The sequence below is a fragment of the Crinia signifera genome, chromosome 9 (assembly GCF_055691185.1).
Source record: "Crinia signifera chromosome 9, ASM5569118v1, whole genome shotgun sequence".
In the NCBI taxonomy this organism is placed as follows: Eukaryota; Metazoa; Chordata; class Amphibia; order Anura; family Myobatrachidae; genus Crinia; species Crinia signifera.
This window is the reverse complement of record NC_139225.1, coordinates 73,165,203-73,237,291: the sequence shown is the minus strand read 5'-3', so window position 1 is coordinate 73,237,291 and position 72,089 is coordinate 73,165,203. Positions and strand designations below refer to the sequence as shown.

The 72,089-nt window shown below is 43.3% G+C and overlaps 3 protein-coding genes across 3 annotated transcripts in view; all 3 read right to left on the bottom strand.

Moving 5' to 3' along the window:
- The window catches only part of LOC146036628 (cis-aconitate decarboxylase-like), a 4,105-nt gene extending 1,832 nt beyond the window's left edge, over positions 1–2,273 (bottom strand). The window contains exons 1-4 of the mRNA XM_083160568.1: positions 2,210–2,273; positions 1,728–1,915; positions 641–745; positions 349–554 (exon numbers count right to left, since the gene is read on the bottom strand). Of these exons, the coding sequence (XP_083016694.1) occupies positions 349–554; positions 641–745; positions 1,728–1,805 (389 nt within the window). The 5' untranslated portion in view covers positions 1,806–1,915; positions 2,210–2,273. The remainder of the gene's footprint in view (positions 1–348; positions 555–640; positions 746–1,727; positions 1,916–2,209) is intronic.
- Positions 2,274–38,926: 36,653 nt separating this feature from the next.
- On the bottom strand, positions 38,927–48,541 carry LOC146035653 (uncharacterized). Its single transcript, XM_083159231.1, has 9 exons — positions 48,239–48,541; positions 48,020–48,133; positions 45,769–47,451; positions 44,573–44,672; positions 44,096–44,244; positions 43,874–43,986; positions 43,088–43,177; positions 42,410–42,532; positions 38,927–39,397 (listed from the first exon to the last, which is right to left on the bottom strand). The coding sequence occupies exons 1-9, from the start codon at positions 48,303–48,305 to the stop codon at positions 39,209–39,211; spliced, it is 2,628 nt and encodes an 875-aa protein (XP_083015357.1). The 5' UTR covers positions 48,306–48,541; the 3' UTR covers positions 38,927–39,208.
- Positions 48,542–63,463: 14,922 nt separating this feature from the next.
- On the bottom strand, positions 63,464–70,676 carry LOC146036627 (glutamine amidotransferase-like class 1 domain-containing protein 3, mitochondrial). The gene is made up of 4 exons (XM_083160567.1): positions 70,484–70,676; positions 65,603–65,774; positions 65,309–65,510; positions 63,464–63,763 (listed from the first exon to the last, which is right to left on the bottom strand). The coding sequence occupies exons 1-4, from the start codon at positions 70,592–70,594 to the stop codon at positions 63,571–63,573; spliced, it is 678 nt and encodes a 225-aa protein (XP_083016693.1). The 5' UTR covers positions 70,595–70,676; the 3' UTR covers positions 63,464–63,570.
- Between the last annotated feature and the right edge of the window lie 1,413 nt (positions 70,677–72,089).

Here is a 72,089-nt window from a genome sequence, read left to right as displayed (position 1 = left end):
ACCCACCCCATGTTCTGCACATGCATTTTCTGATGACATTGAGCATGCATCATTAACGACATTGGGGGTAAGCCCTTATTGTGCTTATCGTTAATGATGTATCACCCACTGTGTTCCCATCTATAGGCTGCAGGAGGGAGGCTTAGGATAAGATGTGGGGAGGGAGGGTTGGAGGACAGTTAAGTAGACTTGCAAGAACCCTGGTAATGTCAGTGTTTGTACGTCGATTGTTCGCATCCCTCACTTCCTTCATCCGGATGTATACACATGCACACACACAAACACAGACACACACAAACATAATTAATTTGTTGAATATTTCATTAACAATAGGGACTAACTACTCACTTTTTGGGAATGCTCTTTGCTTCGCTGGAGAAACCCATAAGTCTTCCTTGTATTTCAATCCCCACATTGAAAGCTGTCAGCAGTTCCTCACCACTGATCTTTCTGCCTTGTGCAAGTATCTGTGACAGTGCCAGGATGGCAGGAAGCACGGCACCAGAAGGGTGTGTGGCAGGGTGCCACGTGTCATCAAAGTCCATGGAGTGAGCCTAAGGTGAATGTGAGATGATTAGATTCACTTTGCAGCTTTAGAATCAGTACGGTATTACTCTTATTTATAGTAAAGGCTACTTACAGCTACTCCATTGGCATACGCAGCCAGGGTTGGGGAGAGCTTTAAACCTTTTTGCCCATAGACAGAACAAAGGGCAGAATTTCCAGATGTTGAAGAATACAGGTCCTGAAACAAGAAAACAATATGATGTTAATCTTTAAAACATTTGTTAAAAGCTTGTATAAGAAGAATAGATTCGGGTCTTATGGTTTACAAACTTGCCGACCTTAGTGTTTCTGAATTATTGTATAACTCTAATTTTAGGCAGCGTTCTCCTACATTTTGGGGTATGGTGACCTTGCATAAGGATCGCACCAACGTAACAGTTATACGCTCACTGAGTGATATTTCACATATATTTTCTATTATACTTAATAATATACTATTTTGTATTTATCTCTCACCACAATGGAATCCAGTAACGGTGTAGTTGTTTTATAATAACATTTGCAGATTGTCCATATGAACGGATGACATTGTATCTTAGGGAGCTTTCCCTTCTGACTGTACGAATATTCTTATGATATTTTCACTGTGACTTAGGGCCTTATTCTAATTCACTCTTTCTGACAAAATCCTTCTTAGATGGACAAAACCATGTGCCCTGCAGGGGGGCAGATGTTACTTGTGCAGAGAGAATTAGATTTGGGTGGGGTTTATTTCAAAGTGAGATCTATATTGCAGTGTAAAAATAAAGCAGTCAGTATTTGCCCTGCACAGAAACAAAATATCTCAGTCAAATCTAATTCTCTCTGCACATTTTACATCTGCCCCCCTGCAGTGCACATGGTTTTGTCCATCTAAGAAGGAATTTGTCAGAAACAGTGAACTAGAATAACCCCGTTAGTGACACGTAGGTGATCACCAGTTATAGAATTTATTTCTCAATTTGATTAATCTTTCTAATTTTCTCCCTACCCTCTCATATAAGGGTTAATAATTGTGTACAATATTCAATTTACATATCTATTTGATCCATTACCTATTACATTATACTTTCATACAGTATTCAGATTAGAGTTTTTATCTTTCAGTCCATAGTTCTGTAACCATATCCTCATAACTCAAATGATGACATACAATATCACAGATCATCCCCATGTATTACCTGGCAGTATTTCACCACGATATTGAAGACATGAGTTGTGCTGCCGACCAGTCCGACCCCAATGCTGTCCAGGATCATGCGCTTGCTTCTGTGCCGCACAATAGCAGACAGGTGATCCGGACGGATCTCATGGATGAATGAGGCAAAAGTGTTGGTGACGGATTCATCTAACTGGTTTCCCACAGCCACTGATAAGAGACACAGCACATTAACATTTCTTCTAACTTTCCTGATTTACATTTCTTTTTTCAATTCAAATGGGGCCATTTTTAATCTTATGAAACTTTCAAAATAGTATTTACCCTGTTTTATTAAATACTAGAACTTGTTACTGATTATACACTAGGGTAACAGCTCACAGGTTAATGTCTCATTGGCACCATAACTATGTTACAAATATTGTATTGATAACATGATTGCAGTCACCAATTTAATTTCCAAAAAATAATAATGATAATGAAGTGGATAGTGAAGATATTTACCTTTCTCTGTCAACTTGTGAATTTGCCTTGATAGTTGATGAAGGCTCTTTGTGTTCTAAGAATGATAAAAAAAATATTGAATATATATTTGTTATATATTGTAGCATACATGTTAATGCCATGTGATGGTAACATCTGTATTTTAAATACTATGTGAATATAATATATAATATATCTTTAATGTACTCTATGTGCTGTGAAATCCACAGAGAGCTCTATTTTATCAATGCACACTCTTATCCTGGTCACTGTAACCATGTCCTATGACACTTTATCATGTTGTGCTGCTTGTTACATCCAACATGAACATTTAAGCAATTAGTTCTAATTGTACAATTAGTACTCATTAGGCAAAATGCTGTAGTTAGCAGCATAAGGTTAACATAATGCCAGCAATAGGCATGGAGTGGGTTAAACATCCAATGCTGTGTGTGTGACCCTTGGGGAGCATGTGACTCGGGGACCCAATAAGGTTAGAGGGAATGGCAAGTTAGCTGGGATATTAGGGCAGGAAGAGGAGGAGTTTTTCCTCTTTCCTGCTGGATTTTCCCACCCCCGGTTAATATTAGGAGGTGTGGGGGGGGGGGGGGGGGGTTAATTGCGTTGGCTGATAGGCGGGAAAGAACGGCAGGTTATTAGTTTTAGCCTTCATTTGCTAGTTATGCAACGTATATAGATTGTTTTCGGTGCGCTTGCCTATTCATTGGCTTAGGCCTCTCGCTCGATTGCCCGCTCGGGGGCAGCGAGCCCACCCAGCTGGGTGGGAGTCGATGCAGTAGGTGGAGTGGATACCGCTTGATAGGGTAGTTTTTGATTACGTATGCTATGAGTGGGGGTGGAGTTTTAGTTAAGTAGCCATTCTTTCTTGGCCACCATTATTTAATTAGCTTAAAGAATTTAATCTAGCTTAAGATTTAAATAAATTATCAGCTAACAATTTCTGCCAAACCCATGTCTCCGAGTCTTTATTTCAGGTTTAGGATAAATAAGTTAAGTAATGTTTAAGGTTGAACATGCTAGAGGTACACACACATCAGGTGCTAGGATGTTTATGAATCATATGAATAATAATATAGGTATTATAACTAAGTTGACGTTTTGTTCCATGTTATTTATATAGATATTTGAAGCTTTGTACAGTATCTTTACATTAGGTATTACACATCTCCTTGGCAACATTATAAACTATAATAGATTGTGTGTAATTATCTTATATATTTTTACTGTTTTTTTTACGGAGAGTATTTATCAGAGATTGTAGAGAGATAAAATTGTTACATATAAAGTACTAACCAATTAGACCTTAACTGTCATTTTTTAAACACGTCTCATAACATGTAAGGCAGAAGGCACATTTTTTCTCTCACCAAGTAATTACCCCCTTAAAATAGCATTTTCTCTTATTTTATTTATTTTATATACAAGGAATCCCTATTACAAATGCTTTTCTACTTTCAATGCCTTCCTATTTTCAGTGGTTCCAGTGACATAACTGTTCCTAGCCTTGTGTACAGCACTTGCTACAGCTTACGCACCCACAAACACCTTTATGCAAGTTTATGCATTGTTCAAACTTAACTAACCAATACTAAGCTGCTGTTGTTACACCAGTGATGGCCCACAGCCTACTGTAATTGGTAACAGAATACTGTATATGGCATTGGGTCATATTGGGAAGTTTGGTATGGATTCAGTATTGAATCCCGGCGGTCGGGATCCCGGCGTTCAGAATCCCGAAGCCGGAATCCCGACAGCCGAAATGCCGACAAGGGGGGGACATGGATCGCCCCCCCTTCCGGGCTCGCTGCGCTCGCCACGCAGCGGGCCCAGTGCCTCGCTACGCTCGGCACGCTATTTTATTCTCCCTCCAGGGGTGTCGTGGACACCCCAGGAGGGAGAAAGTGTCGGCATTTCGGTGGTCGGGATTCCGGCGTCGGGATTCTGAACGCCGGGATCCCGACCGCCGGGATTTTAACTGCATCCCGTTTGGTATACATGTAAATATTTTATATAAGCAAATGTAATATTTTTATATGACAGATACTATAGATACAATAATAAACCATAGAATATAAATACAATAATATTAACATACAAAATAATGGTGACATTACAATTATCTTCAAGTTGGTTAGTAGTGTAGGTCTATTTACAAAAGGTTTTTAGTATATTTGATCAATTTGAAATATGGAATACTGGGGCAGATGTATTAAGCCTTAACAAGAGATAGATGCAGGGGTGATAAAGAGAGATAAATGTCCAGCCAATCAGCTCCTTACTGACTTTTTTCAAACACAGCCTGTAACATGGCAGTAAGGAGCTAATTGGCTGGACGTTTATCTCTCTTTATCACCCTTGCCTTTATCTCTTGTGAAGGGTTAACACATCTGCCCCAAGGCATCTTATATTGTATAATATTTTTCCAAAATGCGTAAAATATCTACATTTCCATTGAAAGAGTACTTACTTTAGCAGCTGTAGAAAGCATCTTGAATTAAGGTTTGTTTTATAATGTGAACTGCTTCTTCTGATGGCTAATTCTATGTTGGTTGAGGGGATGTCTACAGTATGTGCACATCCAAATCTATGTATCCTTATATCATGGTGCTGTGTGTGGGCGTTACCCAAACAGATTACACCTGGGAAACAGGTGCAGCTATAGTGCTGGGAACTGTTCCAGGAAGTACTGTAAAGAGAAGAAACTTCCCAGGATGCCACTATTAACAAGTCATCCCTAGGGGTCTAATACCTAAGGCATTTTATTAGCAATTAGTTTCTATGTCATATAAAGTGATGATATGATACTGTAACAATGTTGATCTATCTTTATGTTTTTTATCTTCCTGGTCAGAACTGAAAGGTTAATAATAACAAAACCTGACAACTTTTGGTACTTGTGGAGTATCACGGCTCCCACGACCTTCATTGTATCCTGATTGTATGCTAAAAATCGCATCGCATCGCATGCGATCAAATCGCATGTGATGCGATGCGATGCGATCGCACCCGATTTTGCACTGAAATGCATCAGAATGCATTGAAATCTGTATTAAACTTGTGAAATGCCCCCAAATGCCATTTTTCATAGTGCACCACCCCCACTATCAACGTCAACCCGAAGCGTGGCGAGCGTAGCGAGCTCGCGAGGGGCGGCGGTACGCGTCCTACGACCTTTTCATACCACAACTATCCACGTCGGCGTGGAGTTGAGAATAGAATAGTGTGGCGAGGGCAGCGAGCCATCGAGCCCGAAGCGTGGCGAGCGCAGCGAGCCCCGCGTGGGGACGCGGATACCTTCACAGCTATACGCGTCCCCTCGCGGGCTTCACAGGTATCCGCGTCCGCTCGCCATGCTTCGGGCTCGGTGGCTCGCTACGCTCGCCACACTATTCTATTCTCAACTCAACGCCGACGTGGATAGTGGGGGTATGAAAAGGTCGTAGGACGCGTACCGCCGCCCCTCGCGGGCTCGCTGCGCTCGCCACGCTTCGGGTTCACGTTGATAGTGGGGGTGGTGCACAATGAAAAATAACATTTGGGGGCATTTCACTAGTTTAATACACATTTCAATGCATTCTGATGCATTTCAGTGCAAAATCGGGTGCCATCGCATCGCATCGGATGCCATCGTATGGCATCCGATGCGATCACATACGATTTTTGAGCAAAAATGCTAAAAAATCGGTAAAAAATAGTATTGCATCGTATGCCATCGTATGCCACTACATATGGCATACGATGCCATACGATGGGGATGCGATGGCATACGATATTTGAGCAAAAATGCTCAAAAATCGGTAAATATCGTATCGCATCGCATGCCATCGTATGCCACTACATATGGCATACGATGGGAGCCGTAATACTCCATAAGTACCCAACTTTTCACTGTATAAATCAAATTCAAAACATAGAAAAGTAAACTGTTAAGGTGCCCACACACTAGAAAGATCTGCGATCGTAAGATGTGCGCATAAATTAGCCTTCAAATCTTTTGCCTGTCCCGGACAAAAGATTTCAGACAAGCGCACATCTTTACCAAAGATTTTTCTTAAGATCCCGTGTGTGTTCCTATGGATCTTTTGTTAAACCTTCTGATCTTTCATGCAGCACGTAAGATCAGAAGATTTAGCAAAAGATCCATGGGTGCGCGCATCGGACCGAAATTATCGGTAAACATCGGATGATATATCGGTCGATTTATTGGAAATTTGCCAATTGGCCAAAACATCGTTCTAGTGTATGGGCACCTTAAGACAGAAAATTCGAACAAACTCTTATTGCCACGTTCAAATATATTTTATATTTTATAATGTCATTTCTTACTCATTTTCATTTAGCCATCGGCTTAGTTTAGCCACAGGTGTTTCTAATTGCTGATAATATTTCCTGATATATTGGGGGTAATTCAGTCCTGATTGCATGGCGAATGTTCTACGGCCAGCAATCAGGTAGCTATAGTTAATTCCCATCATGCAAATTCATATGTAAGATTTTGTTGCCGTGTGAAAATCTATTTGTAAGACGCTCATCGTCTAAAGGTTTTTCACTGGTCAACGCTCATCGCAGGATCAGAGCAGCCATAGACTTACTCGGCGGCTGCGATGAAATCAGCCTGATCATGGCTGGAGCTGACGTCACACACACTCCTCTATTAGGCTTTGGCACGTCTGTGTTTTCACTGACACGCCCAGCATTTTTCACTAAACTGACGGTAATTACCCGCAGACACCTACTTCCTGTCATTCTCCTTGCGAACGGCTTGCAAAGAAGAAATGTAGCAGCCTGTCATCGCAGCATGACATTGTGCGCGCCTATTGCAGCCCATACGCACGCACAGTTAATTCGCAGCTGTGCCATCAGGTCGGGATTACCCCCAATATGTTGTGCATAATATATAAAAGTAACCCATGCAATGTCTTGCACCATGTACTATATTTTGTTGGGTTTTTGTTTTAGGGAGCACTCCCCATTTGGTGAGTTTTTTGGGGGAGCACTCCCTAAAAAAAAAACACCACTGTGCCGCTGAGCACTACATCAGCAGCTGCTCGGCCCTGTCCCTGGCAACCCGGCAGTGTGTGGCGTAACGTAACAAGGTCACAAGTACACATCAAAAGTGATCCCAGCACTATAAACTGTATATATATATATATATAGAAAATTCTCCCAATTGGGAATGCACACTCTCCACAATATCAAAGAGAACACACTTTGATAAAATCAAATCGTGGTTTTATTTTCATTTGGAGATATCCATTATTCATTTGCCATAATTGCAGAAGCCCCGACGTTTCGGTCCCACATCTGGACCTTTATCAAGGAGCCTGAAAATCACATAAGGCCAATCACTACAAGTGAAATGCAAAATGTGCTTTCAAAATTTACAATATAACATCCTTTATAATAACAAAAAAGTTCTAAGCCATGTACTTACAAAGGCAAAATCGTTCAGCTTAAGCAGCAGCACACATCAGGCAGATCAGCGTGGTTCAGGTACACCAACCATACCTGTGACTGCCCAGGCCCGGACTTATATACCCTGATATCGGAAGTCACATGTGTAGCTAATTCCCGCCGTTTTCGCGGGTGACGCCGCACTTCCGGAAACGAGTTACCGGAAGTGTGCAACCAGTTAGAGTAGAGGACCACAGCGCTGTATTCCCGTATAGCCCGCGATACCGGATATCCGGTATTTGGAACGCATCTTAATGCCGGCTGTCAGCCAGAAGTAGGAAGTAGGCGGAACACAGAGAGCAGTCATTGACGCGCATGTAGATGACACGCATCCCAGACTTAGGCTTGTGACTATGGCAACAGTGGATTATGATGCTAACAACGCGTGCGTCTATGGGCTAAATGCATGATATATGGGTAGTGACTTATGGTATCAAGGGTAACGCCGGGGACCTGCTGTTACCGATGCCATCGGACTATTTGGAAATAAATCCAACGCAGTTGGCATCGGTAACAGCAGGTCCCCGGCGTTACCCTTGATACCATAAGTCACTACCCATATATCATGCATTTAGCCCATAGACGCACGCGTTGTTAGCATCATAATCCACTGTTGCCATAGTCACAAGCCTAAGTCTGGGATGCGTGTCATCTACATGCGCGTCAATGACTGCTCTCTGTGTTCGCCTACTTCCTACTTCTGGCTGACAGCCGGCATTAAGATGCGTTCCAAATACCGGATATCCGGTATCGCGGGCTATACGGGAATACAGCGCTGTGGTCCTCTACTCTAACTGGTTGCACACTTCCGGTAACTCGTTTCCGGAAGTGCGGCGTCACCCGCGAAAACGGCGGGAATTAGCTACACATGTGACTTCCGATATCAGGGTATATAAGTCCGGGCCTGGGCAGTCACAGGTATGGTTGGTGTACCTGAACCACGCTGATCTGCCTGATGTGTGCTGCTGCTTAAGCTGAACGATTTTGCCTTTGTAAGTACATGGCTTAGAACTTTTTTGTTATTATAAAGGATGTTATATTGTAAATTTTGAAAGCACATTTTGCATTTCACTTGTAGTGATTGGCCTTATGTGATTTTCAGGCTCCTTGATAAAGGTCCAGATGTGGGACCGAAACGTCGGGGCTTCTGCAATTATGGCAAATGAATAATGGATATCTCCAAATGAAAATAAAACCACGATTTGATTTTATCAAAGTGTGTTCTCTTTGATATTGTGGAGAGTGTGCATTCCCAATTGGGAGAATTTTCTATATGTGGAGGAATGGACTTGGATCTGTACCCCCTATGTGCACTCCACTGATACTACAGTTTCCATAAGTGAGAGTGCGATCAATTCAACTGGACTATATATATATATATATATATATATATATATATATATATATATATATATCCTGCCTTCCTCATAACCTCAAGATCACGCAGAAAAGTGTCAGCGCCAGGAACCCCTGAAGATTTTAACTAGAGGAACACAGAAAATTCCTTCTTTTCTTTTGCATTAAATTCTGCCCATGGGGCAAAGCTAACACAGGGCCTTATTTTGGTTCACTCTTTCTGGCAAATTCCTTCTTAGATTGACAAAACCATGCGCACTGCAGGGGGGCAGATGTAAAATGTGCAGAGAGAATTAGATTTGGGTGAGTTATTTTGTTTCTGTGCAGGGAAAATACTGACTGCATGATTTTACACTGCAAAATAGATCTCACTTTGAAGTAAAACCCCACCCAAATCTAATTATCCCTGCACAAGTTACATCTGCCCCACCTGCAGTGCACATGGTTTTGTCCATCTAAGAAGAATTTTGTCAGAAAGAGTGAACCAAAATAAGGCCCACAGTATCATGATGTCATGTCCAGTCCAGCAATAGCTGTAATTACTGTAAGTGACTTTATGGAGACTGTCTATACTCATTAGCACCACCAAAAACATGACTGTATGTAAATGCTTCTAGATATACAAAGAGAAACCACTCAGCTATTGTAAAGGTCCAGTTTCTATTGTATCACTGAATAAAAGAAAAGATCATCAGTGTTTTCAGCAATGCTGGTAAGGTGCATGTGCACTGCATCTATTTACCTCACTGGGTGACAGGATGCACTCCCAGCTACACACCACCCCCCTTCCCCCCTGGGACATTTGGGAGGTATGAGTATATGTGATGTGTTTTAGTGGAAGTTGACTGGGCAGAAGCCATAACATTTATAGAAGGCTATAAAGAAATTATCTTGGAAAAAGTGCTACGGTATAATAGCAGGTTAATAGCAGGTGTACAGGGGTGTGGTACGGAGCTCCAATAGGGGGGATCCCGACGGTCAGTATCCCGATGTCGGAATCCCTACTGTGGGTGCTCCAACAGGGGGGCGAGCGCAAAGAAGCAGACCCCCACAAGGGAGAATAGCCCCAGTGAGTCTGGATCCCCCCTGTCGGAGCACCAGCAGTCGGGATTCTGACATTCGGATACTGACTGTCGGGATCCCCCCTGTCGGAGCGTCCAGGGCCGCCGACAGGGGGTGCCAGGGGTACAGCTGTCCTGGGCCCCGGCCTCTAGAGGGAAAGTATAGGAAAGCCCACTGCAATAACAGCACACTGACAGAGAAGTCACAAAGGTAACACATGCTTTCTAGATATAGATTCCTGGCAATCAGTGAATGAAGAAAGACCTAAGGGTATAGTTTTCAGTAAACAGTCACTAGGGAGGGAAAGCGGAACTACTGTAATTACATCGTTAACCCTATTAATAGGTAGAAGCTAAAGAGCTGATGTATAATACCGGGAAAATCCAGAGACTGTGTCATACAGTATGAACAAATGTATACAAAATTTAATTACTCTGCGCTTAAATTAATCTTAACAATACAATTGCTGACTGGCAAGAAATAATTCAAGACACACAAATTAATATCAAAGAGAATCTTTATCTCATGGAAAAATTGAAAAATAGACAATTAGATAAAATCTCAATAAAGCAGGACAAAGACATATATACAAAAAAATAAAAAATAAAGACATGAATAAACTATATTTCATGTAATTAAATATCAATTTAAAGGTGTAGGGAGGACAGGTACAAATTCTGCTCATAAAGTCCCAATATTCTGCTATAGATGATGTTGTTTCCATGAATAGAAGTAATTAATAAAGTAGAAAATACACCTCGGATGGATGCGGTAGTCCTCCATCAAGGTATACAATGCAGCAGGGAGCCAGGTGATTGAAATGGAGATGCTATGGTTTTGTGCCCAGAAAGCCCCAGACGAGTGCAGGGATCCGCTTTCAGAGCACCGCTGCACCCGATGTCACAGTGGCCGGGCCGTGAGATGGAATCGCTCTGGTGCTGTGCCAAGGCTGGCAGTTGATGTTTGCTGGTAGTACTACTTACGAGCATATTGTTCTCTGGCTTGTATTCATTAGCAGGGCTCGTACCAGCCTCAAATGTCCCGGGCTCAACTTTCTCTGGCAATGGGGCTGTGGATGAATATTAGCGGATAAGTGGAGCAGAATTCTTGTAGCAAGGTCCAAATATTTTTCGCTAATGCGTTTTGTTCCATCAGAAACGAAATGCGAGAGAGTTGTTCTGTTTTCCTGAAATACAAACACACTGACTTTAGGGGTTCTAAGTGGAATCACTGGTGGTTCCAAGTGGAAATGAGTCCTGGCTTGGGTCTGTTGTCAGCTTAGAACTCAATTAAAAAACAAAAACAAAATAAACCCTCAGGATTGCATGTAAATGACGAGTCTTTTCACTTTTTGTCAATTTTTTGTGAAATCTGCCCTGGTAGGTTTGTCCAGCCCTAGGAAAACCCACCATTTAAAGGGTAAAGGATGTACTTAAGAGAGTCTGTTTATTGTGTTGTATTCAGTGTGAGAGGGGGGAAGGTACTTTTTACTCGGGTCGGGTCTGTTAATCGGGCCCCGCTCCACCACAGAAGGGGCAGCCGCTGCCTTCTGCAGCAGCCCCTGCTTCTGCTGTTTGCAGCTGCATGGAGAAGTTTGGGGCCACTTGGGGGGGCATGAGAGTGCTCAGGTGTTCAGATGCTTAACCATATGTCTGTTCGGGCATTCCTGTGTTTGGAAGCCCGAACACACGAACAGCCGAGTGCGGCTGAACCTCTCCGAGCTGTCCTGACCCTCCCCAAGGGCGGTGACATTGAGGATCAGCAATGTGAGGGGGATCATTGACAGGAGGATGGTAGAGCGACAATGATTCACTGCTGGAGGCACCAATGGCGCACCATTTCTTTACAGTGGCATGCACGGAAATTTCTCGCACAGCTCAACCCGAGAAATTTTCGGCTATATCACCGAAGGGGTTAAAAGCCTATAAGGGTCCATTAAATAAGAAACATTTCACTTTACAAAACTTTTGAGAATTGCATAAGCATACACTTTCACCCGTCCGTCGACACCTCCCAGGTGATGGAACATTGTGGAGCAGGTAGGAGATGACAGAGCAAAATACGTCAAACATAGTAATGGTTAATCTCCCTACCATTCATGTGCTCCCTCTCTCTCTGACTTGCTGCTGTCCTTACTGGTCCTGATGCCTGAAGGACTGGCCAAGCAGATCTGCCTCCCTATGCTCTGCTGTGCCAGCATGCTAACATGGCGGTGTGCTACTTAACCATGTGACTCATGACACACTCTTGATATGCATGGCCACACACCCATGATGCGTGGTCCCGCTCATTTGCCCATGCTGCCAGTGTACACACAATAAATGTACCCCACCCATCCTCACTTCATGGCATTTCTACTTACTTATTGTGTACATTATGGAGTGGGCTATTATAAATACCTAAAATTAATATGTTCAAAAACTGGAAGATACAACATGAAGGCTCAACAAGGGATCTTTCAATCTATCTCATGACCAGTGTTCTTAGAGATATGTGAATTTGTAACATGTATGTAGCTGGTACTATGTTACTACTTATTTTTGCCTTTTAAAAATAAGTTGTTGTTTTTTTGTAATAATCCATGAATAAATAATTTGGAATTACATGGCTCATGTCCTTGGTATTAAAACAAAATGCTATTATTGATTATTGTTGTTACTATCTAGCTTCCAAGGCGTTTTGGAGTGACAAAATCATAATCAAAGAAGATTTTCCCAAAGCAGCGTCATTATTTCCTGTCAGAATGTGTGATGTCAGCAGTCAGTTAACAGTCAAACACAACATTTGAGAATCTTTTTATAGTAAATTATTCTTTAATGTGACTATGATTCTGTCTCATAGTTTTATTACACTTGTACGGTATCTTCCGGGGTGAATTACAAAATGCATCTTATAAATCATACTGAATATGGAGCAGTAAATGTTGCCCCATAATGACTGTAGTATATTGAATTGCACAATGAGTCTAGCCAGAGACTTCCTAATGTCATTTAATTTGGGAGGATAAAAACTATGAATGTTATATACTTAATGTGTACATCAATAAATTGCAAAGTTTAATTACATGGTATTAAAGTTCACTGCCTAGGGCAGGGGTGGGGAACCTCAGGCCCAGGGGCGGTATGCGGCATCCATAGCCAGTGTGAGTGGCCCGCCCACCCGCCTGGCCGTGTTGCCAGGAGTCAATTACAGGGGTATTCTCGCGAGAGTCCAGTAGTTCCCGCAAGATTTCTCTTAATCAAAAGCAGCCGTAGACTGTCAGTCCTATTCAGCGGCAGCCACAGAGCATGGGACGGCTGCAGCAGGACAATTTGTAAGAGACATTTTTACATATGGCCCTCGAAGGATTTTTTTCCCCATACAAATGGCCCTTGTCACAAAAAAGGTTCCAAGGTGGCCAATGGCTTCCAGCAGAAATTTTGGGGCCTGACTAAATAGGAAGCCCCCCCCCCCCCCCATTGTTAAAAAAAAAATGTAGTCAGATATTTTGGCCAAATATGACACACGGTATGAGCCAAAACTCACATTTTGACACATGGTATGAGCCAAAAATCACATTATGCCACACAGTATGAGCCAAAAATCACATTATGCCACACGTTATGAGCCAAAAACCACATAATGACACACGATATGAGCCAAAAATCACATTATGCCACACGGTATAAGCCAAAAATCACATTATGACAAATGGTTTAAACCAAAATTCACGTTATGCCACACAGTATGAGCCAAAACTCACATTATGACACCGGGTATGAGCCAAAACTCACATTATGCTACAAGGTATGAGCCAAAATTCACATTATGACACTTGGTATGAGCCAGAAATCACATTATGACAAACGGTATGAGCCAAAACTCACATTATGACACACGGTATGAGCCAAAACTCACATTATGACACACGGTATGAGCCAAAACTCACATTATGACAAACGGTATGAGCCAAAATTCACATTATGCCACAGGGAATGAGCCAAAATTCACATTATGCCACAGGGAATGAGCCAAAACTCAGGAACAGAGAGAGAGGGAAAGCAAGGAAATAGGGACAGAGAGTGACAGTGAGGACAGAAAGAATGACAGCAGGGACAGTGAAAGTGGTGACAGGGACAGCAAGGAAAGGTAGAGGGACAGAACCACACATGTAACAGCATATAAAAAATGTATATTATATATTCAATTTTATCACAGGCAGCAACTGGGATGAACTTACACTTGTGAAGAGAGTGTAATATAAAATGTTTTTATATGCTGTTATGCGGTGGGAGGGGGTCTCTTATTTACTAGTTTAAGTTCATCCCAGTTGCCTGTGAAATATATATATATATATAGAGAGAGAGAGAGAGAGTCCCACCTCCCCCTCTATACCAGCCATTTATTTAAATAAATCTTACAGACAATTGCCTTTAACGATGCCCGATGTGTTGCTGCTTTTCCTTCACGCTGCCGCCACTGAACAGCCATCCCGTCACCGCTATAGGTCTTTAGGACAAGTCAACCTAATGTATGGGGGCCATACATTAGGTTGACTTGTCCTAAAGACCTATACACATTAGGTGATTTTCAGCTGAAAATTGCCTAGTGTGTATGAGCCACCGATGGCAGATTAGCGATAATGTGCGCTCCCGCATCATCACTAACGAGGTCCCACATTGGCTGGCTTTACCAGCATGTCTAACCATGATGGCTGGTTTCTCAGCCATCATCGCTGTGTACGCATGGCGCCGCCGGGCTGAGAGATTACACACTTTTAGCCCGGTGACCGCCCGTCGACCCGCCCCGCAGCGTACACTGTGACACTGACACTGATTTTCATATGTCCACTGCCCACCAATATATATTTTTTTCTATGCCCACTTCCCAGCAATATATATTTATATGCCCACTGCTCACCAATATTTATATGCCCACTGCCACCAATGTATATTTATTTAAACACCACTGCCCACCAATGTTTATTAATAATAGGTGGTAATATATACAGTACATTGCTGGCCTGCGCCAGTAATTTATACGTTACCACCTATTATTAATAAACATTGATGGGCAGTGGTGTTTAAATATACATTGGTAGCACTGGGCATATAAAAATATATACATTGGTGGGCAGTGGGCATATAATAATATATACATTGGCGGGCAGTGGATAAATAAAAATATACACATTAGTGGGCAGGGTGTAGGGGGGACGGCAGCACTCGCACACAGAAGAAACACACGGAGGCAGAAGTATACCAACGTTTCGTGGCTGCGTTGCCACTTTATCAAGGTGCCTAAGTATAAGAACATATCAAAAAACACTCACCTAAATAGTAGCTGGGCTGCCCGTCCATGCGACCCGGCGTCTGGCTCCGTGGCGTCTGATGATGACGTCACACGTATCCTACGGCGCAGTGCCGCACGGAGGGGAGCCTGCATTGTGCAAAAAACAGTCGAACAATAAAGTTATTAACAGAGAAAAAAAACGGACAAAGGAAGAAAAAAGAGTTACAGCGCTAGTAAAATACCAGTTTGGCAGTGTGTCTACAAAAGCGGATAAATTCACCAATACATAAAATGAAAAAATACATACACATATAGGCATATAAGGGAAGAAAAATATTAGTAGCAATACTTTTAAGTTATAAACTTTGTAAATGGAATACCTCTACTGCAACAGTAGTTGAAGTAAATTAATGGAAGAAGACATAGATTATGGCTGAGAACTACACAATAAAAAATATGATTATAAAAAACAATTCAAGCCTAGGTTTTCGTTTAAACCTCGGGGTGCCAGTGTATCTAGGGTGTATATCCACCGGCACTCCGTCTTGAGTAGAACCAGAGACCTGTCACCCCCACGGGAAAGTGGGGGCACATGGTCGATGATTCTGTATCTCAAGGAGGTCAAAGAATGTCTTGCTTCCAAAAAATGTTTGCTGACGGGGTGTTCCCCGTGACCAGAGGAAAGGGCTGTTTTAATATTGGACCTGTGGTTGCCGGCTCTTTCTTTAAAAGCCCTGTCGGTTTTGCCGACATAGTGTCGGCCGCAGGGACAGCTTAAAAGATAAATTACAAATTTAGTGTGACAACTGACACGATGTTTAATTTTGTATTTTTTACCCGAGTAGGGATGATGGAAAGTGTCCCCAGTGACCATGTAGCTGCAGGTGGTACACCCACAGCACCGATAGCAACCAGGTTTGGGGGTGCCCAAAAATGTTGACACTTTAGCAGGAGGATATGTTATATTATTTTTCACCAGATAGTCTTTGAGGTTTTTGCCTCTCTTGTAGGCACACATGATTGATTTGTTATTGAGATCAGGTAGAGCTGGGTCACTTTTAACTATTGGCCAATATTTGTGGGTCACCTTTCTGATCTCGTTGCTGCTATCATGGAAAGAATTAACCCAAATGACTTTCTGGCTAGTATCTTTGTTTTTAGAATTAGAGACCAACGCTTGTTCTCTGGAAATAGATAACACTTTGTTTTTGGCCTTAAGCAAATCTACGCTGTTATATCCGCGCTGGATAAATTTACTAATCATAGTATTAAGTGATCTCTCTAGGTCCTCAGGGTCGCTTGTGATGCGGCGTACCCTGAGCATCTGAGAGAACGGAAGGCCCTTTTTAAGGGGAATGGGGTGATGGCTTGTAGCATGCAATGTGTTATTGCGGTCTGTAGTTTTGATATATAAGGATGTATTAATCCGGTCATTGCTGATGGTGATATTAACGTCCAGAAAGTGGACTGTTTGTGGATCAAGGTGGTATGTAAACTTCACTGGTGATAGGGTGTCATTATGTTGATCCAGCATGTTTTTTAGTATATCTGGATCTCCGCACATTAGTGGGCATATAAAAATATATACATTGGTGGGCAGTGGGCATATAATAATATATACATTGGCGGGCAGTGGATAAATAAAAATATACATATTAGTGGGCATATAAAAATATATACATTGGTGGGCAGTGGGCATATAAAAATGTATACATTGGTGGGCAGTGGACATATAATAATATATACATTGGCAGGCAGTGGATATATAAAAATATACATATTAGTGGGCATATAATAATATATACATTGGTGGGCAGTGGATAAATAAAAATACACATTAGTGGGCATATAATATACACATCGGTGGGCAGTGGGCACGCATCCCCCCGGCCCCCATTCCTTCCCCCCTCCAAGCACTTTTAATGAATGCAGCAATCGGGCCGTACCTTAAGGCGCAGGGGTCAGGGTGGCTGGCAGCTCCTCGTCCTCTCTATGATGCAGCACAGCAGCAGGAAGTCTCCTGACTCTGCTGCCGCTGCGCTGCTCCTCGTTTGTAACTTGCGGCGTGACGTCACGCCATACGGTGGGAGTCCTGGCGGCCAGCTTATTATTTCAAGCTGTGACTGTGCACTGTGCACCCAGGACTCAAGTATCCTTAGACCCCCCCCTGTCGGCCGCCCTGCCTAGCACGATGGATCCTTATCTAGTTGATGAATGGTATTCTGAATGTAGAACCAGTGACTGTGATTGGTATTGCTGTCAGGTGTCACCTGTTTCCACACAGTGGTTTTGCAAACATTTAATTTACAGTGTGTTATTGAAGATAGTCATAGACCACAAGATCTCAAACTTGGTCCTCACACGGTGCATATTTTGCAGGTCTCCTCACAGAAATACAAGTGAAATAATTAAGCTCCACCTATGTATCTTTTAATGAATGCACCCTGTGCACCTGCCGGGTGACCTTGAAAACTGAACTGTGAGGGGTCCTGAGGACCAAGTTTGAGAACCCCTGTCATAGCCAATACTGACTAAAGGGCTTTTTTAGACATAAATGGGCCCAGGGCAATAATTATATTGCAGGGAGGAAAGCCATTTCCAGGGCCTTTTTTCAATCCTGGATTTCGGGATTGTAAAATGCTAAATTTTGGGATTCTCGGGATTGGCTTCCCTAATTAAAAAACTCTGGCTTCCCTGCATATTCACTTACATGGGCTGACAGCGAGGAGGGAGGACGATGCAGCCGGGGAGCTGAGCGCTTTGTGGGTGACAGCTTGGAGAGCGGGAAGTGCCGGAGGAGGGTGCTGAGTCTTGGAGGGCAGGCAGTGCGGCCGTGGTCTGATCGGCCAGTGCAGCGTGACCTCTTACACATCACACTGCACAGAGCCGCACAGTTGTGCACGGGAGAAGCATGCACAGTCTAATCCCGAAACCCCAGGATTGGAAATTCCAATCCCAGGATTGAAATCTCATCAATTTTGGCCCCAAATCCAGGGATACTGCCGATACCGATCCAGGTTTTGGCCATCCTACTTACAGGATTCCATCGCCTTTTGCAGAACATGGAGTATAACTTGTGGCCTATTACACGAAGTGGCTATATCAAGTTTTATTATGATTATAAGAGCCAAATGGCTTGCTAATTAGGCCTCATATTGTTTCAACAGATACAATTCTTGTAGTTGGGATTGATGCTTAGAAACTATAGATATTACCCTCTGCATGGACCACTAACCAGTAACTGTGGTAACCGGCGGTGGGTGGAAAGGGAGTACATAAGAAGTGCCGGACGGAGGTCGGCCCAACCAGTGAATGTATGTTAATAAGATCATTGCCCCATTTTGTTTTCTCTTAAAATTTGTGCCCGCTGAACCTCTTCTCTGTCATTTTTGGCGTTGATCGCAAATAGTCTGATCATGGTATGTTACTGCATTATAATATCTAATTACCACCACTGTCAAATTCCAGGATATTTATCGTTTTTTGTTTTAGATACAGTGGAGCCATGGAAGTACCTACCATAGATGCAAAGGGTGCAGCTGCTATAGGATTCAGACCTGAGAGGGGTCTTTCTTACATGTGTACATATATTTTTCACCATTTTGTGGTACATGAGCATGAGGTCATTACAAAATATTGTTATGTGGCCTACAAAAATCTAGTTATGCCCCTAAGTGGAACCTTGTTATAGCTTTGTCCGGAGTTATGCACAGCCTAACCACAGAGAATATATATGTACAGCAACCTTTTAAATTGTAACATGAGCAGTACAAACACATTGTAGACCCAAAGTACAATAGAAGCACTCTGTCTTCTTTGTCGTGAGATCCAATTCACCTGTTGTTTTTTTTTTTTTTTCAATAAGTTATCTCCATTATTTATATCAGAAAAAAAACATATTAAAAATATGAATGCCTTAAAAAATGTATTAGAATAGAAAGTCTACATTGAATGGTATTTACAGTAATAGGTAATTCAGTAGAACTAACATAAATACAAATTGTACACAATGTTCACATAAGCCAATACACGGCTTAATGTCTGTTACTGGTTTCATTTTGATGTGTACAGTTTGATTAGAATGAATTACAAGCTATTTCCAAGTAGGTTTTAAAAGTGTTGAGAACATATAAATCCTGTAGCTAATGTAGGCTTTGTTAAAGAAGTTATTGACTTTTAGATAATCACTAGTAGTGTCCTTGTACAAGAATGAAGCCATGTAGGGTTCCCTGCACTGGAAATTCCATTATTTCCCTAAATCATCATTATAAAGCCTTTTCGCCCTATCAGTAATATACCAGGCTGGTATTACCAGCTCACTGAGTCATGGCTGGGAACAGGGTGATGATGGTTGTGTGGACAGTGGAATGCAGAGGCTGTTTCCTCTCCGCTTCAAAGAATCTTATAGTTTCATGACAACCAAATTGCAACACAGGCTATATATTTTTAGCAATAGCAAGTGATATCATGACATTTCCTTGTATGTGTTAATATAATGTGACAAACCAATGCTTTTAAAACAAACAAGGGCCGTACCAGTTAATATTTACAAAGTTACTGATGTTTGAAGATTTTAATTTTTGTTCCGTAATAAATTCCCTGTTAAGATTCAAATGAAATCTCTTGCATGCCAATGTGATGTTACAATTGTAGCTTATCTAGAAGCCGAAGATAATTACAAAAGGTGGAACACGTAAGGGATATTATTTTGCCTTTATTACTAATATAAGGAAATAGTGAAGACAATACTTGTAATTCTAATCTAACCAAAATACATTTTTAGTAAATAGTAGAGTTGGGAGATTAAGCTGGAATGACAACAATCTGCACAGCATGGACTTAATATTAGGGGTCACCTCCAAGCCATACTACTGGCCATACATTGGGAGCTGCATACGAACTGATTGTATACAGGTCTTGGAGGGGTCAAACGAGCGATTGGATATGCTTCAAAAGCACATACGATCTTTTCATGACCGTAATGAGAGCCGATGGATGAGACGTGCAGCATGTCTGATCTGAGAGCAGACCTCATGAACCGCGGGACCATGCATTGTGCGATCGTGTGCACATTCCATTGCTCGATCAATCGAGATTAGACATTCAGGTCCAGTGTCGTTCTGGTGCTCTGCGTAGATTGTCTGGCAATGAAGGTCTTTGTTAAAAAAGGAGTTATGTTCAACAACGTTCTATGTGCTTGGTGGAAAGTGCAGTGTAAACTATGGAAAAACTGGCTTTCATTATGGATTGTACTAAAAGGCGTCACTGTGCAGAGAGGTATATAGTATTGCAGAGTAATCTGTGATTTGTCGCTATAGAAATGCCTGCTTTGCCACTTATCGGAGGATGTGAAATCTCCTCCCTCCGCTGATCCCAGCCAGAGCCACAGCGTATCAGCCTAATACATATACTCTGGGGAGGTGTAGGAAGCAGGAGGAGAATTGGGCCAGTAGAGAGGTTGCCTACAGCAACCAATGAACTTCTAACTATAATTTTCTAGAATGTGTGAATGATACCTCAAAGATGATTGGTTTCTATAGGCTACGTCTCCACTTGTTCACTATTTCCACTGCTTTCTACATCTCCCCTCTGTGTCTTACCTACTGCACGTGTAAGATCTCACAAACATCGATCCTGCACGCTGCCTGGAACACCTACACGTGCAATGGATTTGTATACATATCACCAGGTAACCTCGCTTATACCTCTATATAAAAAAGATAAGCCACAAAAATGGGCTTATAATTTTTTAATAATATCTGATAAGTTTGGCGATGGCAACATTTTAAAACATTTGCAGATCAGGGGCGGGATTCTTTAATAACTCCGGCTGCACATCGCTGGCACTCGCAGTGTTAGTAATCACATACAGTATGCAGTAACATATGTGATTATGAATGCAAAAGTGATGGCTGGCGATGTGCTGCGGGTCCCCCCTCCCTCCCTGAACCCTTACCCGCTTTGTGGGTGCTCCGTTTCCTCCTCCCTGCACCCGGAAGCTGTGCAGGGAGGAGGAGATCACTGGTCCATGCAGCACAGCAGAAGGCTGCCCGGACCCAGGGGGGGGGGGGGGCGACGCGGATTGGTGGGGGCGCGCGGGGAGCGAAGGGAAGCCCATAGGTTTCTATGGGGTTATGCCATCTAGAACCCCGCGCAGCGAAGCCCCAGTGGTGGGGCTTTGCTGCATATGAAAATGCGGTAAAAACCCACAATATATATATATATATATATATATATATATATATTACATCAGTATCCCCCTGTATAATTCCAATGTATATCACACTTGAAAAACTTAAAAAAAAACTTTTTGAATTATAATGCTATAAACATAGTTAGCAGGAAGGCATGAGTGTACAGACAGCCTTCAGTCTAGATTTTTGTTAGTATATATAAGAAACTGATTAGTCAGTTTCCCAATTGTATTCATTTGTAGATGGATTAAAGCATTCAGATTGGGCTCCGTAAAGTACACTAAGCCGATTAAGTATGAACCACAACAGTTAAATATTATGCCGTGATACTTTAATCCATTTACTAACCTCACTAATTCTGCATGACTAATTGGATTGAGCTATTAATTATTGGCTACAATTGGGAAGCTGACTAATCAGTTTCTGATTTATACTTATAGAAATCAAGACAGAAAGAAGACTGTTCACTTTTTTTCATTCCTTATAGCTATGTTTATAGCATTATATTTCATAAAGGTTTTTTTTAAGTGTGCTATACATTGCAATGTTATTTATAGTGAGATTCTGATGTTTATTATATATATTTTTAATAAAATTACAAAATACCTGTTTTTTTCTGTATACAGCACTTCCTATACAATTATTTTTATTTAATATATTCTATAATTATGTAGAGGCTGACAACTATAATTCAGATAAAGACCAAGAGTATAGAGACGTATGGGAAAAGGGATTGTTAAAGGTCAACTCAACAGTGGTTATTCCAATGATCATAATTTAGAACATCTACACAATTAGTGGGTTTAATATTGTTGTTGGCATTGGGATCTCTGCAGTGAGGTATGTAATGCAGTAATATTAAATGGCATGGTTACAATATCATTAAGTGTGCTGCTGTTTTACTGTATCAGTGCCAAAACTGCTATTACATGCCCTATGGTGCAGATAGGTGGCTGAGCAAACATTGTGTGATTGGTACAGTCAGAAACAGTAATGGGGCCCATACATCAGCAATCACAATTTATGGATTTCCAGATAAAGGGATTTTTTGGCCAGATAAATGGATTTTACAATCTATCTGACTTTGCCCACACATTACAGATTTATTTCAGTGATCGGCAGATTTTTCCATCTAAAGATTGCATCTTCATATCTGGAAATTGCCCAATTGATTGTCATTTTAGCTGTTCATAATGTAAATAGATGAAGAAGACGAATTGGGAATGCCCACACATATAAAAAAGATCTGCAGATAATACCAGATTATTAAACATGTTTAAAAACCTGATTAAGCAATCGATTGGCGATTTTGATTGGGATTGCCAAAAGGGGGAGCCCACACATCTAAAATTAATTGTGGCAATCATCTCCATATCTGAAAATTGTCACAATTAATTGCTGATGTATGGGGCCCTTAATGATTGTCTCAGCTAAATTGAATTGGCTGATAACAGATTAGAAAAATAACTTCATATAAAATCTACTCAAGGAACAAGGAAGAAATTATTCACTAACATGTCCAAGTAATCACAATCTCCATCACATAAAGGGAAATAACCTTTGGTTTTTATATAACCCATTATTTATTTGGGCAAGGTCTGCATAACTACACTTTTGTTTCAAAGCCCAACCTGTCTAATTATCAGAATTAACAATAAGATAATTACAGTGCAAGTAATATAAGGAAATATATAGCATACAGTCAGGGCTTAAAGTGGTCCTGGAAAGGTAGCATAACTTATACAATTCTGCAACACAGTAGTGTCACTTAAACATAATGCCCACTGTAGTATTGCTTAAATGCATAATGCCCACAGCTAGTGCCCTTTATACACATATTTGTCTCTGTCCCTCCAGCAACTTCCTCTCCTCTCTTCTTCACTTCTGCTGCGGTGAGGGTATGGCATCACATAAGTTGAACAAGAAAAGGAAGCTGTGGGGACAGGCTTTTCTGTTGGAATTACTGTGCAAGGCTGTGGTGGAGGAGGAACTAAGTTCCCCCTACAATTGTAGGTGCTGGAACTCAGTTCCACTCAGTTCATCCCCACTTTAACCTTTGCATACAGTACATTATACATCTTATACATTATAAAAGTGTGGGCCATGAACCATGTCATAACAGGGGCCAAATTAATGAATTCATATTATTTTGCTTCAGATAATTCAAAGTTTCGTGTGTGACTAGTAAACCATATGGGATAGGAAAGTAGGTTACAGACTTTAATTGGACAGTTGGTCTCAGAGAAGCCACTACGTGTATGCTTGTCAGAGGGGAGATATTGTGGGACTAAGGGGTTTGTTCTGTTTGGTACGGTGGGACCAAATACGGGCGGATCATTTTTTTTTTTCATCTGCGCATGCGTAGCTTTTGCAATGCGCATGTGTGGCGACCTCACACTGCTCATGGACGGGTCTCTCCGTGCGAAAAAACCTGTCCGCAAGAGTACGTCATTGTGGGTGGCATGTGGGCGTTTTTATGGGAGCGGCCAGAATAATGAGGAAAACTGGGCGTACACATGGGCGTCAGTGTTGCAAGTAAGGGGGTACTGTGTGGTACGGAGTACCTGTAAGAAATATGTTGCAGGTACGCAGTACCACTTACCCCCTGACTTACTGTCAATTCTATTTTTATTTTAAGTCTAAATATAATGCATCTGCGGCCCGCCCACCCACCCAGCGTTATGATTGGTGCTGTATGCAGCTACCAGTTACTGCTGATTTAGCCTGTCACACTGACAGGCATCAGCGGCGCCGGCAGCATGAAGAGCAGGCTCCACAATTGTAAGCACAAGCTGCCTGGCTCTCCCCCAAGCAAGAGCCAACCCACCCCCAGCCATTCCCTGTTTCTCATTCCCTGTCTCCTGTGTCCACGCCTCTATTGTCATTTAGTCACTCCTCTAGCTTTGTGTGACTACGCCCCCTCATGACACATGGCCACGCCCATTTTTGGTGGAGGCTATCAGTACCACCAAGAAAAAAATTCTACTTGCACCACTGATGGGCGTACACAAAATGCACGGTGCCACAACCGCCTCGATCGGTGAACGCACCGTGCATTTTGGCCCAAAAACAGGCGTACGCCAAAGATAGCTCCAGACCACCCCTAGAGATACCGCATGAGAGCGGACACCTGGGTCTGCTAATTAACGCTGATTACTAGTCAAACACATACACCTGAATGTAATAAGAATTACTATTAAGTGAAAAACATTATTTCACTACCTGCAAGCCACACACAGCCCTCAAACACCTTGGAAGCATATCTTTCTACACTTCTCAACATATAAAGGTTGGTTTAATTTTAGCTAATATTCATTCTAATACCTGGTTATATATGTCCAGGTAGTTATTTTATAACCATCTACACCCATTCAGAAAGTGTTTTTTTTACTTTCAAAAGCAGGACACTCAATTCACAGAAGTTGACATGTGTCAACTTTTTCACTGTAACACAAACATACCAGTTTTTTATTATGAAAAAGACACATAAACCACATCTAAGAGCAACAAGGATGTTTTTGGACTTAATTTCTACTTGCAATGGTGGAGCGATGTCCTAAGGCCATGGCCACTATTTTGCACACAATCTTTATATTTTTGCCCAACAACATACATTTATGCACTTTCATATGTGCTATGAATTTTATGTAGCACATTCTGTATGTAAGATGCCACCAAGCACATTATTGCAATCACATATCTCTAACAAAGGATCCCAACATCTGCCTATCACACTCTAAAGTCTTATTTTGAACAATATTAGAACATGTTTGCATGTGGCATACGCTCAGATATACGAAGGTGTCGGATGGAAAACGGACGAGATCCGTCCGTGCACTGTGGCGTACGCTCTGATGTACGCCAGGTATCGGTGGCTAAGAGGGAGATCCGTCCGTACACGGTGGCGTACGCTCAAGTGTACGCCACTCCCCATTGTCGGTGTCTGTGACCGTCCATGTGCGGCTGTTCTGTGGGCGGACTTACGCTCACCGTGAGCGTACGGGAAACGTATGGTGTAACGGACCGTACGTACGTTTCACCGTACCAAACAGAATAACCCCCTAAGTCTGTGGATTTAATATGGCGATTGCATTTTCCTTCTGCTAATGTCAATTTGCAAAATGGTCGTGTGAATAAGACTTTACTGAAGGTGATTACAGTATATTGCTGTAAAGTTGTTGACTACAGAGTGTGGGACAATTCTTGTTAACAGAATAATCTCCTTCTCTCAAGGTTCTCGCAGAACAGGGGGCTGAAGCAGAAATATATTGAAAATCGACCTTATTTGTGAGGACAATCTTGTAGAGGATGAATCTAATTGATGGTTGTTTATTTTCAACATTTCCTGATGTACAGATGATATAATTCTACACACGATGTGGTCAGCATTCCATCGGATGCCGGTGTTCAAAATCGGGATTGAAAAATGCTCAATCCCGGGATTCCCGGGATCCCTAGAATGACATCTCTAAGCAGTATAGGCAGTTAGAATGAGCAAAAAACGAACACTGACCCCCCCCCCTTCCCCCTCCGGCCGCCCTGCACATTAATTTAACTTACATGGGCGGGCGGCCGGGAGCAGGGCAGACATCAGTGGGTATAGGGAGCGGGAGCAGGGCAGACATTCTGCAGACAGGAGCAGGTGAAGTCGGTGGCAGCAGCATAGCCGCCTGGAGGGCGGGCAGCCGAAGCTGAAAACAGGACTCAATGGTGAGCGGTCAGATGGGAGGTGCGGCCTGCGCAGCGTGATGGTTAGAGGTCCCACTGCGTCGGTCGCTCAGACGGTGCCTGGCATTAGAGTGAATACAACAAAGTACAACTTGTTGAATATGGACTCACTGTCATCATCATTGTTTTTAAGGGACTTACGTTCCATTATTATAGGGTTACACCTTTACCAATTTAATATATATTTTTTTAGATATTGGTTACTATTGGGCTTCCCACCCCATCTTTCTTTTTTAATTCCAAGGGATCATTCGTTCACACCTTGGTATGTAAATTTACATTCATATGCTCTAGGGATATTCATATGCTCTAGGGATATTCATATGCTCTAGGGATATTTTCGAGCAGTCACATATTGAATGTATTATTCCCTCTATAGGTATCGAGTCCTGAGTGTCGACCTTTTTAAAATCGATGTTTTATGATTACCAGTTGTACATTGATTCACTCTATACTAGCGGTGAAAACCTACTAGGTGGTGGATAATTTTAGCGCTCCCTATACACTCCATATATATATATATATATATATATATATATATATATATATATATATATAAATCGATGGGAAAAAAGCAGGCACTCCAGGGACTTGGTTTAAAGCGTGTATTGAAAAAACAATGCTAAAAGACAGTCCCTGGAGTGCCTGCTTTTTTCCCATCGATTTACTTATTGCTTAGCCGAGCACCAGGGCGGCTGACCCGGATAGGAGAGTGCCAGTCCGTCTACCCACTATATATATATATATATATATATTACCCCTCCAGGTCCACTGGGATGGTAAAGTATAAAAAAGTCTGTTTTTGTCCCATAATTGCTTGACCTGTCGGCATGATAAATGTCGATGTTTTGCCATTGTCGGTTGATTGAACATGTTGCTGCTGCTGCGGACCACCCACTACACCACAGTTACTATCTCCTTCATGCTGCAGAACCCCTCCCAAGAACATAATGGGCCTTTCATTGGTCTTAGACCGTAGCGATCTAGTCAACCTCATGCAATGGTGGAAGGACACCTGCAGCTGCCCATAAGGAACCTCTGACTTTTGGGGGGGAGCAGGGAGGTGTCACAGTGATCACCACCCCCCACCCCCTCCTCACTGGCTGAAAGGCTCATGGTGCCTCTCCCCTCCATTACTTTTTTTTTTTTTATATGAAAGCATGGACACACTTTATGCAGTCAGCCCACACCCCTGAAATATACATATTTTACAAAGGGACAGCTGTCACCATGCTTCAAAATGATCTTGACAATCTAGATGAGTCAGCAAAAAAGTGGAAGATGAGGTTCAATGTGAACAAATGCAAAGTTATGGGAGACATAACCAGTGTGCTAGTTATAACCTAAGCGGGATGAATTGGGTAATTCAGTGCTAGAAAAGGATCTAGGAGTCCAAATAGACAACAAACTAGGGTGTAGTGCTCAATCTAATATCTCAACAAAAAAGGGCAACAAAACTCTAGCATGTATTAAAAGGGGCATGAAAACTAGGGATTCAAAAGTAATTATGCCTCTGTACAAATCATTGGTTAGACCTCACCTCCAATACGGAGTACAATTCTGGGCCCCACACTATAAAAAGGACATCATAGAATTAGAGAAAATCCAAAGAAGAGCAACAAAGCTAATTAGGGGAATGGAGAGTTTAAGCTATGAGGAAAGATTAAGCAATCTGGGACTATTTACACTAGAGAAGAGATGTTTAAGGGGTGACATGCTCAATATGTATAAATACATTAGGGGCCAATATAAGGAACTGTCAAACACCCTTTTTTCTGATTGGATCTAGACTGGAATCTAGGACGAGAGGGCATGAGTTTAGATTAATAGAAAAAATATTTTGTTCATCTAGAAAAAAAATACTTTTACATTCAGAACAGTTAAACTTTGGAACTCTCTTCCCGAAAGAAGTAATGTCGGCAGACACTATAAATACGTTTAAAATAAGGTTGGATAAACATTTATTGGTTGAAAACATCCATGGGTACGAATAAGTAACATAATCTGTCTTTAAAATATCGGAACATACTATACAACAAGGGATAAACTATTATAAACATAGGTTGAGCTAGATGGACGCAAGTCTTTATTCAGCCTCACCTACTATGTTACTATGTAACTATGTAACGATGGGCCTTATTCTAGTTCACTCTTTCTGACAAAATTCTTCTTAGATGGACAAAACCATGTGCACTGCAGGTGGGGTAGATGTAACTTGTGCAGAGAGAATTAGATTTGGGTGGGTTTTTTTTTCAAAGTGAGATCTATATTGCAGTGTAAAAATAAAGCAGCCAGTATTTACCCTGCACAAAAACAAAATAACTCACCCAAATCTAATTCTCTCTGCACATGTTACATCTGCCCCCCCCCGCAGTGCACATGGTTTTGTCCATCTAAGAAGGATTTTATCAGAAAGAGTGAACTAGAATAAGGCCCAATGTAACAGCTCTCTTTAGCCTATCTTCTGCCCCCCTACCTGCATGTTCCTCTACAGTCCTATATGTGTCCTGCTCCTCTCCTCACAAGTGTCCCTACCTCCCTAATGCTGGCCATACACTAGACAAACTTTCATCCAACCATCCAACTAGTTGGATGGACTAACAAATCTGGTACTGTATGGGAGCTACTGATCATCAATTTGCTCGCAAACTCAGGACAATATACTGTAGTACAAAACCTTGTCTGATCAACAAGTTTTGTCCGTTTCCAGAATTTGAGAGCAAATTACTGAATTATATATTACATTTAGTCCTATCCAGTACCAGATTTTTATTCCATCCAGCCAACTAATTGGATAGTTGGAGGAAAGGTTGATCTGATGTATGGCCAGCATAAGGCTGCATTTGCCTATGAGAACTAACGGGTGGTCTGTATAAATGGTGGAATAATTGGGATCATTGTGCCACATCACTGAATCCACAGGTGACAGGTAAGCATTATTCATTCATTTAACAAATCACTAGGGCTTTTTCTCTCCTTAAATGGCTACCATCTACAATAACATTTAATTTTCTGCCGCTCCTGTCCACAATGAATTGCGGTTTCCCACTTATCCAGGTTTGACTCTGTGGGGGACATTTACTTATTAATACTTACTTATTAAGATTAATTCGTTTAAAAAAAAACGTATTTCCATAATAAAATACGATTTTTTTGGCGTATTCGTCTTTTTGTCATTTACTATGCCCAAAATACAAATATTCGTACACTTAATTTTCCTGTCGTATTTGGCTTTCCAGCAGTCAGATCCGTGCAGGCTTCAGTGTTAAAAAAAATAGAACAATAAATAAATAAATTTAAAAAATGGTGTGGGGTCCCCCCCCCCATGGCCGTAACCAGCACCAGGCTGAAAGAGCCGGGCTGGTAATAAAAATCAGGAAACCGGCCAAATAGGGGCTTCGCTGAATTTTTAAAACCAGCCCCAGGCTCCAGGGTCGGGGCTGGTTCCCAAAATACGGGGGACAAAATTATATAAGGTCCCGCGGCCAAAACATTAACCCTACTGACCAGTAAGCCTGGGCAGGGGTCCTGGGGATCCCCACCAATGAAGGCCCCCCCCTCCAGAACTTACCTGCCCAGGCTGAAGCCTGGTGCTGTCCCCGGTACCCCTGGGCTGTGGGTACCGGGCTGATTACAGTGTAATAAAATAGAATAAACCATTCGGTTTTGCTGTGGAACTATGAGTCCCAGCAAGCCTGAATCGCATACTAGGACTAGGAGAACCACAAGTCCCAGCATGTGGTCCATTAATGGGCTTGCTGGGAATTTTAGTTCCACAGCAAAACCAATAGTTAAATAAAATCACACTGACACATAAGAAAAATTAAACTTTAATACATACATAGCCCATACATACTGATACTTATCTATCTTGAGCCCGTAGGTAGCCCTCGGTACAGGTCCGTTGTCCTGGTCCGGTGTCGGAGTTCTGGTCTGGGTCCGGTGTCCGAAGAAATCCATTGGGGACATGTGCAAATTATATTTACAAGTCTCCTCCGGAGAAGATCTGGTCCTCTTCTTTCCTGAAGTAGTCCGGGTCTTCAGAAAACAAAAAAGCGCAAGTGTCCCGGTACCCTCTTGCGAACTAATAGGAGAGACGCGAGAAATTCAGCTCCTGATTGGCGCTAGGTGGCCAATAGAATCGTTCGAAGGAGAGGCGCTGAAGATGAACCTTCAGCGTCTCTCCTATTAGTTTGCCCTGCCGGTACCCACAGCCCAAGGGTACCGGGGACAGCACCAGGCTTCAGCGTGGGCAGGTAAGTTCTTCAATGGGGGGGGGGATCCCCACTCCCCCAGGACCCCTGCTCAGGCTGACTGGTCAGTAGGGTTAATGTTTTGGCCGCGGGACCTTATATAATAAGTGTGACTCGGCTGTGACATTACCCTGCTGGCTGGTTGAGCCTGGGGCTGGTTTTTAAAATAAAGGCGACCCCTAGTCATTTTGTCCCCCATATTTTGGTAACCAGCCCCGGCCCTGGAGCCTGGGGCTGGTTTAAAAAAATCAGGGAACCCCTAATTGCCGGGTTTCCTGATTTGATTTTTTAATCACCAGCCCCAGCTCTTTCAGCCTGGTGCTGGTTACGGCTGTGGGGGGGGACCCCACGCCATTTTTATTTATTTATTTTTCTATTTTTTTTTACACTGAAGCCTGCACGGATCTGACTGATCCGTGCAGGCTTCTGTCAAATACGACAGGAAAATAAAGTGTATTTTCCTGGCGCATTTGTCCGGCCATTTGTGGCCGTTTTACGCCAATTAGCGGCCGGCCGCTTAGTAAATCAGAAATCACCATTCTTTTGAATGGTGATTCCTGTCGCATTCTAGCGATGGTGTATTCATTCGTATTTGTAAATACAAATATGAATGAATCATCAATACGAATACGAAAAATCTTATTTTTGGCAAAGTAAATGCAAAAAATACGAATACACCAAATTTTCCTATGAAAATACGATTTTTTTTTTACGAATTCATCTTCGGTTAAAAAATTGTACTACCAGTCATGTTGTATATTTGCTATCCTGTCCGTGTGGGAAATGTTATATTGGCCAGTCAAAAAGGATGCTGAAGGTCCGGATTCTGGAACACTATCGAAATATAAAAAATAAGGTGACAAACCACAGTGTCCCACGGCATTTTGCTACTTGCCAAGCCAGTAATCCCAGTGGGTTGCGGTTTATGGGAATAGACCAGGTTAATCTTGATATTAGAGGTGGGAACAGAGAAAGACTTTTGCTTAAAATAATTGGGATCACTGAATCTACAGGTGACAGGTAAGCATTATTCATTCATTTAACAAATCACTAGGGCATTTTCTCTCCTTAAATGGCTATCACCTACAATAACATTTATTTTTCTGGTGCTCCTGTCCACAATGAATTGCGGTTTCCCACTTATCCAGGTTTGGCTCTGTGGGGGAAATTTACTAAGATTAATTTGTAAAAAAAAAAACGTATTTCCATAATAAAATACGATTTTTTTTTGCCGTATTCGTATTTTGGGCATTTACTATGCCAAAAATACAAATATTCGTATTAGTATTTATCGCACATTAAAAATACGAATGTATACACCATCGGAAAATACGAATATGAATCACCATTCAAAAGAATGGTGATTCCTAATTTCCTATTTCCACCTTGCTGGAGCGGAGGTCGGCTTGCCTGAGGCTGAGCAAGCCAGCCAGCCAACAATGTCACTGTGAGAAAGTGCCGAAGAGCCGGTAGTCGGGCAGGAGACAGTCCACTCCAACTAAGAGACGGGATCTGAGTAGGAGGTGCTGCAGCGGCGGACGGTAAGGGTGAGTCTATGAAAGCCTCTCTCTCCCTAACATTCCTTCTTTCTCTGACACTCTTGTTTCTCTCTTTCTCCATAATTATTTCATCCATTCTCTCTCATTATCCCTCTCTCTAGCTATCTAGCTATGGGGGTGGGGGTGGGGTTTGGGGCACTAACTTTTATCTTGCCACCGAGCTACATGGACTAACTTACGCCACTGTGTTTCATTGATATGCATTTGTTTCTGTAGGTAAAATTATTCGCTATTGATAAGTGTATTTGTTTTAAATGCCTAGAAAGGTTCTTATTAATGTATAACTATGTTATGCTAAATAGCGTTGCTATAAATGTATTTTATGCATTATTTTAATTATAGCTTTCTGGTCCTGAGGAAGCTGGGAGACCTTTCCCAGAGAAACGCGTAGAGCTTCCTAAATACCTGATACACCCTGACACCACTGTACTCCTGAGGATAACGGACTCCTTCTATATATACTGGACACGGGACTCAATTCTCTATCTGGTAATCCTAATACACACCTTAAGGATTGGACCTGCAACCATCAACTTATCCATATCCAGGTCTACCGGACATTTACTAGAAAACAACTGTTACACTAAACTACCCATCTGGAAATGGCCACCTGGTCATTTATTGCTGCTGCAAAATAGAGACTAACCCCATCCAGTTATTCATATCCTAGATATAGGAGTACCTTTAGTGTCTATAAGGGATATTATATACTCTATCATCAGTGTCTATGTAATAATTATTTTATTTTGTGTATGATACACATATATTAAAAAAAATTTCACTTGTAAGAAACTGTCATATATGAATTATTTGAGAAACTAAGCCAGCGCTGGTATTTTTTCTTGTTTACTCTATATAATTTCAGGGACTGACTATCCCTTCACCAGCCGCAGTTAGCAGCGCACCTTATCACCAGCTACAGCCCTCTGACGAAGTCTGATGATGAAACGCATTGGGGCGTCTGTCAAACAGGAGCCTTGTGAAGTGAGCTGTAACCTGCTCCTACGTGCGAAGCGCGGTGCGCCGGCTGTTTATGCCTTTTTAACCTGCGATGTGGAGCCGCCAACCTCGGTAATGTGATTTATTCCTACCGCATTTTATGAGCGTGAATAAAAAAGTCCTATATCAAAACGTTATTTGCACCACAAGGCGCCCGTTCTGTGTGTTTATTTTGCTAGATACTATACCTGCTGGATCAGGTGCCCGGAGGGGTGGAGAACGGAGCAGCCGGAGCTAATTACTCCAGTGTGTTTTCCCTGAGTGAGAAAAGAAAAACTGACAGTGGACATTCTGGGACTTGATGTTCCATAAAGCTTCCCTAGTTGTGTGGGAAGGAGACGGACTATCCCCTCATTGTCATAATTATCATCAGCGCTATGTTAATTGTTTTACGTATATATATATATATATATATATATATATATATATATATATATATATATATATATATATATATATATGTAGTCCTCACTGGTAAGTATCTTCTACTTTACAGGTAAGTATCGCTTTTCATTTACAGGATATCCAGATATACACTTATGGACAGTTCATTACAATAAAACACAAATAAAACAATAAGGTAGTTTTATTACACTGGAACTCTGCTTTCGATGAAAGCCTGCTTGAAATCAAGGTTATTATTGGGCATGAGATATCAACATGCAAATACAAACATTCACTCACATAACATTTGTGAGAAGTTACTGTCTAACAATAATACTTAAGAATCAGTTCCACCGTTTGACAGCAGAATAAATAAGTATTTAGCACTTCAATTATAATGGATAATCAAAACGTTACGATGGTAAATAACGCAAATAAATACTCTACCAACACCCAGAGCCCTCTGTCTAAATTGTTACCCTAGGTAGTTATTACTTTTATAAATAGGCAAACTAATTTGCTGCTAAAACATTTACTCTATATCAATTACATTAGAACGTTAAACATTTCCCCAATACCTTTCGTTTCCTATAAGGCCTTTAGTTACCCAAATGGGTTATTATTGCGCAATAATATTTCTGACTGATAATAGTCTGGAGTTAGCTCTTTTTATGACTATAGTCACCTGTAATATAAACGCTTTTAATAACTGTCTATCCTTTCTATTGTAGGATTTCAGGTCCCACGCTGCGATGTTTATTCCTAGATATTTGTAATCCAAAGTGGGAAACGTATCAGGTAAGTCTTCCTAAATAATGTCCTGCCTTGGTATATACCCAATTCGAAGAATAAACTGTCAATAAAGGAATAACCTGCGCTGACACTTTTCTTTATAATAATTCTCCGTGCTCTGCCTTGAACTCTCTGCTGTTTGCAATGCAGAATTAATTTCTGTTCACTGGAGACTGTGCTCTATGAATTGTCCCTGTGATTACTGAATGAGGCTTAAGATTGTACTGGTGCACTGCTGCTAGTAATGCTATCTCCAGATGTAGTTTCCTAAAGTTCTAGTTGGATTGGCAGCTGTGGTCTAAAGCTCCCAGGTTAGAGAGTCTATTGGTTACTATGAGAGCAATAAAAGTCTTTAATGATAAAGTTCTTCTATAATCACTGTCGCCTCAGTAATAGCTGCTGACCCAGAATATACTGGCTGGGAGATTTGCTTCCCCTAATACTGGAGAATAGACTTGTAATTAAGTCCTGAACATAGGTCACTCATAGAGTTAATGCTGGCTTAGCACACAAATATGCGGCTTTGGCTGAGCGGAGCAGCGGGGTGCTACTTGTGAACTGTCACTTAGACTTAGTAAGGTGTCATATGCTGTGCGGGAGGCGGGACTGGGGAGGTGTTGGGCCGCCTGTTTGGGGCTGGGTCACGACTCACCACACCTCCTCTCTTTTCAGTGTCTGCTGCAGATTCCGGACGATCACCGCTTTGGTTGCCGCCCCTCTCCGCCTCCTGGATGACGCTGCGGCCCGCCTGGTCGCCGCCTCCTTGATGACACCTCTGGACTCCGGAGCTCCCCGTCTGAAGCTGGGAAGCGTAACACCGCTGAGGCTCCCTCCGACACTCACTGCTGGATCACCGCAGATTTAGGGGGATCGTCTGAACGCTGGTAAGCAGTCCGGTTCTCCCCAGCACCTCTCTCCACCTTCCTCTCCAGCTGCGTAGCTCTGCTAACTTTCTCACTGCTCCAGCAACTGCCCAACAGCCCTTAACGGCTGTCAGTTTTTTACCAAGGCTCTCGTGGCTCACGGTGCCAGTCCTGTGCATGGGCTGAATAACTTTATCGACATAGGGGTTTTCTGCCAGCAGTTCGTTGCTCCCTGTCTAATGTCTCTCTGGCGGGGAGCACAGTGTAAAACCATTAAAAGAACAGTCTCTTGCCTTCTGTGGAGGCATGCCTATAGACATACATTTAATGTCCCCTATGGGGTTTAATTATCACACAAAACATAAAATATTCTCTATGAGTCTTGCAGTATGACATTAAATGTACATTCATAATATATACATATCTACAACAAGGGTATATATCTACCGCTAAGGTGGCGGCTACCACATATATATATATACAAATACAGGGACTCAACACTCTCCATAATGAACTAACTCACCTTAGTATACAATTAATCAAATAAATAATGGGGTTTTAGTTCATGAATTGATCAATGCATTTAAGCTTGCAGCCCATCGCCAAGGGACCCCATTTCACTGAAAGTCCTACACTAACCTGTGACAGCTGCCCCTTTAATTCTAAGTCAGGTGTTGTGTTAGGTGACTGCCTCATCTTTAAAAGCCATAAGGCACTTGGCAGGTGAGCTTTAAACCATGAAAAAACACATGTCCACTTTAGCTATGATGTGTCAGCAGTTGGCAGGCTCTTGAGAGACAATTGTTAGTGTAGGACTTGCAGTGAAATGGGGTCCCTTGGCGATGGGCTGCAAGCTTAAATGCATTGATCAATTCATGAACTAAAACCCCATTATTTATTTGATTAATTGTATACTAAGGTGAGTTAGTTCATTATGGAGAGTGTTGAGTCCCTGTATTTGTATTTATTAGAGCATGTGGTCACAGGCCACTTCACCCCAACCTGGGAATGGCGAGTGCTGCTTGCACCCCATTCGCAGGGATGGCGAGTGTTGTGGTACTCTGTATATATATATATATATATATATATATATATATGCATAGTCGTGCGCAGCCCATTTTCTTAGGGGGTGCACCATTGGAGGGGCGTGTCCATCATGCCTACTGGGCGTATACATTACCGCCTACTGGGCGTGTCCATCACTGCCTACTGGGCATAAATGCAAACTAAATAGAAGGTAACTTATTTATGTACATGGGCTTTTCCACCCACACGTACCAGAAACAGGGTCAGTGGGCGCCGCAGGCACACTGTAAAAATGTAAACTGTAATGCCCATTACACATAATGCCACACACTGTAATGCCCATTACACATAATGCCACGCACAGTAATGCCCATTCCACATAATGCCACGCACAGTAATGTCGATTACACATTATGCCAGGGCTTGACAATTTTTTGGTAAAATAGGGACAATAGTGACAGTACGCGCCAAAGGCATGCGCCAAAAATTTACACCATAATGCCTATTACATGTCACACATCCATTACATAGTATACCACATGCCCTAATGCCCATTACATGTTATACCACACACTGTAATGTCCATTACATGTTGCGCCTCACATTGTGATGCTCATTACACGTTACGCCTCACACTGTGATGTCCATTACGCCTCACACCGTAATGCCAATTACCTATTAGACCACACACTAATGCCAATTACCTATAACGCCCCACACTGTAATGCCATTTACCTATTACGCCACACAATGTAATGCTAATTACATATTACGCCCCACACCAAATTACCTATTACACATTATGCCACATGCTGTGATGCCCATTACACATTATTCCACACACAGCAATGCCAATTACACATTATGCCATGCACCAAAGGTATATAGTGTAAACATGTATACATTACATATTATAATCACACACCATATTGCTCATTACACATTATTCCACACACCATAATGCCCCTTACATATTATGCCATATAAGTACGCTTACCTACATGCTCGTTGATAGGAATTACATGTTCGATGCCAGGGTTTAAATTCTTCTTTGCAGGGTTTACATGCTCCTTGACATGGCCGTGGGGGAGGGGGGGTTGCATGCTCATTGCCACAGGGACTACATGCTCGTTGCCAGTGGTAGTTGCATGCTCATTGCCAGGAGGGATTACATGCTCGCTGCCTGGGGGAAATCAATGCTCGTTGCCTGGGGGATTACATGCTCGATGTCTGGGGGGATTACATGCTTATTGCCCACATATAATGCCCCCCTTAGTTCTGTATACATAATGCCCCCGTAGTGCCACACACATAATGCCCTCCATAGTGCCACATGCATAATGCCACCCATAGTGTCACATGCATAATGCCCCCTGTAGTGCCACACACATAATGCTCCCTGTAGTACCATACACATAATGCTAATCCTTTCATGCCACAAATAGTGCCATAGACATACTGCTCCCCATAGTGACACACACATAATGCCCCTGTAGTAGTGACACATGCATAATTCCCCCTGTAGTGCCAGTGCCATACACATAATGCCCCCATAATGCCACGCAATGTAATGCCCCCATAGTGCTATATACACAGCTCTGTCCCATATACAGAGTGGCGTGTATATGGGACAGAGCTGCCCTGAGCCTGCGGAGGGAGGGGAGAGCACTACCACGGGGAGCAAGTAAGCTGCTGCTGTCAGGCAGCGGAGGGAAGGAGGCGTCGGGTGGACAGCCCTCCCGCTGCCCGACGAAGGGAGGAAAAGGCTGCTACTGCCAACCGGGCGGAGGAGCGATGTAGGTGCCGGGCGGAGGGGGGAAGGAGGCGCCGAGCGGGTGATAGCATACGGCCGGCTTTTTAAAAGTGAAGGAGGCGGCAGCAGCGAGGGGGGCGTCATTAGGAGGTGCCTGTGCACCCCTGGCACCCCCCGTGCGCACGCCTATGTATATATATATATATATATATATATATATATATATATACACATATATATATATATATAGCCAGGAGGCTCCGCACTCACATCCAAATGTCAGGACCATACGAGGGGTGCACAGTAAAGGGTCATCCAATCCGGATAGCCAATTATATTCCAAGTGCTTAATAAAAAGCGAGGGCACTCATCATAGCAGCAGAAGTCAGCCAATTTTAATAGTCAAACATGATAGTCGACGTTTCGACCCACATGGGGCCTTTGTCAAGACAAACAGGATAAATCCAAAGGTACACCAGAAGTTACTTTGTCTCTTCAGGTGTACCTTTGGATTTGGAATATATATATATATATATATTGTTGAGTGCCGGGTGGTTGCTGTATATATATAAAAAGCTTTATTTCCCTCTTCCGGGTGTGTGAAATCCTGTGACGCTATATATATATATATATATATATATATATATATATATATATATATATATATATACACATACACACACATATCCGTAGTGTAGGGTTCACTTACAAGATTTAAAATACATTTTTATGTATGTACTCAGCACATAGATGCAAATACAACAGATGTAGGTCCTTTGTGACATCGGATCTGTTCCTAGTTATCACTTATGAATTACGTTCTATAAACTCATTGTTTGGATCTTTATGGTTGCAACTTCTCCATCTGTCCTACTTCTCAGCTTATAACTGTCATTTTACAGGCTGTGGGCAGTATCCAGTTGGCAGTATCCAACTAGCCCCAATAAGTCAGCACATGCCATGGCTTATCAGGTCTTATTCCACCTGACCAGAAAACAGGAACCCAGGGCTGCAGCCATTAAAAATACACAGGTTCAACGTAATAATTATTTTTGTTTTTTCAGATCTGAAATTTAAATATTCTTTTAGTTGAACTTCAGTGTTACAAAATGTGTAGAGCCCCCGTGGAATAATTATTATTAAACAAAAAGAACACAAATATAAAAAAAACATAATTTAATTGGTTTTCTTTTTTACAAAAAATAAATAATTATTTACAAATACAGTATCTGAGGAACATGTGTCATTCCACCGGAAACAGCATACATTCATATAAACAATATGTACTCGGTATATGTAGCGCTCTCAGTCTTCTTCCATTGTAAATCCATTATTATCATATGATTGGGTGTTTGGCTTCGGTTCAGGTTCAGCCTGGGAGTCACTTATCTCTTCTGTGAGGTCTTCTGTGAGGTCTTCTATGGAACCAATGTAGGCCTCATTGAGGTGGCCCTGTTTGTGCTTCTGCTGTACTTGGTGTAATATCTGTAACACCTGACATAAGATCACAGTTACATAACATTACTACAACTCAGTCACAGCATCAACAAAGGCAACACTGTCACTGCTACAGTCTACTGTTTACTTATAGAATGTAATATCCCAATACATTCGTTTTTTTATTCATAGGGGGAGATGTAGCAAATCTTCTTTAAAGCTAACATTGTATAGAATGTCTTATAGTCATAGGGGTCATCTGTAATACCCCTTTTACACCAGCCCTTATAACCTGGTTTTTTTTTGCACGGGAGCATAAAAAAAAAACCTGGGTTTGCAGGCGGTGTAAATGTCTGACCCAGGTCGTGAGACCCGGGATATCAACACTGAAAATGTTCCCGGTATTAACTTGATGCAACCCAGGACCCACTAACTCGATGCTCTCATCTCCCAGCACCGGCTCAGCCTACAGTGACGTCACCCACTGGCATTATGCCAGTTAGGGATGCCAGTGTAAAAGGGTGTCGCACCCGGGTTGAAGCCAGGTTTTCGGTGTAAAAGGGGTATTAGTGTGGCATGCATGCACAGAGCATTCTGTCCACAGCTGTGTCTCTAAGGGAGATAGAATAAGGAGGGGGGGTATTGGAGTAGATTGCGCTGCTGTTTTTAAACAATTGAATAAGACAATAAACACACTGGTGGGTGGCATAAGATGAATGAATGATGGACACACTGTTTATATTAAATTATTTTATATGAAAAATAGAAAAAAATAACAAGGCATTTACAGACATAAAATTAATAAAACAATTTCATAATTAGGTGTAGTTATATATATAAACAATAAACCAATTGGTGGTATCCGATTGGATATAAAAGATCGTTGGCAGCAGACACTTAATAGTTCACTACGCTATAATCAATTTGTGAAATATTCACTTTTAGTAATAGAGAAGATGTCCAGGACTGAAAGTCTTTTTATGGACAGTAGCAACAGTGATAGTCAGAACACAGGTAATTTCACATATGCTCACCCTTCGATGTAGAGAATTAAGCTTGGAATTTCTCCAGCGCTCAGTTGTCAAGTTTCACTAATGTAAAGCTTTAAATGCTCCTCTCGGCATATACCGGTGTAGCCAGCCAATGGTTAGGTATAGATTGTACCTTCACTTGCCACGGCGGAAAAGGAGATATTGTATAGTGTGGATGTCCAGGTTCTCTTGTGCAGAGTGAGCGCACTTGGTGGAACAGCTGATGGCCGGCAGCGTGGGGGAATCCGCTGCACTTCAGCTGAAAGATGAGGCTGGAAAGCGATGGTGTGGCGGCAGGTAATTACCTGTGCTGGTGATGAAGCGGCTTGTCAGCGCCGCGAGCCTGCGGCTGGGAATGAAGCCGGCGTATAGCTGTAGACAGCCTGTAGCGTGTGCAGGCTGTGCAGGTAACGTTATCGCAGCTGGCGGGGTCCGGTGACAAGCGGGGACGCCGCACTGATGCCGGCCAGATGATAGAGATGCACGGCAATAGCGGGCTCCAGGGAGATGTTCACATCAACGTGAGGCGGCAATAGGCGGCAGCGTGTAAGGAGCTGCGCTTCTGTTTGTAGATTGACAAGTGTCTGCTTGCGTGGATCAAATGGGAATGACGTCAACGCGTTTCGTCCCCTTCAGTCAAGTGGGAACTTTTTCAAGACTTGAAAAAGTTCCCACTTGACTGAAGGGGACGAAACGCGTTGACGTCATTCCCATTTGATCCACGCAAGCAGACACTTGTCAATCTACAAACAGAAGCGCAGCTCCTTACACGCTGCCGCCTATTGCCGCCTCACGTTGATGTGAACATCTCCCTGGAGCCCGCTATTGCCGTGCATCTCTATCATCTGGCCGGCATCAGTGCGGCGTCCCCGCTTGTCACCGGACCCCGCCAGCTGCGATAACGTTACCTGCACAGCCTGCACACGCTACAGGCTGTCTACAGCTATACGCCGGCTTCATTCCCAGCCGCAGGCTCGCGGCGCTGACAAGCCGCTTCATCACCAGCACAGGTAATTACCTGCCGCCACACCATCGCTTTCCAGCCTCATCTTTCAGCTGAAGTGCAGCGGATTCCCCCACGCTGCCGGCCATCAGCTGTTCCACCAAGTGCGCTCACTCTGCACAAGAGAACCTGGACATCCACACTATACAATATCTCCTTTTCCGCCGTGGCAAGTGAAGGTACAATCTATACCTAACCATTGGCTGGCTACACCGGTATATGCCAAGAGGAGCATTTAAAGCTTTACATTAGTGAAACTTGACAACTGAGCGCTGGAGAAATTCCAAGCTTAATTCTCTACATCGAAGGGTGAGCATATGTGAAATTACCTGTGTTCTGACTATCACTGTTGCTACTGTCCATAAAAAGACTTTCAGTCCTGGACATCTTCTCTATTACTAAAAGTGAATATTTCACAAATTGATTATAGCGTAGTGAACTATTAAGTGTCTGCTGCCAACGATCTTTTATATCCAATCGGATACCACCAATTGGTTTATTGTTCATATATATAACTACACCTAATTATGAAATTGTTTTATTAATTTTATGTCTGTAAATGCCTTGTTATTTTTTTCTATTTTTCATATAAAATAATTTAATATAAACAGTGTGTCCATCATTCATTCATCTTATGCCACCCACCAGTGTGTTTATTGTCTTATTCAATTGTTTAAAAACAGCAGCGCAATCTACTCCAATACCCCCCCTCCTTATTCTTCTCTTTGTGTGAGTCGGGACAGACTCACAGGAGTATATGCTGCAGCTGTATTAACCTTAATTTATAAAACACACTAGAATTTTTTCTTGTATTGCCGAGCGCCGGGAAGTGTGTTTTAGGGTGTTCCCAGTTTTGGGTCTCCCTGCTACACACCCACCCCCCAGTTGTTTCTAAGGGAGATAGGCCTGCTTTTACAGAGACACAATGTTGCCTAAATGACATTACAAATGTAAATATTCATTCTAAAGAAGTATAATAAAACAAAGAAAACCCCACAACAATAAAAATAAATGGTTTTGTGGTTCAAGATTTACCTGTGATTTGGGGACAATGCCAACTCGAAAAAATGCAATGTTTCCAGTTTCCAGCTTTGTGCAGTCAACCACGGTAGAGGCAATATTCTCAGGGGACGCCCCATCACACAGAACTCCATCAACCTGCAATTATACATGCTTTTATCTTATGGAATTCGGTGGGGTAACAATTATTGCTGCAGGAGGTACAGCCCCTACAGCAGTGGTGTCAAACTCATGGCCCTCCAGCTGCTGTGGAACTACACATCCCAGCATGCCCTGCCTCAGATTTAGCAATACATTGTATAAAACCTGTGGCAGGGCATGCTGGAACTTGTAGTTCCACAACAGCTGGAGGGCCATGAGTGAGGGCCACCACTGCGCTACAGTATATCAGAGTAAAGTGGGTCTGGCAACAATGCTGCTCCTGGCAAGGCCCTTGCTCCTCGCCCTATGCCCCAGACTCTCCACTCCACTATTCAGTTTCACCCCTTATTTCCCGGCACTCTCCACAAAGACAGCTGCCCTGGTGCCCCGCCGAAGGGTTATTGGTAAGAAATAAATGCAGACTGGCACTCCGGGGTCTTTTAAACAAGCGTGTTGTCACAGCAATGAAACCAACGTTTCGGGGGTGGTCCCCCTTTTTCAAGGTGTACAGGTGATATATATTATGCGGATAGACATTTGTTTGTATTTTACCTTATCTCCCAACTTTGCATACACTTGGTTGTGATGAGTTGTGTCTGCTTCTCCGGATGGATTCGCTGATGTGACCGCAATGGGACCCACCTAAAAAATATATTATCAGTCAATCATAGAATATTGAATAAGCTGTATACTGTATACATACTTTCTACACAGTAATTATAATGTTTGTAATTATTTCAGGAACACATACTGTACTGGCCATTATTCTGGTTGACTCGCAAGGGTGCTGCATTCACAACCTTGAGAGTCCCCCAGACGCCGCCCGCCTCTCGCATTTCCACCTGCCCCATCCTCGCATGCTGGGTTCTTCCACGTGGCTGCGAATGGATGTTTAACATAAACACCCATTTAAAGGCTATGGGGAAACACCCACATCATTCGATGGTAGCCAACCATTGAATGATGTGGAAGGTGCACGCATATTTAAGGGATCACTGGTCACTTAGATATGCATGCACACTCGACAGGAATTGGGCGGGCAGCTGACACCGTCACCAGGCGATTTGCATGGGAATGTCCAGAGTTTTCATGAGAACGCCTATGAAATGCTGGGCATTCCCATCGGTGAATCCCCCTGCCTACCACACTAAGCCCCCTGCCTGCAGTCTTGGGTGCGTGCTCCTGGTGAACAGTCTGCGGTGGGCACGCACAAACAAAACATCGGACTTCCGTGCATACGCATGGAGGATCCAAACAAACCAAAATAACCCCCACTGTATAATAGGGCTGCATAGGAAACAGTGTACATGTATTACAGCAGCCATACAGTTCTCTTACCATATCAATTAAATGTGTAGTCACCGCACAGTCTGGGATCCGTATTGCGATGCTCTGAGGGGTGCCTATGTATTTTGCAGAGTCTCTGGCACCAAGCACATCCAGCCATGGACCTGTCAGGGGAATAGTTGTCATCATTATAATGTGTAGTAGAAGGGATTATACAGAAGACTGTAGATCACATTGCTGTCTATTGGAGATAACAGAGTGATAAGTGCTCACCTCTTGGGATCACCAAGCTGATGGATGAGGGCCAGGCTGCCTCCATGAAGTCCCATAACAGGGGACTAAACAAATGTTTTGCAGCTTTTAATTGATCTAGACTTGAAATCCATAATGACATTGGGCGGTCCTGAGCCTGACGTTTTGTCCTATGAACAGGAAGAAAAAGTACAGCATACATTAATCAATGTTAGAGGGTGAGTGTTTCTCTAGTGCAGAGGTTCTCAAACTCGGTCCTCAGGACCCCACACATTTTAAAAGATCCGCAAGTGGAGCTTATTATTTCACATGTGATTCTTTAAGGAGACCTGCAAAACATGCACTGTGTGGGGTCCTGAGGATCGAGTTTGAGAACCGGCGCTTTAGTGTACTCTATCAGCCACCTCTGATGCAAAATCTGTAGAATATCAGGAGGTGTTAATAGTAATTTATCAGTTATAGATAAAGTGACGCTCACACTGTACTATCGGCACTTACTTGTAGGCCTTCTCCACGGCATCTGGCTGGTTGCACGCTGCCACCAGGACATAAACAGTGTCTGTCGGAACACCACATATTCCGCCATTTTTCATAATCTCTGCAAAAGGTCACAGCAGGAAGTCCATAAATAAACCAGTGTATCACTGTATGTATATATAGCAAGTGCATGTAGACTGACAGCAGGACTTTATAGCTAATCAAAAAGGCTCTCCATCATTAATCATCACATAGCCTTAGTTCACGACTAGTGTAAAACAGAAAGGTAATATATGAAGAATATGGAATATATCAATCAAAACTGTGCAAAGGTATTGAACAAAAATATGTTGTAATTATAAATCTCTTAATAAAGAATATTTTACAAACTGGCATTACCCATGTTCCGTTTTATGTAAACCAGTTGTAATTTGTTCACTTATCTATTAATACATTTGCATGAACAATATTATGCATTACAGCATGTGACAGACTAAGGACTGTATTGTATATAACACATATAATGACACAGTAAATAAATACTATTCTGGTTAATGCTTTGGTTGATATTGTGAGCAAAAAGTAATCATTTTCTTTCGACAATTCATGACATACTGTACAGCAGGGGTGGCCAAACCGGTCCTCGAGATCTACCAACGTTCCACGTTTTCCAGGTTACCTAGCTGGTGCACAGCTGCAGTCATTACTAACTGTCACATTTTAAAACCTGCTGCATTCATTCCTACTATAGATCCACAGGCTGCCTGGAAAACAAGCACCGTTGGTAGATCTTGAGGACAGGTTTGGCCACCCCTGCTGTACAGTATGTGCCCAGGAAAATTTGGGAAATACTGAAGAATTTTATGGAAATGATAATTATTAATAACCCTGTGACAATGACCTGACAATACAATATAAACATAACATTCTAAGTCAGGGGTGGCCAAACCTGTCCCCGAGGTCTACTAGTGATCCACATTTCCCAGATCACCTAGCTGGTGCACAGCTGTAGTCATTACTAACTGTCACATTTCCCAGATCACCTAGCTGGTGCACAGCTGTAGTCTTTACTAACTGTCACATTTTCCAACATGCTGCATTCATTCCTATAGATCCACAGGTTGCCTGATATACATGAACTGTTGGTAAATCTTGAGGACAGGTTTGGCCACCCATGTTTTAAAATGTACAGAACACAATGGTAACTGTCTTCTTACCTGCAATCTGTCGCACAGAGCTGGTCCTTGTAGAGATCAGATGGGGGCATTTGGATGCCTTATTAGAAAAACCACTAATTTTGATAAAGGGGCTGCCAACTGGTATTTGGGGAGCCTCAAAGATGCCATTATATAGGGTGGCAAGAAATAAGTAGAAGGCAGCAATGCCAAAGATAATAGTGACAGCGATGTCATAGCCCAGAGGAAGAGCATTAAGAGAGTCTAGAAGGAAGCTGACCAGGATAAGCTGGAAGGTGAGAGAATACGCAAACCAGGCCTTAGATAGGAAAAGGGTGCTGAATACAATGAAACTGTTAAACAGAATAAAGCATATCATTCCTACTGCAGTGTTAAAGCCTCTGCTTGTGCTATAGATACCACTATAGCGGGATATTCCCCAAATAACCCACATTACTCCATACAGAATGAAAGCACTACTTTCCAGGGTCTTACCACGGGAGAACGCCACTGACCCACAAATGAGATTATACAGCCCTCCTGCAACAACGACCCATGGTAAGACAACTGTGGCCAAGGGTTCTCCCGAGCTTCCCGGCATTGTCATGGCAAAGGCAGCCAAAATGCTGCATGCATGAGCCAGGACTTCAGCATCAGCATACTTGGAATAGCCAAGGAAGGGCTCATGGATATTATTACCCTGATGGAGCCTGAAAACCTTATTTCTGGTGAACAGTTTCCTAATGATGCCCTCCCCAGTAGGGATACTTGCAGATGTCTGTGAATTGTATAGAGCGACCAGCACCATAATCGCAGAAGCAATGTATACTGCAATATTCACTCCCTGGGATCCTTCATGAAAAAAGCCATGTGGGTTACTGGCCAATGCTATACAATAGGCCACATAGAAGAGTAAGTACACTGACTGACCCAGACTCTGAATACTAGTAAAGATGGAGAGGACAGAAAATAGTATGGCAAACACTACCAGGAATGGGACCGGGTAACTTAGCTCCTTGGTGTTCAGGAACTGATAGAGCAATGAGTAGCCTTCCGCATATCTCAGAATGGAGAAAAATGCAAAATGTGTGGCATCTAGAATGTGATAATAGCGGTATGACAGGATGCATATAACGGTCTGGTACACAGCCGCTGTCCACAGCCACGCCACCTGGCCCACAAACAGAGTATTGGTTATTCCCAGGAGCCTGCAGCCAAATACACTAGAGGCTGCCATATTAAGGATCAGACAAGTGGCTGTAAGCTCTATATTACATGACCCCCTGGTGGCAGCTAGCTCCTTGTCTTTCATGCTGGACCTGTCTATACCAGGCAAAATAACTTTCTTCTTACTGAGGTTGCGGAGCGCTCGTCCTCCAATAAAGTATATCCCAACAACAGTCACTATGAGGTAATTACATGCTACGGCAGAGGAGCCTATTCTGCTGTCATAGAGTATAACAAGTTCATGAATATAGGAAAGAGAGAGTGCGACAGCCATCACAGCAAGGAGAATTTCCCTCTGAAGGATTCCTATAATACCAATAATAAGCAGCCCCAGGAAGAAGGACACCAGGCCCGGAACCATTGCGTTTTTCGTGTCAGAGATGCCAATGACATCATTTCCGATCAGTAGAAAATTGACTCCAGAGCTGCACCACATGGCTGACACTGTCCAGTAGAATGTGACCCACAGTGAGACATTTGATGGGATTTTCCTGATTCCTAAAGGAGAGAAAGGACACTTCAGAAATCACCCAAATGGATAGATTCACATGTTATCGCTGCATTGTAAAAGGGGTCCGCACTGTGCTGGAGAAACCCTATTATTATGTTGGTGGATCTCTTACTTAAATGTGCTGTGATGGGTATTGGTATAGCTGTATAGATAGATAGATAGATAGATGTATAGATAGATGGATAGATAGATAGATAGATAGATACATAGGGCCAGATGTATTAAGCTTCAAGAAGTGATAAAAAGTGATAAACAACCAGTCATCTGCTCATACCTGTGGGTCAAACCCAGCCTTAAACATAGCAGGTAGGAACTGATTGGCTGGCAGTTATCACTCTCCATTCTATAACTTATTGAAGCTTAATACATCTGGCCGAGATAGATAGAAATATGGCTAGATACAGTAGATAGATAGAAATATGGCTAGATACAGTAGATAGATAGATAAATAGATAAATCTGGCTAAATCTGGGTAAAGCCTCATCCCTGCTGTGGTCATATAAATTAGACATCATACAAAGAGTTTCTCCTAAAGTTCCAGAGTAAGAAACATACCTGAATACGCCAGTATCACTGCTAGGATAAGGAGCAGGACACCCAAGACTGAAGGGGGCACATGTGGAGCAGCTGCAGCTGCGCTGTAATGATGGATTGATAGAAGCAAACATCCTGGAACATATAGGGAAACCATTAGAGAGACATATAAACAATAGTGTATAACCTTCCCTGTCAGGGAGGGTGATTGCTGGCAAGGAAGGGAGTGATGTATCCTACCTGCACTGATAGCCAGGACCCCGACACTGAGATACAGCGACTCCGCTCTGCTGCTGGGCTCAGGCATAGCTGCAGCACTGCACACACCGTCTCTGAGTGACTGGAGGCTCTGCTGCGTGTCTTATACTGTACAGTGTCAGCCGTCCCTCCCACACACTCCCAGCTCACACCTCTCACTTACCCGGCACTGGCTGCTGGAAGAGATCTCTCTGCAGTGTCACAGGCAGGATTTACCAGCACAGAAATCCTGTATTATATATAAGTCATGATGGTAAATATGCAGTATTGCATGGCATGAAGTAGCACTGATATACAGCACTAATATTACTGCTGCTCAATTATGTACGTACAACTATGTACATAATGTTGTTTCTCCCCCCGCACCCACCCACACAAAAAAACAGCGGCACTCAGAGACTAGACATTTTCCAAAAGGTGTATCCTTAACATTTCAGTGTCCCATTTGCCATATGTATATATATATATATATATATATATATATATATATATGTGTGTATGTATATATATATATATATATATATATATATATATATATATATGTGTGTATATATATATATATATATATATATATACTGTATATATATATAGATATAAATATATATATAGATAGATGGATAGATAGATAGATAGATAAACTGGTTACAGTCTGGCACTCTTCCTATGTGGGTCACAGGTCCTGGCTGCCTTCTTGATTCATAGTATAAACAGCGTAAATGCAGATAATCAGCGGCACTCTTCGGGTTTTTAAAATGCTTTTAAATGGTGAATGAAAACCGACGTTTCGGGGCGCACACATGCCCCCTTTTCAAGACATGTATACCTTGAAAAAGGGGGTTGTGTGCACCCGAAACTTCGGTTTTATTTACTATTTAAAAACATTTTCAAAACCTGGAGTGCCGCTGTTTATCTTCATTTATGCTGTGTGTATATATATAAAATATATATATATATAAATAGATATATATAGATAGATAGATAGATAGATATATTTGACAAGTTTATAACAAGAAGACACAACAATAGCAATAGCAGGGGCAGCTGGTACAGGTCCTGCTACAGCCGGGAACAGGACTTTACTTTATACTTTTTACTTTATACGGATAAAAGTCCGGACATGGTTAAGAAAATTAAATCAATCTGGCAAATTGTCAACAGCGACCCAAAATTGAAGAGTGTAGAAGGAATGAGGTTGATGCCGAGTTATGTAAGAGGTCCAAACCTCAAGGACCTCCTCGTAAAGATGGACATAACAGGCCGTGGAGTAATTAAACCACAACACTTCCTTTCTAGAAAACCTGACTGTTTTAAATGTCTGGGATGTGCCACGTGCAACTATTTAGTGGCAGGGGACACATTTAGACATCCATTCTCAGAAAATGGCATATAAAATCAAATACGAGATATGTTGTATACTTGCTGTATTGTCTATGTGGACTACACTATGTGGGCAAGACAGCGAGGCAATTTAAAGAAAGAATGGCCCAACACAGAACGGCTATAAGGGCAGCACTAATAAGTGGCACCAGTGAGCAGGCGGTGGCATGGCATTTTGCAGCGGCAAAACACAGCATGGCCACTTTGAGGTACCGCATGGTAGATCACATACCGACTTCTCTCAGAGGGGGCGACAGGGGTAAACAATTATTATGCTTAGAAAACAAATGGATTAACAAATTAAATACTGTAAGTCCTCATGGGTTAAATGAGGCAGTATATTTTGGATGTTTCCTATAAAAACTTGTTAACACTAAGTAGAAAAATATTGATGCACTACAGAATAAAATATAGAGAATTATCATCTGATTAATTAAGTAATATAATAAGTAATATAGCGATTATGAGATGCAAATGATAGACAAATAGGAAAGTGATCATTTATATTTTCCATGTAATTCTTGATATAGATTTCTGAAGTATTTTTCACATTTTTTTCCACCGACTTTTTCATGTTAATGTTTAAAAATGGTTAATCACGATCACAGCACAGACATATAAATAATATTAACGATTACACATTTATAAAAGAAAATATTCTAAATAAGAGCTGGGCTTTATTAGATATGGCAGATATAAAAATAGTTTATTGCACCAAATGTATTGCTAGGAGAACAAATACACTAGCATGAGAGATTACTAAAGCACAGAGAGCCATCTGGTGGTCACTCTAACACATGACACAGATTGAGTATTTTAGCATGTAATATAACACAAAAGGAATGAATAGATGTTGAATATGATACGTATATTGCAAAAAAGAAGCACCATACTGTATTAATGCACATTTTATATGCTTTTATTGATGTAATTTATTGTTATGCAGGGTTACCGGTCTGTCATCATGCCCAAGTGGAAGGCGCAACATCACTTCCGGTTGATGAATCCGAAAGTTGAGTGGCGCTTGGACCAGAGGGTGGGTGGGAGAACGGGCAGCCTCTGACCAGGTAATGTGTACAGTATATAGCCCTCACTTTGTTTAACACCTACTGTGTATGTCCTGAAGACGGGCGAGCCCCGAAACGCAGTAGACCAGTGGTTCCCAACCCTGGTCCTCAAGTACCCCAAACAGTGCACGTTTTCCATTTCACCCAGCAGGTGCACTCATTATTCAGGCACCTTTGAAAAGATCCACAGGTGGAGCTAATTATAGCACTTGTGATTCTGTGTGGAGACCTGCAAAACATGCACTGTTGGGGGTACTTGAGGACCAGGGTTGGGAACCACTGCAGTAGACAACAGTAAAGCACCTTTTTGCACTTTAACAAGACCCGCAGTGACATCTTTATTTGGAGTGTGGATATATAGATATATAAATCTATAGAAATATAAATATATATATATATATATATATATATATATATATATATAACTATATATATTACACACTTGTAAGCTATAAGTAATACACAATTTACTAAGGTATAAAAGCTCACGTACACAGGGGTTTTAAAAGATGCATATAAATTTCACCAGCGTCCGAATGTGCATACACACAGGAATCCCGGTTTTAGCGTTTCACGTGGCCACAGCTACACAGCGATGTTTTCTCCGCAACACAGGACACAGACCAGCCGGTTCACCATCAGAATGGACAAGCCCTCTTATGCATCTTTTAAAACCCCTGTGTACGTGAGCTTTTATACCTTAGTAAATTGTGTATTACTTATTGCTTACAAGTGCGCCTCCTCCATTCTTTTTTACATTTGGATTTGGAGGTCGGAAAGAGCCTTCTGTGGGAGCTAAGGCAGCTCTACACCTGGGCAATATATATATATGCGATAGACTTCACTCTGATATACAGTGGACTGAGCGCACATCAGAGTATACGTTTGTATGATATATATATATATATTTGACAAGTTAATAACAAGAAGACACAACAATAACAATAGCAGCTGGTACATGTCCTGCTACAGCCGGGAACAGGACTTTACTGGTAAGGTGTGGGACATTGGCTGTTTAATAAGAGCACCGCTTGACAGAATAATTATTGTATATAAAAAATGACACTTTCATTGCTATATTTCATTCTATAGGACTACACACAGTATATAGATGCTTCAGTGTCACTATATGTATCAGTATGTGTAATAAAAAGGTAACAATGTTACATCCCTGGATCTAATTTCTATACAGTATATATATGCCATTTTATGACAGAATGTAAAATTTGGATAAAGTGCTAATAGCCAACATTATCCCTTCCACTGGGGTACATATATGACACATGTATGAGCAGCTGCCACTATGGGCTAACATAATAATATAATGTAATATACTGAAACTCCATGTAAGTGTCACAGATCAGTGCAACCCGTCATTCTATGGCGATAATTGTTCCAGGATTTATCATCTACTGTATGTTAGGAGATAATTAGTGAAGGTGACATTAGTATATCATCACATACCATAATAACTTCAGCATCACAGCAGGTGTACAGTAGCTGGGACAGGGGTGTAGCTGGTGACCCTCCCCAATATGTATTATGTACCCATGGTGTAATAGAAGGGAATAGTTGGCAGATATAACATGCAATAACTTCCCTCTAATTCATATGAAGTAACTGGGGAAATGTGATGTTATTTATAGTAACAGATACAATAATGTGCTGCTATGTATTACTACAGCACATTATCCGTTTATAAGTATGATATTAATAACACTTCCCTTATTTCTGCTATCATATATCTGCAGTTAGACACACAACTACACAGGTTCTTACCATGTCTTCGGTACTTATATGTTAGTTGGGCGCCCACTATAGTTTCTATGCTCAAACCCCCACTATCCATGTCAGCATGGAGTTGAAGAGATAGACTCATGCTAAAAACTAACTACTAGTTTGCTATATTCAAATGGCCATTGAATGTATAGATTTTGTATATAATGATTTTATACAGTAGTAGTAATAATAATATTAAGGTTGTTTACAGAACACTTTTCTCTTAATGGGTGTGGATCGTATTGTCGACCCGACTTAGGTCGACACTGTTGGGTCGACAGGCAACTAAGTTGACAGGGTTCTAGGTAGACATGGGTGAAGGTCGACAGGTGTCTAGGTTGTCATGGGACAAGGTCGATATGTGTTTAGGTCGACAAATGCGTGAGATCGACATGGGTTAGGTCGACAGGTCGCGAAGTCGACATCGTTTTTTTACTGAATGTCAACACAGTCGACATGGACACAGTTGGAAGTCAACCGCAGCCCCTCGCATCGCTCGTTTCGCTCGCAATGCTTCAGGTTATTCTCCCACCATGCTCTAGTGGATTGTAGGGCATGAAATACCACCTGTCGGCACATGTCAGCTCAAAAACAGTGAAAAAAACATGTCGACCTCGCAACCTGTCGACATAACCCATGTCGACCTAACGCATTTGTTGACCTAAAACCATATCGACCTTGTCCCATGTCGACCTAGACACCTGTCGACCTTCATCCATGTTGACCTAGAACCCTGTCGACCTTGTTGCCTGTCGACCCAATGGTGTCGACCTAATGACTGTCCACCTGAGTCGGGTCGACAATACGACCATATCCCCTCTTAATAGGACTCATGCAACTTTAATATTATAAATTATGCATGTATTATATACAGGTTGAGTATCCCTTATCCAAAATGCTCGAAACCAGGAGAATTTTGGGTAATTATGTATTATCTGGGCTCCCATGTTAAATGCACCCCATTTTTTCATACCCCTACTATCCAATTACGCATGGAGTTGATTTTATATAGTGTGGCGAGCGAAGCGAGCCACCGTGCCCGAAGCGTGGCGAGCGCACGCGGTGTCATAAGAAAAACGGGAGCCCAGATATTACATAAGTACCGAATTTTGTATAAGGGTTTATTCCGTATTTCAGAATATTTTTATATTTCAATGATGTATCTTGAGGTATCTTGAATTTATGCTGTACAAACACAGCAAACACATTAATTACACACAAATATATTTTCATTGTGCATAAAGCAAGGTTTCAAAACATGAAACATAGTTTGTGTCCTATCTCAGATACTGACTTTAAATGCCAAGCAATCATTTTCTTGCAGATATTTAGTGCCAGTTACATATCATGTGCTCAGTAGTGCCAATTACAGATGTCCATATTAGTGCCAGATACATATCATGTCCTCAGTAGTGTTGTTACAGTTGTCCCCAGTAGTGCCAGTTACATATCATGTCCCCAGAAGTGCCAGTTACAGATGTCCCCAGTAGTGTCAGAAACATATCATGTCCTCAGTAGTGTTGTTACAGTTGTCCCCAGTAGTGCCAGTTACATATAATGTCCCCAGTAATGCCAGTTACAGATGTCCCCATTTGTGCCAGATACATATCATGTCCTCAGTAGTGTTGTTACAGTTGTCCCCAGTAGTACCAGTTACATATCATGTCCCCAGTAGTGCCAGTTACAGATGTCCCCAGTAGTGCCAGTTACGTATCATGTCCCCATTAGTGCCAGTTACATATCATGGTCTCAGTAGTGTTGTTACAGTTGTCTCCAGTAGTGCCAGTTACATATCATGTCCCCAGTAGTGCCAGTTACATATCATGTCCCCAGTAGTGCCAGTTACAGATGTCCCCAGTAGTGCCAGTTACATATCATGGTCTCAGTAGTGTTGTTACAGTTGTCTCCAGTAGTGCCAGTTACATATCATGTCCCCAGTAGTGACAGTTACATATCATGTCCCCAGTAGTGCCAGTTACAGATGTCCCCATTAGTGCCAGTTACAAATCATGTCCTCAGTAGTGCTGTTACAGATGTCCCCAGTAGTGCCAGTTACATATCATGTCCCCATTAGTGCCAGTTACATATCATGTCCTCAGTAGTGCTGTTACAGATGTCCCCAGTAGTGCCAGTTACATATCATGTCCCCATTAGTGCCAGTTACATATCATGCCCTCAGTAGTGCTGTTACAGATGTCCCCAGTAGTGCCAGTTACATATCATGTCCCCATTAGTGCCAGTTACATATCATGCCCTCATTAGTGCTGTTACAGATGTCCCCAGTAGTGCCAGTTACATATCATGTCCCCATTAGTGCCAGTTACATATCATGTCCTCAGAAGTACTGTTACAGATGTCCCCATTAGTAACAGTTACATATGTCCTCAGTATCCACTACCCATATGCTAATGGTCCGCCCTGCCACCACCTGCCCCCGCTCTCCATTTTCAAGGATGGGTGTGTGCACCCAGCGAAGTTGGTCGCTATGGCCAACAAACATGCGGAGAAAAGCATCGGCCCCGTGCAAATGCACACGGCATGCGAACAGACCTGAATAAGGTCCAATGTCTCTTTTATATGCTGCATTTTTCTACATTTTCCTTTTTACAGATTTAGAGAACTTGTGTTTTTTGGGCAAGTTTACTGTGACTTGTAGTTCTACAACAGCTGGAGAGTCATTACTTATGGTTGCAAATGCAAAATAAGGAGATATGAATTAGGTTATCAGGTAATGTGTGTAATGCCTGCTATATAACTTGTTTCCTGTGGTACTTTGGAATTCCCAGGACTGGATGCTTGTCACACTTACAGTACGTCATATTATATGATGGTGACATACTGTAGTCAGATTGAAACCAGGAAATTGTATTGTCTTGAACCCAGATTTGTATGTCATATATTTAAAAGAACAAATACCCTCACAAGTCTCACTTGTATTTCCAGGAAAAATCATATTAAAAAAAAGTAAACTAACCTGTTCCCCATAATAGGTGTATGGGCTGGGATTCTCCCTGAGGCTTGTATTAGTCAGAGTTATCTCTGCATTATACCAGCAGCTGGATACCCTCTAATAACAGCACAATGGCTGATGCTAATCACATGAAAACTCTCTGTGATGCCAATAGCTTAGGAGGGAACTGCGCCAAGCCAATAGCGACTATGAGAAACTGGAAGAAAAGTCATCTTGTTATCAGCTTCACTAAAAAGTGTGTATGTGTATGTCATTTACTAAAGAAATAAATTACTGTATAGACCAGGGGTCTTCAACCTTTAAGACATCGTGGGCCACCTAAAAAAATCCAGTGAAGCCCGAGGGCCACTAAAATCGCCTACGGAATTTCGGACAGCCCCATAGAATCACAGCTCCCCTATAACGTCAGCACAGTCCTTCATAGATAGTTGGCACAGCCGCCCATACTCAGCACATAACCCCACACACACACACACACACACACACACACCCTAATAGTTATCAGCAGCCAATTTGGGTTCCAGTGCAAACAGTAAAATATGTGCCCCCCCCTATATAATTTGATATTGAATAAATTGCATGCGCCGTAGGCGCGCTCCCAAAACCGGGTGTGACCTAATTATAAGGGGCGTGGTCTAATTATAACGAGTGTGAACTAGCAGGAAAACAATTACCTGACACCTCTTTTGCAACCTGCATGACCAGACATTGGTTACCGCAGGAATGGTCGTTGTCCTCACACGCTTAAGTTGACTGAAGGCTGCACAATGACATATAAACATGAAGGCCCACACAGTGACCTAGTACGCCTCACAGATCAAACCCAAACAATGAAAGGCTACTTAAATCAATATACACTGTTACACTGTTTATTCGTAATGCCCATTACACATTGTGCATCACACCATAGTGTCCATTAGACATTATGCTACACACCGTAATACCAGTTGTACATTATGTCATACACCATAATGCCCATTACACATTATGCCGCACCGTGATGCCCATTACACATTAATCCACACAAAATTATGCCCATTGCACATTATGCCCCACACTGATGCCCATTATGCCCACAGACCATAATGCCAGCAGTACTCCTGCTTATACATATGATGCCCCAGCAGTGCCCCTCACCTAATGCCCCAGCAGTGCCCCTCACACAATGCCCCAGCAGTGCCCCTCACACACAATGCCCCAGCAGTGCCCCTCACACAATGCCCCAGCAGTGCCCCTCACACACAATGCCCCAGCAGTGCCCCTCACACAATGCCCCAGCAGTGCCCCTCACACACAATGCCCCAGCAGTGCCCCTCACACACAATGCCCCAGCAGTGCCCCTCACACACAATGCCCCAGCAGTGCCCCTCACACACAATGCCCCCAGTAATGCCCCACACACAATGCCCCCAGTAATGCCTGCAGCTTTGCCAGATCCCCTGCTCCCGCCAGATGTACCTCCTCCTCCTGCAGTTTCGCCGGGTCCCCTCCGCCAGCTGTGCCTCCTCCTCCTGCAGTTCCAGTGCCGGGTCCCCTGCTCCCGCCAGCTGCGTCTCCTCCTCCCGCAGCTTCGCCGGGTCCCAACTCCCCAGCTCGTGACCAGCCGCGCTGGATCCACTCCTCTGCCCTGCCTGCAGCCAATGGAAATCGGGTAGGAGGCACCCAAGGGGACTCCATTACAATGCCTCCCTCGGCAGCATTTTCTTTTACTTAAAAAAAAAAATCCTGTGCATGGCGGGCAGGGGGCCACTGAGATCAGCTCCGCGGGCCACTCGTGGCCCGCGGGCCATGGGTTGAAGACCCCTGGTATAGACAGATAATAAATAAAATGACCCAGCTCACCCTAACATAGTAACATAGTAATTAAGGCTGAAAAAAAAGACGTTAGTCCATCGAGTTCAACCTATCTGACTTATAACTACTGACTTGAGTAAGTCATATCTATAGGATTCCCTTAGTGGCCAAAAATGTATCCAGTTTTGTTTTAAATTAATTAACAGTAGTTGTTTTAACCACCGGCAACGAGTTCCAGAATTTTACTGCTCTAATGGTGAAGAATCCTCTTCTTAATTCAGTACGGTATTTATTTTCCTCGAGCCTCAGTACAAACAAGGATCTTGTTCAGGGCTGGGCAATTGCGGCCCTCCAGATGTTGATGAATTACACATCCCAGGATGCTTTGCATTAGTTTTGCTATGTGGCCATGCTGAAACTGATGCAAGGCATGCTGGGACTTGTAGTTCATCAACATCTGGAGGGCCGCAATTGCCCAGCCCTGATCTTGTTTGTAGACTATAGTTCGGCCTTTAATACTGTAGTTCCATCCACATTAGTGGGCAAACTTTCCAGTATCGGATTAAGCGGGCCCATGTGTGGTTGGCTTCTGGATTTTTTATCTAACAGGCCTCAGGTCGTTAGGGTGAAAAACCAGGTATCTGGTGAATTGATAGTTAACACAGGTGTCCCCCAGGGGTGTGTTTTGAGCCCCCTGTTGTATTCATTATTCACTTATGATTGTACTGCCAGCTCTGATTCTGTTCAACTTATTAAATTTGCGGACGATATTGCCATACTGGGTCTCATCTCTCATGATGATGAGTCAAAGTATAGGTTGGAAGTGTCCAAATTGGAGTCATGGAGCAGCGAGAATTGTTTGATCCTTAACGTGAGCAAGACAAAAGAAATGATCGTGGATTTTAGAAAATTGGGTGAGATTAGATGACAACTGGACACTTGCACGTCATCAAAGTGTTCGGTGGGTGTGTGGACAATTCTTTGTCACAAGCGGATGAGAAAGTTACACAACCCTGACCCAGTACTGAGAAGTCCTTTCCTTAAATTCCAGTACAGAAATAGGAACTAGCAGGTGTTTTGTATATTCTTTATATTTACCATATAAAAATAAAAATGCAGAAAACTCTTAATATATTGTAATATAACATTAAATACTTAATATACAGCAGGAAATCTCAGCATACCCTTATTAAAGCTGTTTAGATATAGCTATATATCATATACAGGTCAATATGAATAATAATAAAATATTTCAGTTCAAATACTCTTAGCTCACAAAAAGCAGCTGACCGTAAGGCCGGTTTCACACAGTCCGGCTCCGGCCAGGGAGCCGTGCCGCACACGTTAGTTGTGAATGGACACTATTGTGTCCATTCACACTGGACGGCCACACGGTTGCAGCCGGATCCGGCCACTGGAAGGGACGGCTGCCGGGCTGTGGCCATCCCCTACATGATGAAGTACTGTGTGCGGCACGGCTCTCTGGCCATGTGGGATTTCACCGTCCGGCAGGAGCCGGAGTGTGTGAAACCAGCCTAAGAGCCACGGAGTTCCTCACAGAAAGTTACATACCATCAACTTATAGCAGGAGCTAATGTAGTCCTAAGGTTGCAGTTTTGTATGCATACAACGCAAGATACATGCAGGGCCGGCGCCACCACTAGGCAGCTTTAGGCAATTGCCTAGGGCGCCGGCCACTAGAGGGCGGCACTACAGGCTGCCGATAAAATCACTTTTTTTCATGTGCTGCGTGCAGGAGGCTCATAGGAGAGGAGAAGGCAGAGACAGAGAGCGCTCCCCCCAGCAGCCTGTCATCCCCTGTGAGGAGGAAGTGTTTGTCCTGTCCTCAACAATGACAGCCTCTCCTCCGGGTGCAGGAACAGCTACACAGGCTTATTCCATCCAGTAGCAGAGCCTCACATACAGTAGCTGCTGCCCAGTGCTCTGCAGTAACACACTGCCCAGGCCTGCAGCCCGCCCCCTGCCAGTACACACCTCCAGCTCAGGAACACTCGGCCCAGGAAGACTCCACCAGCCACCATATTGCTGCCAGAAGTAAGAAACAGGTTACTAGGGTAGGGCTGGGCTTTGGCTGTGTGTGTGAGGGAGAGGGAGGGTGCTGGATTGGTGTATATGGGTGTGTGGGGGAGGTGCAGTGCAGGGGTATGGATGTGTGGGAGGATGCTGGGTGCAGGGCTGGGGTATGGATGTGTGAGAGAGGGTGCAGGGCTGGGGTATGGGTGTGTGATTGAGGGTGATGGGTGCAGGGCTGGGGTATGGATATGAGGGTGCAGGGCTGGGGTATGGGTGTGTGATTGAGGGTGCAGGGCTGGGGTATGGGTGTGTGATTGAGGGTGATGGGTGCAGGGCTGGGGTATGGATATGAGGGTGCAGGGCTGGGGTATGGGTGTGTGATTGAGGGTGATGGGTGCAGGGCTGGGGTATGGATATGAGGGTGCAGGGCTGGGGTATGGGTGTGTGATTGAGGGTGATGGGTGCAGGGCTGGGGTATGGATGTGTGAGAGAGGGTGCAGGGCTGGGGTATGGGTGTGTGATTGAGGGTGATGGGTGCAGGTATGGGTGTGTGAGAGAGGGTGCTGGGTTCAGGGCTGGGGTATGGATGTGTGAGAGAGGATGCTGGGTGCAGGGCTGGGGTATGGGTGTGTGAGTGAGGGTGCTGGGGTATGGGTGTGTGAGTGAGGGTGCTGGGTGCAGGGCTGGGGTATGGATGTGTGAGTGAAGGTGCTGGGTGCAGGGCTGGGTTATGGATGTGTGAGGGAGGGTGCTGGGTGCAAGTATTGGTGCGTGGGGGAGGGTGCTAGGTGTAGGTATAGGTGAGGGGGGTGCTAGGTGCAGGTATAGGGGAGGGAGGGTCCTGGGTGCAGGGCTGGGGTATGGGTGTGTGAGTGAGGGTGCTGGGCTGGGGTATGGGTGTGTGAGGGTGCTGGGGTATGGGTATGTGAGTGAGGGTGCTGGGGTATGGGTATGTGAGTGAGGGTGCATGGCTGGGGTATGGGTGTGTGAGTGAGGGTGCTGGGGTATGGGTGTGTGAGTGAGGGTGCTGGGGTATGGGTGTGTGAGTGAGGGTGCTGGGTGCAGGGCTGGGGTATGGGTGTGTGAGGGTGCAGGACAGGTATAGGGGAGGGAGGGTGCAGGGATGGGTTATGGATGTGTGAGGGAGGGTGCTGGGTGCAGGTATTGGTGTGTGGGTGGGGGGGGGGTGCTAGGTGCAGGTATAGGTGAGGGAGGATGCTGGGTGCAGGTATTGGTGTGTGAGGGGGGTGCTAGGTGCAGGTATAGGGGAGGGAGGGTCCTGGGTGCAGGGCTGGGGTATGGGTGTGTGATGGAGGGTGCAGGGCTGGGGTATGGGTGTGTGATGGAGGGTGCAGGGCTGGGGAATGGGTGTGTGCAGTGGCGTAACTATAAATTTTGCTCCCCCTGCCAAAAATTTTATTGCGGTGCAGGGCTGGGGTATGGGTGTGTGAGTGAGGGTGCTGGGGTATGGGTGTGTGAGTGAGGGTGCAGGGCTGGGGTATGGGTGTGTGAGTGAGGGTGCTGGGTGCAGGACAGGTATAGGGGAGGGAGGGTGCTGGGTTATGATGTGTGAAGGAGGGTGCTAGGTACAGGTATTGGCGTGTGGGGGGGCGGGTGCTAGGTGCAGGTATAGGTGAGGGAGGATGCTGGGTGCAGGTATTGGTGTGTGAGGGGGGTGCTACAGTAGGTGCAGGTATAGGGGAGGGTGGGTCCTGGGTGCAGGGCTGGGGTATGGGTGTGTGATGGAGGGTGCTGGGTGCAGCGCTGGGGTATGGGTGTGTGAGGGAGGGTGATGGGTGCAGGTATTGGTGTGTGAGAGAGGGTACAGGGCTGAGGTACGGGTGTGTGATGGAGGGTGCTGGGTGGAGGGCTGGGGTATGGGTGTGTGATGGAGGGTGATGGGTGCAGGGCTGGGTTATGATGTGTGAAGGAGGGTGCTAGGTACAGGTATTGGCGTGTGGGGGGGCGGGTGCTAGGTGCAGGTATAGGTGAGGGAGGATGCTGGGTGCAGGTATTGGTGTGTGAGGGGGGTGCTACAGTAGGTGCAGGTATAGGGGAGGGTGGGTCCTGGGTGCAGGGCTGGGGTATGGGTGTGTGATGGAGGGTGCTGGGTGCAGCGCTGGGGTATGGGTGTGTGAGGGAGGGTGATGGGTGCAGGTATTGGTGTGTGAGAGAGGGTACAGGGCTGAGGTACGGGTGTGTGAGGGAGGGTGCTGGGTGCAGGGCTGAGGTACGGGTGTGTGATGGAGGGTGCTGGATGGAGGGCTGGGGTATGGGTGTGTGATGGAGGGTGATGGGTGCAGGTATTGGTGTGTGAGAGAGGGTGCTGGGTGCAGGGCTGTGGTACGGGTGTGTGAGGGAGGGTGCTGGGTGCAGGGCTGGGGTATGGGTGTGTGATGGAGGGTGATGGGTGCAGGTGTGTGTAATTCATTCTGACATGACTGCGATATATGTAAGAAAGAGGAAGGTAGCTGGGGCAGAAGCACATATGTGTGAGAGGGAGATGGGGGGTATTTATGTATTAGTCTGAAGTGGCTGGGGCTTTTGTTTTGATAAAAACTTATGTGACACCTACATGATCCTTCTCGACTTCCTGTTCCACACAGGCCGGCCTCCCCCACGTGACATGCAACCAAGGCAGACTGCAGAAAAGCAGTGACTGACAGCCCGGCTCCTGTGCACTGTAGAGCACTGTGTTCTGGTCCTACACCTCTGCAAGAAGAGGTATTGTAACAACTAGAATGCTGACACTGCCTGTAATCACATTAGATGGATGTGCTAGAACTTATATATGCTGCAGAAATAGAGCTGTGGAAACAATAACTTCTAGCACATCCATCTAACGTGGTGTATACTGTGTGTGTGTGTGTGTATGTATGTATATGTGTGTGTATATATATATATATATATATATATATATATATATATATATATATATATATATATATATATATATATTTTCGACACAGGAATAGGCGGCACTCAGAGGATTTCCAAAAAGAGTTGACTTTATATTAAAGTATGACACCAACGTTTCGGGGCATGCGCCCCTTTGTCAAGGTGATAAACAGTGAATTATCACTGTTTATCACCTTGACAAAGGGGCGCATGCCCCGAAACGTTGGTGTCATACTTTAATATAAAGTCAACTCTTTTTGGAAATCCTCTGAGTGCCGCCTATTCCTGTGTCGACTACAACTACATCCTTTGGAAGGCACCGGGGTAAATCCCTGGAGGGGAGAGTGCCGGACCGCACAGCCCTACATACACACATATATATATATATATATATATATATACTTGCGAGTAACAGGCACTCTCCTCTCCTTTCACAGCTGCCGGGGTGCCCTGTCCGCTTCAATAGCATACAGCATGTCCACATAGGACCGGCACTCGGCAGACTTCCCTTCAATAAAGCAGCTACACACTTGCTTCTTGCTATATATATATATATTTCACATACTGTACATACATGTGTGTGTGCCAGGTTCTTTATATGAGTCTCAGTCCTGCTGGTCCATCGATATATCGGCCAGTATATATTCATATGTACTGGCCGATATATTGGACCATCAGTCAGTGTGTACCATCAATATGTCTGTCAATGGTGTAGTTGGCAGACCTATTGCGTTGCCTGTACAACATCATGGATAGCCGATATATCGGTGCACCATGCTGTATACACAAGTGATCCACCAACCACTCATACACGTGCACTAGAGCTGCCGGTTATTGACAGCTCAGCGGGCTGGCAGAATTGTCTTTCACTTTGCCACATTCACAATTTTGACTAAGGGTGGTTAGGGCAGGTGGCGGGGGGGGGGGGGGGGGGGGGGGGGCGCAGAAGGCAGAATTTTGCCTAGGGTGTCATGAAACCTTGCACCGGCCCTGGATACATGATGTGGAAACACAAGTGTGCAGATGCATCTCTAACCACCTTTTAGTGCAGGGCTGGGCAACACCGGCCCTCCAGATGTTCGTGAACTACACATCCCAGGATGCTTTGCATTAGTTTTGCTATGTGGCCATGCTGAAACTGATGCAAGGCATGCTGGGATGTGTAGTTCATCAACATCTGGAGGGCCGGTGTTGCCCAGCCCTGTTTTAGTGCCTAGTTATGGTGTGTACACAGAATAACTGATACTCTTAAAGTAAATGCAGAAGGAATGACACCAGAGCCACCCATTGAATATCAAAATGACACTTTAATTGTTAATAAATAGACAATTATTCAATGTGATGAAGTTTTAACTACATAATAAAATCCAGCTGTATTCTTTTTCCTTGTTCATTTAAGCTAGCTTGAGTACATCTTTAACCATTTCACGGATGCCGTCGAAGATCTCATGTATTGGGCTATTACACATGAAAGCGCTGGTAGTCACCAGTTTATTTTTCGTGTCCACATGAACTTCATGGACTTGTTTGTTGACATGTTTACAGCCAAGCTGTTTAATGGCTCCAGCGGTTCCTGCATGGGGCCACCTGCGGAAGAGAAGGGACATGCGGTTACAATAGTGATAAAATGACCGTGTAAAGTACAATAGAAAGGACTTCCACATTACCAGCATTTATTTCTTACATAGTCTGTGATGCTAGAACGGACTACATCAATCTGAAGTGGGCATCTGGCTGTGGTGGAACTACAGGACGTATAGGGAGTTACTGTAACACATCCCACAGAGCAGTGGTCAGGGAACTCTGACCTCATTACCCCACGCAGTGCATGTTTTGCAGGTCTCCTCACAGAATCACAAGTGAAATAATTAACTCCACCTGCAGACCTTATAAAATGTGTCTGAGTAATTAGTACACCTGCTGGGTTACCAGCAAAACATGCACTGTGTGGGGCAATGAGGACAGAGTTCCGTGACCACTGCCATAGAGCCATATTGTGATCACCTCTGATATATATTACAAGTTCTAATTCAGATATAGGTCAGAAGGAGAACAGCTGGAGATACAGGTTCTGGTGTTGGATGAACTCAGGCCTTCTTCCTTCATTCCCCTCCCAATTTAGTGAATGAGCTAAAGATACATGTGGACAGAGTTGGACTGGCACTAAATGCTGACTCTGGCATTTAAAGCCTACCAGCCCCATGCTGTGGGTTTCACACACAGCTAGACTACAAGCTGATGGGGCATAGCTGTTTCAGAAGGGACACACTGACATTTAGTAGGCAAAGTTGTCACAAGGGAGAGGAGTTCCTGGGTGTTATCCTTCCAAGGGGTGACACCCAAATGCTCCTCCTCAGTGACAGGAGCGTGTTGCTGCAGTGTGACATTATCCTACAGCAACTGGCTCCTGTCATGGAGAAGGAGTTGGCATTGCAAGCAGTGATCTCTGGGGATGCTGGGCACACCCCAGGAGTGAGGCAATTGAAGGGTTCTTATAAAATATGGCCCTGCAGTGACAACAGTGTTTTTGGTACTGGCCGCACCAGGGGTCACCTACTCCAGTGTCCCCAATGGTAGTAATAAACGGATGGGTACTGAGTTGTAGAGATATACTGTATGATAACTGTGGGTGGTAATAGAAGTAGGGACATGACAGTGCACACCTCAATCAATTCTTACACATACCATGTAGAAGCAAAGTCTGAGGGGCTGATGACTGACCTACTACATATTAACACCTGCCCTCCTCCATGTATTTGTAGTGCAGAGCCTGCACAGGCCTAGTGTGTGCCTAGATGGCTGCTGGCACAGCTCAGGCAGCAGTGCACTAATAGGTCACAACGTGTGACTGTGGATATAGTGTGGAGAGGTCAGAGGCATTTACCCACCTCCTAGATCAGCAATGCCAACCAGGCAAAACCATCTGCCCATAGCACCAGCTGATCAGTCCGGCCTTTCATATAGATAATCAATAGGTTTCCAAATCTGTAATCGCACACGGATCAATAGCATTCACTCGGTGTATCAGGTATAGGGTCTGCAAATCTTCATATATACAGTATGGGAAATTTTTGCATAGCTTTAAAAAGGAAAGTACGGCCACAATTATTCACACATATTGCTGAGACATACTTGTCACACTCTGTATCGCAGCCAACAGTCACTTCACACCCAGGGAGCAGCTTTGCAGCCAGCACAGGGGAGATACAGCACAGGCCAATGGGTTTCTTAGCAGCATGAAATCCCTTAATAGCTTCTTCAACAGCTGTTAGAACGGAGCAGTCCTTCCCTTTCACTGCCCAGGTAGAGAGATTTTTAGCAACTCCAAAACCTCCTGGTAAAGAAGAGAGAAAACAGAATGAAAATCTCCATCACATTTATGTTACTTTTGTTTGTGCAGATCTATCACCCTCTGTATGACTGTACCTGGTATGATGAGTGCATCATAGTCACCGACTTTCAGATCTGCTAGGTCTTTAATATCTCCTCTTGCAATCCGCGCACTCTCTGTGAGCACATTCCGCTTTTCCTCAGTGGGCTGTCCTTTCACATGGTCCACAACGTGCATCTGGTCTATATTGGGTGCGAAAAGCACATACTGCAGGAGGAACAGGGAGAGAGCGCTTTATTACACTAGGAATATGCAGGGGCGGATCCAGGATAAAATGACAGGGGGGGCACCATGATAAAAGAGGATTTTGGTGGGGGAGGGGCGGTGTTAGTGGTGCCAGTGTACATGCTAAGAGAGCGGCAGAGAGGGTGGGAATGGGATTAAAAATAGGCCCTGGAATTTAAAGTACGCAGGCCCACCATGGCGACAAGTGAAGGATGTAGCCGTGTACGCGCCGAAGGCGCGCTCCGGAAAACTTAATCTAGTGAAAAGGGGGTGTGGTTACTCAACAGGGGGCGTGTCCTTGATTGTAGTGTACAACACCATATCTACACATTATGCAACAAAATACTAGACCCCATTATATTTGCCCCTTACACATGATGCCAAATGGAATGAGCCAAAATTCACAAAATGCCACACGGATTGAGCCAAAATGCCACACTGATTGAGCCAAAATGCACATAATGCCACACGGATTGAGTCAAATTCACATAATGCCACACGGATTGAGCCAAATTCACATAATGCCACACGGATTGAGCCAAATTCACATAATGCCACACGGATTGAGCCAAAATGCACATAATGCCATACGGATTGAGCCAAAATGCACATAATGCCATACGGATTGAGCCAAAATGCACATAATGCCATACGGATTGAGCCAAAATGCACATAATGCCATACGGATTGAGCCAAAATGCACATAATGCCATACGGATTGAGCCAAAATGCACATAATGCCATACGGATTGAGCCAAAATGCACATAATGCCATACGGATTGAGCCAAAATGCACATAATGCCACACGGATTGAGCCAAAATGCACATAATGCCACACGGATTGAGCCAAAATTCACATAATGCCACACGGATTGAGCCAAAATTCACATAATGCCACACGGATTGAGCCAAAATTCACATAATGCCACACGGATTGAGCCAAAATTCGCATAATGCCACACGGATTGAGCCAGAATTCGCATAATGCCACACCGATAAAGCCAAAATTCACAATACGCTTCATAAACAGGGACATTGTCCACCAAAGGCACGCATTAAACATTTACACCATAATGTCCATTACACGTTAAGTTACACACCATTATGTCCAGTATGTATTACGCCAAACACCATAATGCCTATTTATAATTATGCTACAGAAGTGCTGATTAGCTACATGCTCATTGCCATGTGGGATTACATGCTCATTGCCAAAGGGGAATACATGCTCGTGGTAAATGGGGGACAGTCGCCGCTAGGCAGAAGTGATAGCCACTGACAGTGGCAAAGCCTGGCTGTATTCAGAGCACTGCAGGTCCCGGCTATTTGAAATAATACCCCTTTCACACCAGAAAATGCATTCCCGGGTTGGCCCCTTTTACACCAGCCTAGTCACTGCATTTTCTGGTGTGAGAGGGAGAGAAAACCACCCCTCCCCCCTTTAACCAGTTATCTAATTTAACCGGCTATATCTTCGGAGCCAACTGACCCATTTACATGAGACAAGTATCATATTGAAGAACTTTTGAGTGAGCTTTGAATGATTTAGGTCCAGTGAAACTGAAACGTTTGGTTCCGAGTAACCCGCCCTCAAAGAACATGAACAGCCATGAAATTACATTTCAAATATAAAAAAATTGGTTTACATGCAATAACTCTGAAACCCATTGAACAATATGGAATTGAATGAGATCAACCACAAGCTTCTGTGATGCCAGGGGGGGGGGGAACTGGCAGCCGTCGGAACCGGGTGGGGGTCGGAATTGACGGGTCCCATATTATTCTACGGGGAAAAAAACGTTACAACTTTGCCAGACGATAGCTCCGGTTCCCGGGGGGCTAGAGACACAGGGCTGGGCTCGTTGGAAAGCCCTGGTCCTCAGCTACAAAATAAATGACAGGGGGGCACGTGCCCAGGTGACCCCCCCCCTGAATCCGCCACTGGGAATATGGATACTACATGCAAAGTAACATCAGAGGCAAGCAAACAGCACCATGGGAGCTTATGTGATTAATGTATACAGGGCAGTGCTGTATTACGCTGAGAGAAGCATTAAAAAGCCTATTAGGATACTCCTGAGGAGGGAAAAAAATAAATTTGGTAATTGTGTATTTTCACGGCACCCGATATATCGATGCGATCCGAAGAAATTTTGACCTTTTCATAATGATTTTATATAGTGTGGCGAGCGCAGTAATCCGCGTCCCCTCGTAAGGCTCGCCACACTATATAAAATCAACTCCATGCGTAGTGGATAGTGGGGTTATGAACAGGTCAAAAATTGCATCGATATATCGGCTGATATATTGGGCGCCGTGAAACTACACAAGTACCAAAATTTTGCCCACACATAACAACATCTGCTATACACACTGTAAAGTCCTTGTTCCCCGCCACCTAGATGTGAGGAAGAATTGGGCAGCAGACCCCCTTCCCACCTACAGATGTAGCCACGCTTATCATTGCAGTGTCAATCACCATGTGCGACTTACATGGCAATTGGCGCAGTCCCATAACCGCACATGTGCATGCGATTCGCTCCTGGGGCTCATAGAATGGACTGAGTGACAACATAGTAGCATGGCGATTCCACTCCACAGGTGCGATTTTGACTACATCTGTATCATTTAAAATGCATCATTCACTTGAAGGAAAACATGGGACAGTATCAAGTGGTTAATAAGTTTCAGGGAAAGTTACAAAGTTTTTTTTACAAGCCTACATTATTAGTCATGTAAGCAATGTAAGGGTGTCAGCTATCTGGCTTGTTTACAGACAGTTTCTTATAAATGGATGTTATCACTATAACAATAAAGGCCCCCACACACACAGCACAATTTTCAGGCATTTTCTGAGCGATTTTACTAAATTGCTCAGAAAATGCATGTAAATCGCTGTGTATATAGCCCACACAGCGATTTACATGCGCGCCCCCGCCGTTCTGAATCTGAACAAGATTCAGAATGGCCCGGTCAGTCAATTCATAACAGTCGCTCAGAAGCGCCTGCTCATCTCCCGCATGTGTGGCGCGGGGATGAGCAGGGCCATCTGAGCGACTGTTATGCCGGAGCACGCCGCCCAGATGAAGACCCACTGCCGCCGACCTGGAAGCCCCGCTGAAGAGACGCTTCCTGGACCTGCCGGGTGCCGCGCCCGCCCTCTGCAGTCAGATGGAAGCTGCAGTGAGAGGACGCGACGCTGGAAGACACCGCAGTTGGTAAAAAACTTTTTATGGGGGACACTACCACCAACATACTAACTATATATATATATATATATATATATATATATATATATATATATATATACACACACACACATGACAGTCGTGACAGATTTGAAATCTCCTGTGCTGAATCTCCCAATTTGAATCTCTGTCACAAATCTCTCTGTATGTGGCTCATTGTCTGAAATGAGCCACACGAGTGAAATCTCTTGTGCTGAATCTCCTGTTATGTATCTCTGGCACACATCTCTGCGTATGTAGGGCCCTTAAGATTCCACATTGCACAATGCCATCTCCTGTATACCTCCAGGGCTTCCCACCAGTGTACAGCATTTATGTAGAACAAGTGTTAGCACAGGCCAGGAGTTTTGCAAGAAGTCTTGATGTATGGGCTGTATAAAGACAGCCAATCACAAAAAGGTAACAAGTCCTCTTACAAAGTATGGTTGTCAGGACTATCCACAAATAGTCGAGGTAATACAATGTCACCCAAAAATTTAAAGTTTCTCAGTTTTAAATAGAACACTTTATAATTGCAGCAGCATAAGCAGAGATCTGAAGGAGAGGTAGAAATAATATTGCAGGTTACATTACTAATGACTACTGTCCAGTAATAACAATATACAGTACTGATGCGTACGCAGATGTGCCAGGGTATATTTAGGGAAAGATGTTTGCCAGAAGAATGGTCAGTAGTAAGCTCTGATGCCATTTATATACAGTCTTATTACACTTTATATTAATCTGCTTTTTATACAACTGGTACATTATAAAGTGTCATCTCATATAGTGCTGTGTACACAGCAGATCTAAAAGGCCCTACACACAAACGATTTTTTTGGCTAATTTTCGACCGATATATCGGGCGATTTTTGACGATAATCGACAATAATCGGCCGATATATCGAACGATCGGACAAAAAAAATCGTTCTAGTGTGTGGGGTCCTTTTAGAATGAGCAGCATTACAGCACCTTGCACAATAGTTACTAGTTGCATAGTGAAGAGCCACAAGTTCATGCACAGTAAAGGTGCCCACACACTAGAACGATTTTTTGGCCGATTGTCCGATTTTCGATAAATCGGCCGATATATCGTACGATATTTACCGATAATCGGACGAAAATCGGACGATGCTCGCTCCCGTGGATCTTTTGCTAAATCTTCTGATCTTACGTGCTGCACAAAAGATCAGAAGATTTAACAAAAGATCCATAGGAGCGCACACGGGATCTTAAGAAAAATCTTTGGTAAAGATGTGCGCCTGCCTGAAATCTTTTGTCCAGATCGGACAAAAGATTTGAAGGCTAATTTATGCGCACATCTTATGATCGCAGATCTTTCTAGTGTGTGGGCACCTTAAATGCACTGCACGGTCTGACAGCTTTTAAAAGACCCCGCAAAAAAGTATGATCCCTACGCTCTTGGCTCATACACATTTTGCCCCGTATCGTCTTTTCTCACCTGAGAGCCGGCCCTGCTTAGATGCACAAGCACAGCAGAGGACTCGTGGATCTCGCTGCCATCATACACCCCGCAGCCTGAGAGGATCACTGCCACCTTCTTCTGGGACATGACTGATGCAGGACACGAGCAGGGTAAGCCTGGAATACCCGGAAGTAATAGCAGTTGCTGGAAAGTCGCTTCAGAGAGAGCTGTGTTCTGTGTTCTGCTGTGTGGCACCTGCCCTTATATAAATACACAGAGGGGGCGTGTCTGGGGAGGAGCCTGCACACAGGGAAATGCTGTCTACAATGACTCCACTGTAGTGTAATTATTACAACTATCGCAGCCCTCGGGGTTTTCCCACACTGTCTGTCACTCACCTAATGATGGGCGCAGCCTAGACCAAATTATAACTGATGGTTTATTTATTTTTTAACAATACGTTTTTATTGTGAATTTTTCATAGAAATAATATGGGGGTACAGAACTTTTGCATACCTCCCAACATGAGCCTTTCCAGGAGGGACACATTGATCTGTTTCTGCGATTTCTTCTTAATTTATGATTACCATCACCTGTGGTGAAATGCCTTTCTTGTCCATTAACCTGTTTAAAACAGGTTATGGCAATCATTAATTAAGAGGAAAGTCCATGAACAGAGCATTGTGTCCCTCCTAAAGAGGGTCATGTTGGGAGGTATGCAGAAGGGAAAGAAGGGAGGGGTAGATGAGAGTAAACAAATGATAAAATAATATTTGTACCAATATTTCAGTCTGCATCCATACAAAGTAAGAAATCAAAAGTAAAGTCCTGTAAATAAATAAATGAATAATGTCCAGGACGGACAAAAGATTGCAATGCTTTACCAAAGATTCCATGTGTGTTCCTATGGATCTTTTATTAAATCTTCAGATCTTTAATGCAGCATATAAGATCAGAAGATTTAGCAAAAGGGTACTTGTGTAGTTTCACGGCGCCCGATATATCTGATGGGATATTGGCTGGTATATCGATGTGATCCAAAGCGATTTTTGACCTGTTCACTATCCACTACGCATGGAGTTGATTTTATATAGTGTGGCGAGTGCAGTAAGCCGTGTCCCCTCACCACACTTTGGGCTCGGTGGCTCGCTGCGCTCACCACACTATATAAAATCAACTCCATGGGTAGTGGATAGTGGGGTTATGAACAGGTCAAATATCACTTCGGATCGAATCAATATATCGGCCGATGTCGCATCCGATATATCGGGCGCCGTGAAACTACACAAGTACCAGCAAAAGATCTGCGAGAGCGTGCATCCGACCGATATCCGGCCAATTATCTGTAAAAATCGATTGCTATATCGGTCGATTTATCGGAAATCGGTCAATCTGCAAGATAATCGTTCTAGTGTGTGGGCACCTTAACATGTATCTATTAAGTGCATAGATTACATCTAATCTTAACATACTAAAGTGAATATATGTCCTAGGTAATACATTTACTGTTTCAGAATTACTGGTAATTGTAGGAGAAAAACTCACAGTGCTGTAGTTGCTAAAATTGTGATAACTTCTTACCAGAATGTAATATACTTCAAGCACAGAAAAACAATCAATAATAACACATAGATAGATAGAT

Coding starts and splice junctions, on each gene's coding strand:
- LOC146036627 (XM_083160567.1), bottom strand. CDS start 70,594: ATGTCCCAGAAGAAGGTGGCAGTGATCCTCTCAGGCTGCGGGGTGTAT. Junction 65,775..70,483: donor TAAGCAGGGCCGGCTCTCAG/GTGAGAAAAGAC, acceptor TTCCTCCTGCAG/TATGTGCTTTTCGCACCCAA. Junction 65,511..65,602: donor TGATGCACTCATCATACCAG/GTACAGTCATAC, acceptor CTTCTTTACCAG/GAGGTTTTGGAGTTGCTAAA.
- LOC146035653 (XM_083159231.1), bottom strand. CDS start 48,305: ATGCCTGAGCCCAGCAGCAGAGCGGAGTCGCTGTATCTCAGTGTCGGG. Junction 48,134..48,238: donor GGTCCTGGCTATCAGTGCAG/GTAGGATACATC, acceptor TATATGTTCCAG/GATGTTTGCTTCTATCAATC. Junction 43,987..44,095: donor CAGCTTGGTGATCCCAAGAG/GTGAGCACTTAT, acceptor TTCCCCTGACAG/GTCCATGGCTGGATGTGCTT.